Source organism: Tuber melanosporum (assembly GCF_000151645.1).
Source record: "Tuber melanosporum whole genome shotgun sequence assembly, scaffold_124, strain Mel28".
Classification (NCBI taxonomy): domain Eukaryota; kingdom Fungi; phylum Ascomycota; class Pezizomycetes; order Pezizales; family Tuberaceae; genus Tuber; species Tuber melanosporum.
The window spans coordinates 261,274-331,676 of NW_003298782.1; the positions used below are offsets into that span (position 1 = coordinate 261,274).

At 48.4% G+C, this 70,403-nt stretch overlaps 7 protein-coding genes; 4 read left to right on the forward strand and 3 right to left on the reverse strand.

Moving 5' to 3' along the window:
- Positions 1–30,790: 30,790 nt before the first annotated feature.
- Positions 30,791–31,411, forward strand: GSTUM_00002255001 (uncharacterized protein). XM_002836020.2 has 2 exons: positions 30,791–31,017; positions 31,079–31,411. The coding sequence occupies exons 1-2, from the start codon at positions 30,918–30,920 to the stop codon at positions 31,189–31,191; spliced, it is 213 nt and encodes a 70-aa protein (XP_002836066.1). The 5' UTR covers positions 30,791–30,917; the 3' UTR covers positions 31,192–31,411.
- A 55-nt stretch (positions 31,412–31,466) lies between these two features.
- GSTUM_00002256001 (uncharacterized protein) lies at positions 31,467–32,475 on the reverse strand. XM_002836021.2 has 4 exons: positions 32,075–32,475; positions 31,941–31,989; positions 31,792–31,884; positions 31,467–31,728 (listed from the first exon to the last, which is right to left on the reverse strand). Exons 1-4 carry the CDS (start codon positions 32,420–32,422, stop codon positions 31,577–31,579), a joined length of 642 nt encoding a protein of 213 aa, XP_002836067.1. The 5' UTR covers positions 32,423–32,475; the 3' UTR covers positions 31,467–31,576.
- A 300-nt stretch (positions 32,476–32,775) lies between these two features.
- GSTUM_00002257001 (uncharacterized protein) lies at positions 32,776–35,545 on the forward strand. XM_002836022.2 has 2 exons: positions 32,776–33,055; positions 33,195–35,545. Exons 1-2 carry the CDS (start codon positions 32,889–32,891, stop codon positions 35,095–35,097), a joined length of 2,070 nt encoding a protein of 689 aa, XP_002836068.1. The 5' UTR covers positions 32,776–32,888; the 3' UTR covers positions 35,098–35,545.
- Positions 35,546–41,080: 5,535 nt separating this feature from the next.
- GSTUM_00002258001 (uncharacterized protein) lies at positions 41,081–42,347 on the reverse strand (the record flags this gene model as incomplete). XM_002836023.2 has 4 exons in its annotated part: positions 42,109–42,347; positions 41,502–42,034; positions 41,288–41,433; positions 41,081–41,183 (listed from the first exon to the last, which is right to left on the reverse strand). Exons 1-4 carry the CDS (start codon positions 42,296–42,298, stop codon positions 41,081–41,083), a joined length of 972 nt encoding a protein of 323 aa, XP_002836069.1. The 5' UTR covers positions 42,299–42,347.
- Positions 42,348–49,860: 7,513 nt separating this feature from the next.
- Positions 49,861–50,854, forward strand: GSTUM_00002259001 (uncharacterized protein; the record flags this gene model as incomplete). XM_002836024.2 has 1 exon in its annotated part: positions 49,861–50,854. The coding sequence occupies one exon, from the start codon at positions 49,861–49,863 to the stop codon at positions 50,350–50,352; it is 492 nt and encodes a 163-aa protein (XP_002836070.1). The 3' UTR covers positions 50,353–50,854.
- Positions 50,855–51,094: 240 nt separating this feature from the next.
- On the reverse strand, positions 51,095–52,401 carry GSTUM_00002260001 (uncharacterized protein; the record flags this gene model as incomplete). XM_002836025.2 has 2 exons in its annotated part: positions 51,095–51,729; positions 51,791–52,401. The coding sequence occupies 2 exons, from the start codon at positions 52,399–52,401 to the stop codon at positions 51,228–51,230; spliced, it is 1,113 nt and encodes a 370-aa protein (XP_002836071.1). The 3' UTR covers positions 51,095–51,227.
- Positions 52,402–54,263: 1,862 nt separating this feature from the next.
- GSTUM_00002261001 (uncharacterized protein) lies at positions 54,264–58,074 on the forward strand. XM_002836026.2 has 4 exons: positions 54,264–54,573; positions 54,672–55,463; positions 55,653–56,747; positions 56,829–58,074. Exons 1-4 carry the CDS (start codon positions 54,309–54,311, stop codon positions 57,545–57,547), a joined length of 2,871 nt encoding a protein of 956 aa, XP_002836072.1. The 5' UTR covers positions 54,264–54,308; the 3' UTR covers positions 57,548–58,074.
- Positions 58,075–70,403: the final 12,329 nt, after the last annotated feature.

Genomic DNA, 70,403 nt, shown 5'->3' on the forward strand with positions numbered 1-70,403 from the left:
TATCGATGTCGGACATAGGGCGACCTATGCAGGCAAAGGTCGATTCTGGAAATATCTTGAAAGGTTGGCACTGTCGGTGGTACCATATTCATACCCCGAGCCGGGGCCGTGAACCACTGTTTCAGCCACCGTCCTCCTGTATTGTTATGGTTCACGTTGGGGTCCCAGTCTTCATGTTTGGCATTGAAATCTCCAAACACGATGTCAGGTTCCCCAAGCTCATCCAAACATCAGAGAAACTGGTCTTTGATATAGCCAGGTCGGAAGTAGACTCCAGCGAGCGCCTTCTTTATTCCTTTCTCCCAATATCCAATCTGAGCACTGCCTTCCCCATGCCCTACCACCTCAAACAACCCACAAACGTGGGACTGAACAAACACCTCAACACCTGACCCTTTAATAAAGGAAAACAAATTCCATCCATCAACATCTACTAGTACATGTTGTCCCTCTTGATCAACAGGAGGTTCAATAATAAAAAACAAATCAACAAAGGAAAACAAATCAAATGCCAGCGCCCAATTCCGACTACTCCTTCCCACGTTTAATGCCATTATTGTAATAAGCATTAAAAGGGGGCTTCGACTGATCCACTCGTGCCACAAGGGCTAGAGGCATAGGCGGAGCCGGTATCCGGATCCCGGGCAACCCAACTTGTTTCCTCATCGCGGGGCCTGGTGATGGTACCAGCCTTAGTCTTTAGGATCCCACGTGCTGGGGAGGGGGAAGACCTTTCCGGTTCCTTACCTCTAACCTTTTCCGACTTACGGCGGGGAGTCTCTTCCTCCTCACCGCTGCCGATTTCGACCAGCCGGGGTGTCGGGGACCTCCCACGGCTGCGGCTCCTCTTTCTTCTATTCTTTTCTGCCCTCTTACCCTTCCGTTCCGGTTTTTGGATAGGTTCCTCGGTGGGCGTTGTTGACGTGGCTGTTCCTTGTCCAGCCGGTGAGGAAGGTGGAGTTGGGAATGACGATTTAATACGTGGGCATCGTTCGTATCCTGTGAAGTGGTCCATCCGGTCGCACAACCAACACTGTCTCCTGGTATGCCCACAGGCCTGACCCACTCCTCCTGGACAGGCCAGCTTACTGCATATGTGCTCCCGAGAGAAATGTTCTCCGAAGCAGAATCGGCACCGAGGGGGGCAGCCACATGTCGCTTCGAAGTGGCCAGTTTCCAGGCATTTACGACATACCTTAAGGGGGCAATGCTCTTCAAATACTCTGACGTTGCAGGCTCCTCCTCGCAACCAAATCTTTCCCTCCGCCAGTCTTTCCTTGATGGCCTCATTATTCTCCACTACGAAGCGGATACTGCAACTTGCAGCATTGGCCTGCCTCATGGCGTGTATGGACTCCATAATATCAGGCCGAGAAACAGTAACTACACCAGTATTGGATTGCTCCAGATCAGTGCGAAGGCCATCAAAGGCCACGCTTCCAGTCCATCCTTCCACCCTCCAAATCGATCTTCGTCCTGTGTCAGCAAGCGGAACACCAGAAACAACGATCTTCACCTTTTCCAGATTCCTCTGGAATTCGAACTCTGGGAGTGACAATTCCCTAAGCAGGTCGAGCCTGGCCTTGTCCAACCTGTTGCCTAGTTCCATCATGGAGTGCGCCGCCAAAGTCAGGAAGATGCATCCAATTTCCGGCCGGACATGCCCTGCGCCAATGTAAGGAGCATTTCCGCGAATCTTTCCCTGATTGGAAAATGTCACATTAATCCAATTTCGGATTGCCTCAATATCTACACCTTCTGGCAGGGCAACCTTCTTTCGAGTAGCGAAGACCATGGTGATGTGCCTCCCTCTAGCATTTGGGGTTGGCGACGAGCACGGTGGTGGTGGTACCGAGTTTAGTGGGTCTGGGGGTCCCATCGGTACCCATCGGTATTCTTGTCGTGTCTGAGCCATACCTACTTTGACGCTGGCCCAGATTGAGCCGCCGTGGTAACGGGTATCACATCCTTCAGAGCCGATCCCTGTTTATCAGCCTTCCCCTGAGTCTTGGCCGGGGTCGCCGCTTCCCTTTCGTCACCAGATTTTCTGGCAGCCTTTCTTCTCCTTCTGGCACTACCACTCAGGCGTTTGCCACGCTTCCTTCGCTCTTTCTTGTTTTCCTCTTCTTCCTCCTCCTCCTTTTCCCAGTGAACAGACTTGCCTTCACCTCCACGGGCTACTCACAAGACTACCCCCCCTTCACTGGAGGAGCTGCCGCTGCTGCTGGACTGGTGCGATGAGGCCGCCGACGTGGGCCTGGCAGGACGTACGCGCTCCTGTGGGCCAGCATAGGGCTTGAGCGTATATGCCATTCGTTTTACTACCTCCGTAAAGGAAGCCTTAGCAGTGGGAGCCTCCTTAGAGGCCTCCTTTCTCTCAGGGGCAGGGGATGGTAGGGTAGGCTCCGAAGAAACAACGGAGGTGCTGCGAGGTACAGCTGGGGTTGGGCGGTGGCGGGGGGACAACTTTACCTGAAGGGCTTCAATTTCCTCCCCTTGCCTGCCAACAATGTCGGTCAGTGCTTTTACTGCCCGTTCTAAGACATGAACCCGACTCCAGTAGTTTATCCCGTTCCTTGGACCTTTATCGTCAAAGGTGGGGCCACTGTTCATCCAAGTCCATACGTCCTGTACCGTGTCATCTTCAATTGACCCGCATTCCGACGAAAGCAGGGGCTGAGTATTGCCAGACCGAATGTCTTCCAATCCTTCCAACATGGACCCAATTACACTACCTGAGCGGGGTCCAGGAGAGGGGGTCCTTCTGGCATCTAGCATCTCACAGACACCTGCCATAATCAAGTCCGCCTGGGCCACTACCCTGTCGGCGTCCTCAGGTTGGGTCTCTGGGAGCTGGACTTCCAGTGGGGTTGAATCGCCACTGGGGGATTCTGAGGGACCTTCCAATTGGCCTCCAGGGGGGTGACAACCATCATCCAATAATGGGCGGAGGTGATGACCCCATAGTTGGTAAATGGGCGTATATGCTGTCGCCCAAGCCAGTCACTTCCGAGTTGCGCCCATCATCCAGTTCCATAGGGGTGTCCCTGGCCAGCACCTCAGAGGTGGGTAGGACATCCTCCGTCATTAGTAGGGATGGAGAAGGGGGTGTGTCCTCGATTGTCGATAGGAGTATCACAGGCGGAGGGATAGTCAGGCGCCCCTGGAGAACGCCTAGGGGTAGGCCGGGAAGAGTGAGAACAATCTGTTTCTTCCGTTCCTCATCGACGTTGATAGCCTTGAAAAATTGGGGTCCAAGGAGAGGAGCAGCAGATCACTTAGCGGGAGATGCCGACCGTGTCCGGCGGCGTGTTCCCGAGGTAGGAGGGTTGTAATCCTTGTCATCAGGGTCGTCCAGCTTGAACTTCGGGGTTTTGTAAAGAGCCCTTTCTCCTGAAGACATTCCTGCCAAAAAGGAGGGAGTCGAGGAACCGGTCCTGGCATTGTGGGCCTGGCGGAGGAAGCTGGGCATCTTGCTTTGGACAGCCCTAGCCGGGGGAGGAGTAATGGACCAAGAGCTGGCCTCAACCATAGTGGCAGTCGAGTTGTCCTTGGCAGGAGGGATGGAGGATTCAGGGACTACAGCCTGAGAATCTTTAGGAGGAGAAGGCGCGGGGGCTGGAGAATATTCCGAGCCATGGTCCGAGTTGAACCGAACAAAGAGCCCTGTGGTAGTGTCCTTGTTCAAGCCACAGGAGGCTGAACAGCCTCTCCTGATCAGGAAACCTCTTACCAAAACCTCCACTTCTTTTATCGTGGCAACGGTCGCGTCAGCAACCGTTTGCCGGACCAAATCATCAAACTGCGGGTTCATGGCATTTTGACACCCGTGACAGTGGTGAAACTGTAAGAAACTAAAGTTTCCTTTGGGTGCAACATATGACCGTGTAGTTGTGGGGATGAGGCCACGGCCAACCTCGCTAACAGGTGCAAGAGACAAGGCCGCAGGGGCTGTCTCAAGCGAGGAGGAAAGGTTGGAGTCGAACCGAATGGGGGACGACATCCTCGAAGGGGGGGGAGAATCCGTGGAGGAGGAGGCTGTCGAAGATGCCATCCTCACCCAAACCATACTCAGTGATTACCGGGACCAGGCCACGGATATCTTACAGTGAAGTATCTTCTAAGCGAGAACAACTCCTAACCGACCGCTCGAAATGAAAAAACACAAACAAGTAACAGTAGATGAAGTATTTATCATGAGCGAAATAAGGTAAAGTATTGGGTGCGCTCACTTCCGACACGGAGTGCAAGAAGTAGGAAAAGTACTTAGAAGAAAGCATGAAGAACCTATCTTCCTTGGCCGCATCGGCCTCCTTATATAGTATTCTTCCCGCCCGTAGTCATGTGACCTAAAGTGGTCACATGTGAAAAACCAACTCATAACAAACTAGTCATGTGACCAAAGTGATCACATGTGAAAAACCCATGACCTCATAGTGAGGTCATGTACAAAACTCATAAACCAATCATAACGCAATAAACAAGTCATATGACTCGATTGAGTCATATGTGCGAAATCCATGACCTCATGATGAGGTCATGTGCTAAACATAAATCATATGCACAAGGCTTACCCGCAAGGCACACTTACAAGGCATACTCGTCAGGCGCACATCCCATGACTCATACTTGAGCCATGTGCGAAAGCATCACAAATCCCACACATAACAAATCATATAACCTGAATGAGTCATATGCACAAAACAATAACATACCTGTGACTCATAACCATGTGTCACGTGAAAACCTTTTTCATGCTAAGCCACGTTCGTGACAGTTTCCAGTAACCAGTAGTCTGGAAGACCCAAGATGTAGACCTGGAAAACCCATCGAGTTAGCAAACTATTACACAGCACTACACACACAAAGAAGAGAAGAAGACAGAGATTATATGATGATCAAGACGAAGATATACAACGAAGAAAATGAAGAAACAACAATATATGTAATGCTCGACTCTGGGACCACCGAAGACTTCATCGACCAAGAAATCTGCGACAAATACGGCCTTTACACCAAAGAAGCGAAGAAAGCGAGACAGGTCTACCTAGTGGATGGAAAGCCAAGCACAATGGGTCCTATAACCCATACGGCGACAGTACCTATGGACATTGACAGCCATAGGGAAACGGCAACCTTTCAGGTAGCAGATCTCAAGAACCATGAGATAGTCCTAGGGATGCCATAGTTGTGAAAACATAATCCAACAATGGATTAGAACGAGAACAAGATGACCTTTACAAGCAAACTATGTGCGACACGATATCTCAATTGTTCACCTGTGGTCTGCTCGACACCGATATGAGAAGCGGAAGAAGAAACTTTGCATGCAAAGTTCGCCGAGATGCGGCAAGATAAGAGAGTCCAGATACAAAGACAGGACCAAGAGGCAAAAGTGCCTACCAAGGGTTCCAAAGCGGCAGCAGGACACGACCTGTATGTCAAGGAAGGAATCAAGATACCTGCTAATGGGCAGGAAATGATAGCAACAGGAATAGCCATCAGACTACCAGAAGGCACCTATGGATGAATAGTACCCCACAGTGGTCTAGCAGTCAAGCATTGACTCATGACCATGGTAGGGGTGATTGACATCGACTACACAGGTGAAATCAAAGTGGTCCTGGCCAACTTAGCTCAGGAGGACTATGATGTCCAAAAAGAAGATCGAATCGCACAGTTGATCATCAAAAAAATCAACAAAGAGGATCTGCACAAAGTAGATCAACAGGAAGAAACCACAAGAGGAAACAAGGGATTTGGAAGCATGGACCAAAAAGAGCCCAATACAACAAAAAGAATCGAGATCAAAGAGATCACAGCACAGGCCTTTGGACGGTACTATTGAAGGGGAGATACAACAGGAATTCTTAAATGGACATACGAAGACAAAAAAGCGATCCTAGCGAAAATCAACATTGGCACAGAACTAGCAATCCAGGATAGGAAATACCAAAGCAAAAAGGGATGGAAAGAATTAGTTCCAAAGGAATATCATCATTTCACGAACCTATTCCAAGAAGAGGAAGCTATGGAGCTACCACCTCGAAGACCAGGAATCAATCGGGAAATTCAACTGGAAAAAGACAAGAAAATGGGAAAAACAAAAGAGATTCCCTACAAGAGGTTATACCCATTAGGGGAAGCAGAGCTCGAAGAACTGAGGAAGTACATCGAGCAAAGCCTAAAGTGAGGATGGATCAGAGACTCCTTCATATCAGGAGGATCCCCAATACTATTTGTCAAAAAAAGGAAAGATGGAAAAATGAGACTCTGCGTGGACTACAGAGCCCTCAACTTGGTTACCATGAAAGATCAATATCCATTACCCTTGATTGGAAAAGCACTGGATAGACTACAGTCAGCAAAATACTTCACCAAACTCAACATCAAGGATGCATACCACAATATAATCATCAAGGCAGGAGACGAATAGAAGACTACATTCGCCTCAAGATACGGAATGTTCGAATACTTGGTTATGCCCTGCGGGCTAACCAATGCACTAGCTTCATTCCAGAGATAGATCAACAAGGTACTTAATAAGTACCTGGACATAGGTATCATGAAAGTGGCTTGGCATAAAAAGAGGTTTTCACGTGACATATGGTTATGAGGTCCAGGTAGGTTATTGTTTCACACATATAACTCATTCAGGTCATATGATTTGTTATGTGTGGGATTTGTGATGCTTTCGCACATGGCTCAAATATGAGCCATGGGATGTGCGCCTGGCGAGTATGCCTTACAAGGGTGCCTTGCAGGTAAGCCTTGTACATATGATTTATGTTTTGCTCATGACCTCATTATGAGGTCATGGGTTTCGGGCACAGGACTTAGTCGAGTCATATGACTTGTTTATTGCGTTATGATTGGTTTATGAGTTTTTGTACATAACATCACTATGAGGTCATGGGTTTTGAGCATGTGATCACTTTGGTCACATGACTAGTTTGTTATGATTTGGTTTCGCACATGTAACCACTTTAGGTCACAAGACAACAGGCGGGAAGAATACTATATAAGGAGGCCAATGTAGCCAAGGAGGATAGGTTCTTCACGCTTCATTCTAAGTACTTTTCCTACTTCTTGCACTCCGTATCGGAAGTGAGCATAACCAATACTTTACCTTATTTCGCTTGCGATAAATACTTCATCTACTGTTACTTGTTTGTGTTTTTCATTTTGGGCAGTCGGTTAGAAGTAGTTGTTCTCACTTAGAAGATGATTCAGTGTGAGATATCCGTGGCCTGGTCCCGGTAATCACTGAGTATAGTTTGGGTGAGGATGGCGTCTGCCACAGCCTCCTCCTCCACGGATTCTCCCCCCCCTTCGATGATGTCGTTCCCTGTTCGGTTCGACTCTAACCCCTCCTCCTCGCTTGAGACAGCGCGTGCGGCCATGTCTCTTACGCCTGCTAGCGAGGCTGACCATGGCCTCATCCCCACAACTACACGGTCATATGTTGCACCCAAAGCTAACTTTAATTTCTTACAGTTTCACCACTTTCACAGGTGTCGGAATGTGGTGAACCCGCAGTTTGATGATTTGGTTCGGCAAACAGTCGCTGACACGACTGTTACCATGATGAAAGAAGTGGAGGTTTTGGTCAGAGGTTTCCTGATTGGGAGTGGCTGTTCAGCCACATGTGGCTTGGATAAAGACACTACCTCTGGGCTCTTCGTTCAGTTCAACTCAGACCGTGGCTCTGAATACTCTCCAGCTCCTGCACCTTCCCCTCCTAAAGATTCTCCGGCTGTAGTCCCTGAATCCTCCGTCCCTCCCGCCAAGGACAACTCGACTGCCACCATGGTTGAGGCCAGCTCTTGGTCCATTACTCCTCCCCTCGCTAGGGCTGTCCAAAGCAAGATGCCCAGCTTCTTCCGCCAGGCCCACAATGCCGGGACTGGCTCCTCGACTCCCTCCTTCCTGGCAGGAATGTCTTCAGGTGAAAGGGCCCTTTACGAAACCCCGCAGTTCAGGCTGGACGACCCTGATGATGAGGACTATAGCCCTCCTGCCTCTGGAACACGCCGCCGGACACGGTCGGCGTCTCCCACTAAGCGATCTGCTGCTCCTCTCCTAGGTCCCCAATTTTTAAGGGCTATCAACCTTGATGAGGGACGGAAAAAACAGATTGTCCCCGCTCTTCCTGGCCTACTCCTAGATGTTCATCAGGGGCACCTGGCCATCCCTCCACCTGTGGTACTCCCATCGACAATTGAGGCCACACCCCTTTTTCTGTCCCCACTGATGACTGAGGATGTTCTGCCCACCTCTGGGGTGATGGTTAGAGACAATCCTATGGGCCTAGGCGATGGGCGCAACTCGGAAGCAACTGGTTTGGGCGACAGCTTACACACCCCTTCACCAGCCATGGGCTCATCACCTCTGCCTATTATTGAATGATGGGTGTTACCTCCCGAAGGCCAACTGGAGGGTCCCTTAGAAACCCCCAGTAGCGATTCAACTCCATTGGAAGTTCAGCTCCCAGAGACCCAACCAGAGGATACCGACACTATAGTGGCCCAGGCAGACTCGATCATGGTAGGTGTCTGTGAGATGCTGGATACTGGTAGGACTCCCTCTCCTGGACCCCGCTCAAGTAGTGTAATCGTGTCCATGTTGGAAGGCCTGGAGGATATCTGGTCTGGCAATACTCAACCCTTCCTCTCCTCGGAGTCCGGGTTGATTGAAGACGACACAATACAGGACGTACGAACTTGGATGAACAGTGGTCCCACCTTTGACGATGAAGGTCCGAGGAACAGGATAAACTACTGGAGTCGAGTTCATGTCTTAGAATGGGCAGTTAAGGCACTGACTGACATTGTTGGCAGGCAATGGGAGGAAATTGAAGCCCTTCAGGTAAAGTTGTCCCCCCGCCGCTGCCCCCCTACTGCTGCACCTCACAGTACTCCCATTGTCTCTTCGGAGCCAGCCCTACCATCCACTACACCTATGAGAAAGGAGACCCCTACGAGGGCTCCTACTGCTAAAGCCTCTTTTATGGAGGTAGTAAAACGAATGGCATACGTGTCCAAGCCACCCGATGGCCTACAGGAACAGGTACATCCTGCCCGGCCCGCATCAGCGGCCTCATCTCCCCAGTCCAGCAGCAGCGGCAGCTCCTCCAGTGAAGGGGGGGTAGTCTTGCGAGTAGCCCGTGGAGGTGAAGGCAAGTCTATTCACTAGGAAGAGGAGGAGGAGGAGGAGGAAGAAAAAAGGAAAGAACAAAGGAAACGTGGCAAACGCCTGAGTGGTGCTGCTAGAAGGAGGAGAAAGGCTGCCAAAGGATCTGGTGAAGAAAGGGAGGTGGCAACCCCAACCAAGACTCAGGGGAAGGCTGATAAACAGGAATCGGCTCCACAGGTTGTGACACCTGTTACTACAGTGGCTCAGTCTGCGCCAGCAGCCCTGGCCAGCGTCAAAGTAGGCGCGGCTCAGATATGACAGGAATACCGACGGGTACCAATGGGACCCCCAGACCCACTAAACTTGGTACCACTACTACCGCGCTCATCGCCAACCCCGAAGGCTAGAGGGAGGCAAATCACCCTGCGCTTCACCACTCGAAAAAAGGTTGCCCTGCCAGAGGGTGTCGATATTGAGGCAATCCGAAATCGGATCAATACGACCTTTTCCAATCTGAGAAAGATTGGGGGAAATGCTCCTTATATTCGCGCAGGACATATCCGGCCGGAAATTAGATGCATCTTCCTGACCTTAGTGGCACACTCTGTGACAGAGATAGACAATAGGTTGGACAAGGCCAGGGTCGATCTGCTTAGGGAATTGCCACTCCCGGAGTTCAAATTCCAGAGGAACCTGGAAAAGGTGAAGATTTTTGTTTCTGGTGTTCCGCTTGCTGTCACAGGATGGGGATCGATTTGGAGTGTGGGAGGATGGACTGGAAGCGAGGGCTTTGATGGCCTTCGCACTGACTTGGAGCAATCCAATACTGGTGTAGTTACTGTATCCCGGCCCGATGTTATGGGCTCCATACCCGCCATGAGGCATGCCAATGCTACAAGTTGCGGCATCTGCTTAATGGTGGAGAATAATGAGGCTATCAAGGAAAGACTGGCAGAGGGAAAGATTTGGTTGCGAGGGGGTGCCCGTAATGTCAGAGTCTTTGAAGAGCATCGCCCCCTTAAGGTATGTGGTAGGTGCCTGGAAACTGGCCACTTCGAAGCGATATGTGGCCGCCCCCCTCGGTGCCGATTCTGCTTCGGAGAACATTTTTCTAGAGAACACATGTGCAGCAAGCTGGCTTGTCCGGGAGGAGTGGGTCAGGCCTGTGGACATACCAGGAGACAGTGTTGGTTGTGCGACTGGATGGACCACTTCACAGGATATGAGCGATGCCTAGGTATCAAATTGTCATCCCCAACTCCACCTTCCTCGCCTGCTGGACAAGGGACGGCCTCATGGATAAAACCTGCAAAGGAACCTGTCCAAAAACCGGAACAGCAGGGTAAGAGGGTAGAAATGAAATAGGAGGAGAAGAAGCCGCAGCCATGGAAGGTCCCTGACACCCAGGCTGGTTGAGATCAGCAGTGATGAGGAAGAGGAGACTCCCCGCCATAAGTCAGAAAAGGCCAAGAGTAAGGAACTGGAATGGCCTTCCCCCTCTCCGGCACGTGGAATTTTAAAAACCAAGGTTGGCGCCGCCATCAAGCCCCGAGATGAGGAAACGAGTTGGATTGCCCGGGATCCGGATACTAGCTCCGCCTATGCCTCTGGCCCTTGCGGCCCGAGTGGATCAGGTGAGGCCCCCTTTTAATGCTTATTACGACAATGGCATTAAACGTAGGGAGGAGTAGTCGGAATCGGGTGCTGGCATTTGATTTGTTTTCTTTTGTTGATTTGTTGTTTATTATTGAAGCTCCTGTTGATTGGGTGGGACAACATGTACCAGTAGATGTTGATAGGTGGGATTTGTTTTCCTTTGTTGAAGGGTCAGGTGTTGAGGTATTTGTTCGGTCCCACATTTATGGGCTGTTTGAGGTGATAGGGTATGAGGAAGGCAGTGCTCGGATTGGGTATTGGGAAAAAGGGGCAAGGAAGGTACTCACTGGAGTTTACTTTCGACCTGGCTATACCAAGGACCAGTTTATCCGATGGTTGGATGAGCTAGGAGAACCTGACATCTCATTTGGGGACTTCAACACCAGACATCAAGACTGGGACTCCAATGCGGACCATAACAATGCAGGAGGACGGTGGCGGAAACAGTGGTTCACAGCCCCGACCCGTGATATGAATATGGTACCGCCAATAGCGCAAACCTTTACGAGATATTTCCAGAATCGACCTTTGCCTGCACCAGGCATCGTATGTTCGACATCAATACATAGACTACTGCTGGCTGTGAGCATAGTGCTCAAGCCCTTAAGCTGAAGGTAGACCTTCCTGACAACATTATGTATTAGAGGCCGGCTTGGAAGAAAGCAGTCTGGGAAAAGGTTGGGAAGCAGCTGGATGCCCTTAAAGAGGTGGGAGATGAGAAGTTATGGGAAGGAGTGAGGCGTGTGGTGGACTCGCTCTCGCGGGCCTCCATTGGCAGAGGTCGGTGCGAGTGGTGGACACCAGAGTTGGAAATGATGAGGTTGGACGTGGCTCGGCTATGGCGATACTCCAAGCGCAAGGCTGAACGGATGGAGGACTACAAGCTGGTCAGGAGTGTATACCGGGCTTGCCTGTTGAGGGCCAAGTTCGAACACATCAGGACTAAGATAGCTGAGAGTCAGGACCCGGACATTTTTCAGCTAGCACGAAAATTGGAAGCCAAATGAACACTTCCCTCTATGGCCCGACCAGATGGGTCCTACGCCATGACACATTCTGACATCAGTGACCTGATTGCACAACAGCTATCCCTTGGCGATCCTGCTCCTTGGAAAGACTCCATGATTGATATGGACAGTGTTCAGGAAATGGAGGTCACTCTTGCTAGGTCCCCTACGAACACGGGTCCAGGTGAGGATGATATCGGATACCCTTTCATACGGTTCTGGAAGCGGAGAGATACAACGACTTTGCGACGTTTGGTTGACTACGGGCTGCGTCACGATATTCCAGATTGGCATTGGGCAGAGGTAGTACTCATACCGAAGATTGACAAACCCAGATACGATGTCGTCAAGTCATGGAGAATGATACACCTCCTCCCGACACCTGCAAAGGTTGCAGAATGCATGGTCCTGCTGAGACTGGCCAGGTGTCTTGACCTAGGGGAGACACAATTTGGTTCTCGCCGGAAGAGGGGGGTTCACAATGCCATGGCAGTGGTCTTTGAATTCCTACGGCATAATGAGGGCTATAAATGGCTGATTTTGCCTATGGACATTGAAGGAGGATTCGATAACATTGATGTTGACCTACTGTCAGACTTTCTGGTTGCCCGGGGGTGTCCGTCGAACCTGTGTCAGTGGGTGCGAAGATGGACTTCCTGTCAGTCGATTCGTTTCTGTTTTAATGGATGCGTCTCCAAGGCCTACTATATCAGCAAAGGGGTGCCTCAGGGCTTGCCTCTATCTCGTTTTCTCTTTGGGGCCTCTGTGGCGGATATATTCACACCGTGAATACGTTACTCCCCTGGGGTCCGACAATTGGTGATCTGATACGTTGATGATGGGGTCATCATGGTGGCCGCAGATTCTTATGATGCTGCCAGGTACCATGCAGGAGAAACTTTTGCTGACTGCGATCGTATAGCAAGGGCTAGGGGGATGGGGTTTAGTGCCCTCAAGACCCAGTAGATTGGGTTTGGGGACAGGGTGTGGGGAGGAATGAAGTTGTTGGGAGAAATGGTTTTGCCTTCTGAGGATTTACGGGTTCTTGGGTATAGGTTTAATGTATTTGTTAACTTTTCATCTCATGTAAAGTACTGGTTGGAAAGGGGGTTGGGTGTTAGGAGAAGGATTTCGGCGTTGAGGAGGAGGTTTGGCAGTATTGGTGGGCTAGGAGCATGGGAGACTTACCGCTTGGTGCAGGCAGCCTACCTTCCGACCGTGTATTATGGGCTTGAATTTGTAACCGACCATGGGTCGTATGTGAAACAGATTCAGGTCCATGTCAACGACTGCCTCCGATCGGTTTTCCAGAACCCTAGGAAGCTGGCAAACAATATACTACTGGCTGAGTTCGGAACACCACCTGTTGCCATCCAAGGAAGGTATCTGCAGAGGAGGTGCTACAGCCAATTTATTAACTACCGGTACTGTGATCAACATCTCTGGTTCGGTGAGATACGGCTCGGTTGGAAGGAGGAAGGGATGGTGGCACAGCGGCACAGCTCGGACAAGGAACTCACCTGCCGTCCCACAATTGCGATTGGGAAAGGCAGGGCGTGATAGCTGTACGCCATTATTCGCTGTACACAGATCTTTACAAGACCTCGGATGTGGTCATATACACGGACGGGTCCAAGTCCTCTGAAGGGGCTGGTGTGGCATGGGCGGTATTTGAGAAAGGGGCCCTGACCTGTGTCGACGGGTGCTCAGTTCCCCCGTCTTGGAACCTTGTTGAATGCGAGCTGTTTGCGATTGTCTGTGCACTCAGACATGCCCAAGGGATGGCCAAGAGGCATACAATTCATGTGTTTCTGGACTGCATTCCAGCCCTCACCCTGGTAGACAATATGTTTTTGGAAGGGGATTCGGCTGAACTTTGGAAGGTTATGGCACCACTGCTTAACATGTTTAGCCATGTCAGCATTAGCTGATTTCCGGGACACATGGGCATCGACAGCAATGAGATGGTAGACCAAAGAGCTAAGGCTTATATGGGTTGTCCATTGCACCCTCTACGTTGTGAAGGGGTTAGTTTTGGGATCGGGCAAGCAGCTTTGGCCCGCGAGTTGCGTAAAGCAGAGTGGGGTTCCTGGCACGACAGGGAGGGACATGGGTATTATGCTCGTGAACCTAGGGCACCTCAGCATCTTCATGGTCTTACCCGCATGGATTCCTACATTTTACTGAGAATTCGCAGCAGGACGGGCTTGGTCGGGCATGACAGCTGTGAAGGGAAGAATGACAGACACCCCTGGACTGAGTGCCCCCGCTATGCTATAGAACGCCCTACCAATGAGGACTTGTATAAGGATTCAGCGATATTGCGGTGGAGGTCCTGGTGGGTAAGTCACAGGTGGTTAGGCCTAGGGATTCTCCAGCATGTTGAAACAGTAGATGGGGAGTTGGTAGTGGCAGGTAACTCCTTTGACAGTACACTGATGGTGGAAAGAGGTGGTCGGTTGGCGACGGTAGGGGATCCCACAACCTGCACCCGGTGTGAGAAGAAACACGATGGCAGTGGGTACATTCTGCCGGGATTGGTGACCATGCCGAAGAAGTGGTTCTTTTTACCCGACCAGCGACGTTGCAACTGTCCCTGTTGTAGGCCTGCAATTTCAGCGACGGCCACCCAGAAGCGAGTCACCCTCGCAGAATACTTTGAAAGAAAGCCCCGCTATTTACGGACGTGTCACCATTGGTTTTGGCATTCTCGGCACTAGCAATGGGATGAGCTGGACCTCGTGACTTGGACGTCGGTGGTTTTGTGGTGGGCTAAAACAAAGGGTTTGTTAAAAGAAGAGTGCTGTTCATTTTGTGGGATGGTTCTCGCCGAGGGGTACTTGGACCTGGGGCTACATTATAAAAGGATAGAGGAGTGTTGGGATAGACTGTATGTTTCTTTTATTGAGTACGTGGGACAGATTGCGTTGGAGGAGGATAGGGGTGAGGGTATGAGACGGTGGCTGGGTAGTGAGGTGGGAAGACATGTTAATCTGGGGCAGCACTAGTTGCTGCGAGCACCCGTGAGCCCGCTTAGGTAGTGATTTTTGGATTTATGTTTGGGAGGAGTAGTTGCAGGGCAGAACGGTCCGCAGTAGTGTATTTTAGATAGTTTGATTTTCATGGGGCGAGGGGGAGACTGGTCTTATGCCGGTGTCGGCGGTACTAGTATAAATAAAATTAGATTGAATTCTAAGTACTTTTCCTACCTATTACTTTAACGAATATAAAATACCTTTACGAACTTTATCTTTATTACAACATTATCGTTACACCAAGGAAAGCTCTTTACGAAGAAGAGTTAGAGAAAGCTTATGATAGGCGTTCCCGATAGAAGACAAGGGTCTTGAACTATCGGTAACGTAGGCCGAGGCCTAGAGCTATCGTAAGACCAAGGAAGAGGAAGACAGAAACGAGAAGTATCGTTCCCCGTCACCAAGAACTAACTATCTAAGGAAGGATTGTTACAATAGGTTGCATTGTATACTTGGACGATGTACTCATCTACTCAGAAAACATGCAACAACACCAGAATGATATCAGTAATATTATGGCTGCAATACAAGGATCAGGAATGAAGATCAAACCAACAAAATGCAAATTCCATAAAGAAGAAACGGAATACCTCGGATTTATCATCAATCGAAGCGGAGTCAAGGTTGACCCAGTCAAAACAGCAGCAATATGGGATTGGGCCAAACCGAATAACAAAACAGATGTTTAATGCTTTATGGGATTCTGCAACTTTTATCGAAGGTTTATAGAGGGATTTAGCAGGCTTGCAAAACCACTCTATAACCTAACAAAGAAAGACTAGAAATGGGAATGGGGAGAAACAAAACAGAAAGCATATGAGGCAATACGAATGCATCTAACATCGGCACCCATACTGGTTCATTTCGACCCAAACCAAAAGACAATAATCGAAATGGATGCCTCAAAATATGTATGCTCAGGCATACTATCGCAACAATGTGATGATGGAAAATGGCGGCCAGTGTCTTATCGATCCAAGACAATGACATCCGCGGAGTGCAACTACGACGTTGCGAACCAAGAACTATTAGCAATAGTTCAAGCATTAAAGGAATGGAGGAGATACGTTTTGAACAATGCCCATCTAGTCCAAGTTCTAACCGACCATAAGAATCTGGTCCTGTTCATGACTACGAAAGAACTGAACGACCACCAGATAAGGTAGATGGAACATCTTAGCAAATACAACTTCAAAATCGAATATCGACCAGGCAAAGAGAGTGGAAGACCAGATGCTCTTACCAGGATTAAAAGCGACAAACCACAGACGAAAGAAGATGAAAGAATCAAACAGAAAACCAGAACGCTTTTACCAAAAACCTACATCAAGGTGATGAAGGTTATCCAATTCACATCAACTGAGGAAAGGGAGATTGAGAATGTAAACGAAGGAGACAAAACAATTCAGGCAGTAAGAGAAGCATTGAAGGAAGGAAAAAAGTAGATAAAGGGAATTGCTCTATGTTTATACCAATGGAAGGATGGGAACATGTGATATGATGAAAAACAATGGATTCCAGAAAAAGAAGAGATAAGGACAGACATCATATGACAATACCACAATATCTAAACAGCAGGACATGGAGGAACGGCGAAAACCACTGAATTCATCACAAGGTCATTCAGTTGGCCAGGACTACGCGAATATGTTAAACGATATGTCAAAAACTGTGACAAATGCTAAAGAACAAAAACGGCTAAACAAGCACTATATGGATTACTGAAATCGAACGCAGTTCCCAAATGACCATGGGAAACAATTACTATGGATTTCATCACGGACCTACTGGCATCGGAAAATTGTGATAGCATCCTGGTCGTAGTGGATCATCTGACCAAAATGAGTCATTTCATTCCAGTCAGAAAAGATATTAACATGAGGGATTTTATACAGACATTCTTCCAAGAAGTCTTCCGACTTCACCGCCTCTCAAAGAATATCATTACTGATCGAGGAACACTATTCACTTCGGGACTATGGAAGAAAGTAACCAGAGAAATGGGTATACAAAACCGAATTAGCACAGCGTTCCACCTGCAAACGGATGGACAAACGGAACAGGTAAATATGATGCTCGAACAATATTTACAGGCCAATGTCAATTATCAACAAGATGATTGGTACAAACTGTTATCAATGGCTGAATTCGCATACAACAATGGAAACCAAGAATCAATCGGCACTATACCCTTCTTCGCAAATTATGGACAACATCCACAAAGTCATACCACATATTATACAATTAATGGTATAATACTGGATAAAACAAATATGGGAAAACTACACTAGACATTACAATATGAAATGATTCAAGCACAACAACAACAAAAAGTACAATACGACAAGCACCGAAGACCAGATCCAAACATACAAGCACGAGATATGGTATGGCTAATACCACGCAATATCCATACAACGCGACCATCAAAGAAATTGGACTACAAGAAAATCTGACCATTCAGGATATTGGAAAGAGGGGGCAGCCGAGCTTAGAAACTCCACCTTCCACTCTCGATGCGAATACACAACACATTCCACATCTCACTCCTCGAATTACACAACGACGACAAGTTTCCCTCACAAACAATTATTCCTCCTCCTCCAATCGAACTTAATGGAGAACAAGAATACAGGCTTGATGACATAGTCGATTCTCGCTTCTTCCACGGTCACCTCCAATCCTGAGCCAAGTGGACGGGATACTCACCCGAACACAACAAAACTTGGTACTTTGCACACAACTTTGCACACGCTCAAGATGCCATCTCAACCTTCCACCAGCGATACACAGGCAAGCCCAGCCCAGGTAACTATCACGTTCAACTAAGACAAAGACGAGGGAAAGGCTCCCGCGCCATTGCAACAACATGAGTACTGAGGCAATAGTCCCCACCAAACTACACCGACTAGCCCTGAATACTCATTCATGGGGCCAACTGACGAAGAACTTAAGGAGAGGGAACAACAAGCACAGTATAACGCCATATTATGGACGGTATGCTATGATGATAAATGCCAAACACACTTTGGCAACAAAGAAGGCTTGGGATGGTTCCCAAGGAAATGTCGAAAGCGTGGTCTACATCCGGACCACGTCCTGAAACATTGGCAACAATGCTTCAGAAATGGGTGCAGGATGCACTGGGTACAGAAAGTTTCTGCGGGATACTACCCGCAAAAGGATGGAAGCAGGAAAGAGTTGGAAGGAGAAGATGCCAGGAAGGCATGGGCCGCGAGGATGTGGTTCAGGGAAGGAGGGGCCCAAAACTCCTCAGCAGACACGGAACTGGATATCAGGAGCCTTCACAGGCAAATCCAGGGACTCCGAGAACAACTTGGCCAGGCCGAGGCCACCATTTCGGCAAATGACAAAACGATCACAGAGCTAAGACAGCTGAACAATAATCAGCGACACAGGATCGAAATGGCGAATCTGACCCTAGAATTGGCAAGGGTCAGATGGAGGACACCAGATGAAAATTTCCACAAGCTGAGAAGAACCATGCGCTTAGCAGGAAGGGAACTATTGAAACGGGGAGAAAAAGCCTGATGGGACTCAGGCTTAAGAGGAGGGGAGCTAATATCACGAACGTAGCTTAGCGAGGAAAAGGTTTTCATGTGACACATGGTTATGAGACACAGGTATGTTATTGTTTCATACATATGACTTATTCGAGTCATATGATTTGGTATGTGTGGAATTTGTGATGCTTTCGCACATGGCTCAAATATGAGTCATGGGACATGCGCCTGGTGAGTATGCCTTGCGAGTGTGCCTTGCAGGTAAGCCTTGCACATATGATTTATGTTTCACACCTGACTCAGTCAAGTCATATGACTTGTTTATTGTGTTATGATTGGTGTATGAGTTTTTACACATGACCTCGCTACGAGGTCATGGGTTTTGAGCATGTGACTACTTTGGTCACATGACTAGTTTGTTATGATTTGGTTTCGCACATGTGACCACTTTAGGTCACATGACTATGGGCAGGAAGAATACTATATAAGGAGGCCAATGCGGCCAAGAAGGATAGGTTCTTCACGCTTTATTCTAAGTACATTTTCTCATCCTTGCCGTCGCTTCATCCCAAGCGATTCTTTCGCATCCATGGTGGGCCTTGATGCCTCCGATTCTGCTGGAGATATCTGAGTTAGCTCAGTAGTTCCTGGGGTCTTTGGTGTTAAAGTCTGTTAGGTGTTGCATGGTGGACTACTTGTTTGCTTCTTGTTTCGTCACCTGATGGCTTCTCACGATGCTATCACTTTAAGCACTTCATCACAGTTGCTTACAAGCCCCTTTCGGTAAAAGGTCTACGGCTTCCTGTCTATCGTCTACTCGCAGGTTTTGCGTTCGATTGGAGGGATTGAACATTGTATTCAGGGAGATCACCCATGTCGTTCTTTGGGCCAGCTTATGTCTTTTGTTGTGTTTTAATGGAGTTCTTAGTTCTCGCGATACAAAACGCCCTAGGGTTAGATTGATGACCTTCCCAAGCATCAACGCGTCGTACCGGCCACATCAATCTACTGGGGAGGGGGCCTCACCAGCCCACCCTCCTCCTCGTTACTACATGTTTCTACGGTCGGAAATCTTGCGATGTTCTTTATCGCCGTTCCCTTAGAGTTTTGTCCTTGTGGCATTTACGGTGGTTCAGTCAGGGGTCTCCTCTCTGCCTTGGTGGGGATGACTTTGACCCTGAAAGACTCTGCTCCCTGGTGTGGTTGTCTATGACTATCCGGGGTAGTGTGGAATGATTGGCTGCCAGACACTCGTGTTGTCTGTGCGTTAAATTGGTTCGGTTGTAGTTTGTGGTTGATGGCTTCACCCATTGCAAGTGGGGCCTACCTTCTGTTTGACTACCTCTGTTTCCCTCGCCCCTCCCTCCCTGTCGCGCCAGCTGGGGGCGCCTCCCGCCCGTTGTTCGGTCTGTGCATTTGCCAGACATGTGGGGCTGGCCTTAGCTGGCTCTGCTTACTCTTTCCTGACTCAGTTAGACTTCGGTTCGGCTGGGTTGGACAGTGTGGCTGGTGCTGATACCTTCGGGTGATGGTGCTGCCTCCTTTGTAGCTCCCAGCTGTGGCTGGTGGGCCCCCCTCGGCTATGCGGTGTTGAGGGTTGGGGCTCTGTTCGCGTAGCCAAGACCAGTGGCTACCTGATGGGGCTGGATATACGCTGTCCTATGGCTATCGGATGGTTGATCTGTCTGAGGGGCTGGGGGGCTGGATGGGCTCTGTGGTGTCTGGTGTGTGGGGCTTGGAGGGAGGCTGATTGGGGGGGGAGAGGGACCTACGAGCACCAGTTGGGCCTGCGTCAGGCTGGGCAAGGTCTAATTAAGTGTTTCCAGTCCAGCTTGAGCTATTGGGCAAAGCTACTAAGTGCTGTAAAGCTTCCTGACAGACCGGTTGGCTGATGGCCACCTGTGTGGATAGTGGGTTGCGACTACCAGGTTGGACTTGTTTGGGTCTTGCGTGCTGGGTTTTGTGGGGTTTGTTTGGTTTCTTTGGTTTGGTTTTGGGCATGGCAGGCAGGGGCAAGGCACCACGGGTGGGAGATAGGCCCTACTGACCATTTCGGTCTGTCACCACCTCTATGTATTCTTTTTGTTTATGGATTTTGTTTTTTGAGGGACGGGCAGCAGGTACAGGTCCTCCTTACCATTATGCTCTTCGGAGGCACTTAGCAAAGTGGGTTCATAGGGTCAATGGCTAGGCATGCGGATGCGAGAGGTAGACATGTTAGTCACCTCCTCTCTGCCATTGTGTCACCTGTAGTTTATGTTTGTTTTAGTTTGTTGATTTTCTCCTGTGGTGGAGGTTTTGCGGGACGGTATTCAGACCGGGCGGTAGTGATTTTATATTTTTGGACGAGGAACTTGGTTGAGTTGGTCTTTTGCTTGGCTTCGGCTACACTTAGTACTGGTTGGCTTCATACCAGAAGGGCTACGGACTTGGACCGGGGTGGGCGCTGGGTTGGTTGATGGTCTTGTAATTAGTTCTCGTGTGGGTATGACTCGGGGATGGCAGGTACGGGGCTGTAGACATAGTTAGCTTGGAACTAGTGGTATACCGGTTAGCGGTATCCCTGTGCCAGCCGGGGCTCGTCGTATGCCAGTGTTGGCGGTACAAGTTTAAATAAAATTAGATTGAATTCTAAGTACTTTTCCTATTTATTACTTTAACAAATATAACATACCTTTACGATCTTTATCTTTATTGCAACATTATCATTATGCCAAGGAAAGCTCTTCACAAAGAAGAATTAGAAAAAGCTTGCGATAGGTGTTCCCGATAGAAGACAGAGGTCTTGTACTATCGGAAACGTAGGCAGAGGCCTAGTGCTATTGTAAGACAAAGAAAGGAGAAGCAAGAGAAGAGTAGTATCGTTCCCTGTCGCGAAGAGCTAACCATCCAAGGAGGGATCGTTACATAGACAGGAAGCCAAAAACATTTTACGAAAAAGGGCTCGTAAGCGAACGTGATGAAATGCTCAACGTGACAGCATTATGAGAAACTATCTGGCAGCGAAACTAGAAGCAAACAAGTAATCTGCCATGCAACGCCAACAGACCTCAACACCAAGAACCCCAGGAACTACTGAGAAAACTCAGATATCTCCCCCAGAATCTGAGGCATCAAGGCCCATCATGAGTGTGAAAGAATCGCTTGGGGTGAAGCGACAGCAAGGATGAGGAAAAGTACTTAGAGCAAAGCGTGAAGAACCTATCCTCCTCGGCCTCATCGGCCTCCTTATATAGTATTCTTCCCGCCCGTAGTCATGTGTTAGGAATACCAGAACCCGATACCTAGGAACCAGCCTAAGTAGGGTAACCCCACTTGGAAATCGGAATCTCTGGTCTCCAACACTCCCCTCTGGCTCCCTTTCGGGGCCCACACGTCATCATATATATTAATCTCAGTTGCATCCTATGACTATATTACTACAGGATTGAAGGTGTTAGAATAACACCATATACATTGTCGCCATCCGTCCGACCGGATCCTGTTCACAGGATATATGAGAGGGGACCCTCGGCTAGGCCTGGGAAGTGGAATGGAGCAATTCTGTCAACTACTCAGAAAGTTACTTGGCTTCAAAGACATGACACCTTTGGCATAGGCCATAAGTAATGGGACGATTTCGCACAAAGAGATGGTATCAAATGGTAAAGGATCTCTACTAGAGACCAATACATTTACATCCACCAGAAGAGTCTAGAACTCTAAAAGACACTACCAAAGAAGCCAACGAACTTCACAGAGTGTTGCAACTGGGTTTCAGAATACGTCATAGCCATGGAATGATTCTCAATACTACGATAGTTACTAAAACCCACTACCCAGAGAGCAACCAAGGGTTGCCCACTGAGGGATTAATTACCAATCTGGTGGAATAGCTTCCTGCGAGTTAATAGGAAGTTATCCAAAGAAAATCTATGGGTTAGGTATGGAGCTATAAAGAATCGGAGTCAGACGACCTACGATGGTTGTAATGACGACCACCTTTGTAGATATAGCTATGGATAAAACTCTTCATTTTATCAATGGCGAAGACAATTGGAGCCAACTCAGTTCGACTTAAGAACTAGGCCATAAGTCTAAAGACTCTGCTAATCAGGATATTACTATTGGGGACAGCACATTTCCTAAGAAGAAATATCGTAATTACCGAAATGGGTGTGATGGTTTTCTAGGTCCACAGGTGTTCGCACCTTGGAAGAACACTCGACGTCGTGAATTACGATTGAAGAAGTACATAGTTGTATGATAAATAGATGTAGTCCGTGAACACTTAGATGTGAAATATAAATATCAAAATGCCTCCCAAGCTTTAGACATCATCAAGCAATGGAGAAGAGACCTTAACAATATAATATTGTTTTTACAATTCTACCCTACTTTACCTACTTTACTTCGCTCCTAGTAGTCATAAACGTAATGAGCCAAGTCCGAGCCTTCCTAGGCAATCTCCATCTATAAAAAACGAATCTCAATTGGCCTAGACAATCTTGAAGTCTATCAAGTTGTCTCCGCCTAACAATGACCTCATAGCAAGGTCATGTACAAAAACTCATAAACCAATCATAACATAATAAATAAGTCATATGACTCGACTGAGTCATATGCGTAAAACCCATGACCTCATAATGAGGTCATGTGCAAAACATAAATCATATGTGCAAGGCATACCTGCAAGGCACACTCGCAAGGCATACTCATCAAGTGTACGTCTCCTGACTCATAATCGAGTCATGTACAAAATATAACAAATCATAACATAATAAGTCATATGACGCAAATGAGTCATATGCGTGAAACAATAACATACCTATGACTCATAATCATGAGTCATATAAAAATCTTTTCCATGCCAAGCCACGTTCGTGACATTTATTACCTTCTGCAGTAGTGTTTTTCAAAGTTTTAGACTCATCTAGTTATTTTAGGATGGATGTAAATGTATTGGTTTCTCGTGGAAATCCTTTAACATTTAATACCATATCTCTGATGTGAGATTGTCACGTTACTTATGGCTTGTACCAAAGAGGTAACATCTTTGAAGCTTAGTAACTCTCTGGGTAGTTAATGGATTTACTCTGTTCCACTTCTCAGACCTAGCCGAAGCTCTCCTCTTATATATCCTGTAAACAGGATCTGGTCAGACAGACAGCTGTGATGTATACAGTGTTATACTAATATCTTGAATTCTGTAGTACTAAAGTCACAGGACGCAACTGAGATAAGTATGAATGACGACATGCAGGCCTCGCCAGGGAGCCTGAGAAGGGTGTTGGAGTCTAGAGATTCTAATTCTGAGTAGGGTTACCCTACTTGGGTGGTTCCTAGGTATCGGATCCCAGTACTCCTAACATCGATAGTTCTGAGACTCTTTGTCTGTTATAGATGTGACAGGACTTCGCATGTGGCTCAATTATTAGTTACAGGTTTCATGCATATGACTTGTTTGAGTCATATAGTTGGTTTTATATTATGATTTATTATGTTTCACACATGACTCAATTATGAGTTATGGGTTTTATGCATATGACTTGTTTATATTACAATTTGTTATGTTTCGCACATGACTCAATTATGAGTCATGGGTTTTACATATATGACGTTCAAGTTATCTGACTTTTTATAACGCTTTTCACAAGGCTCATAGTTGAGTCATTAGGGTTAGGGTTGGCAAGAAGCACACTATATAAGAAGGCCAGTACAGCCAATGAGGATAGGCTCTTCATGCTTTATTCTAAGTAATTTCCTTACTTATTACGTATACAAATAAAACATCTTTACGCTCTTTATCTTCTACATTTCTTACAAGCCTAAGAACATTATCTCTACATGTCATGATGATAGGTATTACCTAAGTGAGTGTTGGTAACATAGGCCAAAGGGCTTAAGAAATATTGACGAAGAAGAAGATATATATATATATATCAAGAAAGATATCGTTGCGCATCATTAAATATTAACAGGAACTTGGAAATGTTACATCCAAGTACTCAAAAGGAAGTGGAGTCTGATTCATATTTGCAATATTGCAAAGTCTATTACAGTTTATGGATGCGGGTTGATCACCTAAACCCATTTCATCATCTGGTGGCAGTTGTGAGTTTCTCCTATTGGAGTATATCCAATTCTGAATCTTTCACTAAAGTTACTGGGAAGTTTTGTTGCTGTATTGATGACAAAGCATGATGAGATCTGGTGCCAGCTGAGGAAGCTGCAAAACCAACTATTTGAGAAATAAAAAGAGGTATGTCGTGCTTCAGGATAGTGTTCAATATAAAGCTATTTACTAATATGTGGAAACCATCACTGTCTTACTACAGCTCCAGACACGCAATGATGTTGGAAATGCTCATAAAGATCGCATTTCAACTTTTCATACTTTTGTTGCCAACCTCCACTACGTGCTCTGCACTGGTTCCATGTTTGATCTTGGAACTTTTCCAACTTTTCACACTTTTGTTGCCGACCTCCACTACGTGCTCTGCACTGGTTCCATGTTTGATCTTGGAACTTTTCCTCACTCTCCTCTCATTTCTATCACGATAGGTTTGGTCAGGGAATCTTGAATCGTGTTGCTACCCCCGCATGTGTCGGAGTTCTGAGTTGTGTGGGACTGATAAGTATACTTGGTATTCTCCAATAAGATAAAATTCGAAGTTTATAGCTAACTGAATAAGCCCGATAAGGATTATCCACACACCGGTATGCTTTGCGTTGTTTGTCTGTAAGATGCTTTCATTTTGGGCCTGGCTTTTTTGCAATTCCGGCATAAACTCGATCTGTGGAAAGTGGTGCTAGCACTGGGAGGATCTTCTTTCGACTGCTTGCTTTTGGTAGCATTTTGTGCAATTGAACTGGACTGGACTGGGCTGGATTGCATTGAATTGAATTGAATTGTTCTGATTTTATCTCTCAACGATTTCTTCATGGTAATATTGAACTTCGTGGGCCAAAGCGTTGCAAATTTTGACAAGTTTTCCCTGGTACTATGATCTCCGAGCGCCTCACCTTAAATTAACCTCTTAGCGCGAGGTTCAATTATTCAAGTTCTTACGGTACCGCAAAGTCATCTCATGCCCTGCCGCGCTACTATGTCGACACGGCGCCCAGAGGATCGCTAGCAATACCAACAACATGCAGTACCGTGCGAGTACTCCCAGTCATCCGACTGTGCTTGTCCTTGGACTGGGCTGGACAGGAAAGAGGAGGACGGCACGCGTGCTCAATTTTCTTTTTACGGATACCATAATATCACTTTATCTTATTTTAGCTTGTTGGCACTGGTGTCTGTCTAGCTAGGTGTATTGGCTAATTCAGTGCTGGTAGTCGTCCAGAGTCGACGGCCGTCTAGCCCATCTAAAGACAAGACATGTCTCACCTTTTGTCATCCTCACCCTGCCTTGGACGGACCGGAAGACTCGGAGCTACCTTTCGCAGCCGGAAGCCCTCTCACTGGTTGGGGAAGGGCCACTTCAGGAAATATCCGGGCCACTGCGACCAAGGGCCGCAAAGGAGTAGGTTCGGTCACCAGACCAATAGATAATAAACCAGGCTGCTTCCTCCTGCTCGCTCTCCGAATATTTTGAAACAACCAAGCACTTCAATTTACACAAAATTACCAGGCTGTGATGCGGTGCGTGCTGAGTTGTTAATATGAACTAGCTCGATCCCCCGCATCCTATTCCAAAATTATTGGATATTTCCTCTATGATGGTATCAGCAAATAGGGGGCACCTGCGGGTGATTGTTTGGATGCTACGCGAAGTGTGGGGCTTCCGCAGTACCTGTGCCAAGGGCAAATAGTGGGGAAGCAGTTGAGCCATAACAAAATCTTTAGGTTTTTCCGTGGTGATAAACCGCAAGATATAATACCGAGTCATGATGATAATAATATTGTCACATTAGACCATAAGGCCATTTTTTGGTGCTATCACTATCGGTATGGCACTCGAGCGCCGCAATTACAGTACCAGGCTGTGTCGCATAGTGTTTGCCCCCAGGACGTACCTTACTTTCCAGTTCAATAAGGTACTGTACTGTACTCCTACTGTACCGGTATCGCGGTGCTCGGTGTCATGCCGGTAATACGGTACGATACCAGTACTTGTACTCTATAGTACAGTATGCCATTGAGCCTCTAACCCACCACTCTCCACCCAACACATGAGAGATTCTGTTTAACCCCAGCCCAACCACCCAGCTTATCCCAACTCCCATATCGAAGCATGGAGAACCCACAAATTTGGGACTTGCTCAGAATGATGCTGCATTCACTTAATCATGGTTGGAGAAGTTTAAATTGGAGGTGCAGTAATGCGGCCACCTCCTCGCTCGTGTCAAGAATCAAGTGAATCGGACAATTCCTAAGCATCGATACAAGTCACAATTATGCTCTCGCCCTCATTAGTAAAAAGATGGAAGGAAACGTCATTTCACTGTGTACGAATTCCTGAGCAAGTTGAAGATGAACATGTGTCTAGAGTATCCGGACTCAGTCATGTATTCTGTCTTCGTCCGGGGCCAAGCCTATAGAACACATCAAATCGTCTTCATATACTGGCCAACCTGCCAATCGAAGCTCCCTTTCAGCCACCGATAACACACGCCATGTTTATTTGTGCCCTGTCCCTTTCCACTGCGCGCGTCTTAGCATGCGCAGTCCTCTTGGGCCATGGGGCACGGTGTCATCTAATGTTGGTATAGCCTGGGGGTTGGGATGCTATCAAGGACACCATGATAACTTAAAAGCCGTTATTTCTCCCAAAGAACAGGAGTTAACACACCCTCCTTCAAAAGCGCCCCTATTACCGACCCGAGACTCTCCAAATGCCCCGAGAAGACCAATCAGAATATTGCTCCGAGGAAAGGTGTCGCGAGAGGCTGAAAACCTTCCTGCTAGCGCAGAAAAAAGGTGTTGCGCACTTCTACAAAGATGATCAGAGCCCGGACGGTCTCAACCTGCGCGATGCGAGCGCTAGAGCTTCCCGTCTGGTTACAAGTGTGGTGGAAGGCAAATTGCTCGGTGTTGATCAAAAAGAAGTCAACGAGCTCACGAAAGATTTGGCAATACTGGCTCTCTACGATATGGCTATATTGATAGGTGGTCATTTCCTCTCTCTTCTCCCCTTCCAAGGTAATTATACACAGTGTTTCTCATCACGTTGCATAGTTCAGACGATAGTGAATCCATGTCATCCGAAGAGAATGGCCAACGGGTAGAAATCCTAAAAGATGTCTTAAAGACTATCAACAACATATACCAGCATGCTTCTGAACCCGGGGTTGGGATTAGAGCAATTCGCTTCATGAACAATTACGACGAGCAAGACAACTTTCTTGGAAATCCATATGAGCTTGTCCGGGGTCACTATTTCGGGGGTGCCACCAGGATAGGCACGGAACTCCACAAGAGGATTCTAAAGCCGCTAGTATTAGGGGAAACACCCATGAAAAAACCGCTGCTAGTTATGGTCATCACCGACGGAGCAGTAAGTTATCTCAACCCAGTACCCCTGCCTGAAGCTTTTGAGCTTATATCAGGATTTCGACAGGTTGAAGGCGAAAGGAAAGGCCTTCTGGAGAAAGTGATCATAAACTGCGTAAACAAACTAAATGATGCCAGGCCTCAAGGAGCAGATTGTGAGTCTAGTATATCATTTGGAAGTGGTATACTTAGCTAATTTGTGTCTTTTAAGCTGTCGCCTTCCAATTTTCTTGCATTGGGAACGATGAAGGGGCTCGAAGGGTGCTGCAGGGCCTAGATGTTCACGAGAAAGTTGGTACTTATGTAGATTGCCAGAAAGGTGCGCCCCATATACTATTATAACTCTCCTACATAAGGGTGTCCTAACATTCGACGCAAAAACTTTAGCAACTCAAAGCCTTGATCTCTCTGATGACAGGCCATTCACGGTATTATTTGCCAGAGTCTACAGGCCTCTTGGAATTCTCTATTATAAAAGCTTATACTAATTCTTTATTTTTGTTAGGTGACAAAACTACTCCTTGGAGCAATTATTGATAGAGTAGGTTATCCACAGATGTTATTCATCAAGTTGGGTTTTATTTACTTGTGGTGCAGTACGATGAACAAGGGGAGGATGAAGAATTTGAAACCATGTTCGCGGACGACAGTAGCACACGTGGACCTGATTTCCCTGAAACTCCGCCTAACAGCGCCGGAATAAATAATTCAGGACACAGCAGTAATCAACAGAATTATAGCCAACGGAATTCTAGTATCTCTAGAGGCAGCAACCGACAGAGCGTGCCCAGCGTTCCTATAGCTATACAAGGGGTTGGTAACGGCAATAGTGACCATAGTGACCATAACATACACACTCCCCAAGGGCAGGGCCAGGGTCAGAATCAGAGCGGTCAACACCCCCAGGGGCAGGGCCGTGAACATGGAGTCACTCCGGAAGACCAACCCGACTATCATCCCCTAGCGTATCCTCTCTCCCAACCTACTCCCCCGGTCCAAAACCAGGGGGCCCCGTATCCACAAGGCAATCGCGATGGCTTCCCGCATGGGCCAGAAGCGGATCCAAACCTTGGACCCTTCAGTCCGGGCCCTTCACGGCAGCTCTTTCAGGACAACACTTCGGGGGGGTACATTCCCGGAAACTTCAGCCCGAGTCAAGGTTCCTACCTTCCCCACCAAGGTCAGCCCCCCCCACGGCAGCACTTTCAGAACAACACTTCCGGGGGGTATATTCCTGGAAATTCCAACCCGAGTCAAGGTTCCTACCTTCCCCACCAAGGCCAGGGCCCCTCACAGCAGCGCTCCCAGAACAACACTTGGGGGGGGTATATTCCTGGAAACTCCAACCCGACTCAAGGCTCCCACCTTCCCCACCAAGGCCAAGGTTACCCTGGATTGGATGAGGCTCAAAGAGCACAAATGGCTAGACAGAGTATGGCTCAAGAGGGTCAAAGGGCAGCTGAAGAGGCTCGCAGGGCGGCAGAAGAAGCGCGCAGATCATTTTCAGGAATGGGCGGGGGACGATCAAGCATGTCCCAGAGTGCAATCGATGAGCTTGCGGAAGAATCGGATGATAACTCAGTCCAGGGAGAGCATGTATAGCACAATGGCATAACACTGATATCGACTGATACCAGAACCAGTTGTGAGATCAGAAGTGGCACTGTTGGGACCTTCCTATTATTTCTTACGGGTTTTTTCGATATGTTATTCTTGGAGATGCTACCGGGAAGCGGTATCGATCTCGGGGGAACTAGCGTCTTTGTTTGAACGTGCTCTTTTTTTTTTTAAATGGAAAATACTCTATATGTTCATATATACATGCATCCGCGGAAACCCTCGCACATCTGCTCAGCTCTATCCACGAATTGGCGCAAGAAAGTGATTTCCCGGTGATACCATGCTCGAGCACAATGCGGACCGCCAGTCCTTCACAAAGCGTTACGAAATCGTAGGGGAATCCAAAGGTAGACAAATCTACAGTAAAAAAGAAAAGAAACAATAGAAACAACACTCAAATAGCCCATGATATACCGGTATCGCATGTATGGTTCGTGCTGTCTACTTAGCACCGAGGTGGACGCAGTGGGGACCCCACCATGTAGGTGCCTATTGTTCCTTATACCTTGCGGTTCCGAAAACTGCAAGAACCCAGCCCCTAGAAAGCGCAAATACCGCCAATAGGTGGATATGACCGGATCGTGATACGGTCACTCGCCTTTTGGCCCTGGTTCCCTACGCAAATTCCCCCTCCCGCGCAGTTTTTGACAGAAAATAATGATAACTCAACTGCCACCGGGATCTGAACATGGACCTGTATTTTTTGTTTTTCCCCCTAGAATCTAATGCCAAAGCACCCCGCGTTGCATTCGCCTCAGTGCCACTTTTAGCCTGGAACGAACCATACCATATGATGCGAAGAGCTCCAAACCACGATCAAGTCCGTTGCTTCTATTCTGTGAGGGCAAGGGGTTGTAAATGAGGGAAATATATTTGCGAGCAGGGTCCCATATCCAATTTCTGTCATTGTTCTAGTTTTTTCTTCTTCCCCAGTTATGGTATGATATATCAAAAATTCTATCATATGATATTATGATATGAATTTGGGGTCAAAAGTGTTTGTCCGTTTAAAATAAAGATCTTTGCAAAAAAAAAATTCAACCAGAGATATCACAATTATCACATAATATATCATACAGTTTTAAATATTTATAACCCTTCGCCCTTCCAGAGTAGTAGCATTTCAGGATGCGACAAGTTTGGTCCTGGTTTGCAGCACTTTGCATCATATCATACTATCCTTGCCCCTCACTCGCACAAACCACCCCAGACCCCCCAATCCCAAAACCGAGTGATCTCCATGACCCATCTAATCAGATAATCAACAATGACCCACCAAACCAAAAAAATTCGGGGAAGGGAAACGGAAAGACAAACCAACCCCCCAACCCCCCTCCCCCAATTACCGTACCGCTGACCACCAACAAACCAACCCGCAAATATGATAACACGATACCTATCAACCGTGAGCATTGCCTTCAACCCCTTTTCCAGAGCCGGCCGCACGGCGCGCATATTCATGGCCCTGCTGGGCCCCGACGCGTACATCACTATGAAGATCAAGACTACCGTGCTCAGCAGGGATAGTGAGGTTGGGGGGAGGATTGAGGTTGGGTTTAGTATGCTTCCTTTCCTCCTATTTTTCCACATGGGGGCTAATTGGGGGGAGTGATTGAATAGAAGATGGGAAGGAGGTTAAGATGGATACCTCGAAAATGACGATCGCGGACATTGTGGAGGAAGTGGATCGGCATTCGAGGGTCTTGAAGCGGGTAGATGATTTGGCGGGATAGGGGTTTGGTGTGAGGTGGGTTGTAAGATATATCATATTATGGACTTGGGTTGGAGTTTACTGGTGTCGAGGTTCTTTGCTATTGGGACAGAGCCCGAAGACAGAGCGCCGGACGAGAGTTATGTCGGGACAATTGGACATGGGAGAAAATTTCTACAAAAAAGCTCGGGGCAGGATATTCCAAAGCAGCATTAATGATACACGAATCCCCTTCCCTTCGACTCCACCCCCACCCCCACCTAATCCGCTCATTTGTTTTGCTCGTCCAGGCAGAATCCTCCAGTCTAGTCCGCCAATCCAGATCCCAGATGTCTAAACATTTAACCGTGTACAATTAAAGGAGGGAGAAAAAAAAGATGTGAGAAAAGACAATGAGGCAGGCTCATCTAATTTTTCTTTCCTTTCCCGCCAGATGCAGCGACGCCGGTAGCTGGCGAGGAGGTTCCGGCAAGGAAGGATGCGACGTCGAAGTTTACTGCAGGGTTTACGCCGCCTTTGCGCTGCTGTGCTTCTAGCTCCGCCTTGAATTCTGGGTCCACTGGTGATTGTTAGTTTGGTCTTGACGGGAGAGAGAATCTAGGGAAGGGGAGGGAGAACAAACTTTGGTCCATGAGTTTGGGCAACATGACGATCATGACTAGAGTGAAGAGGGCGATGAGAACCATTGGTGATCCGAGGAGCTTGGTAGGATTGACTAAGGCGAGAGTATTAGTCTAAAGTCTAAAGTCTTAGTAGAAGTCGATAACTCACAGCTTTCACGAACGACGTAGTAGTCAATAGGACGAACTGGTTGGATTTCCTTTTCGGAAAAACAAAGAAACTCAGTTTAGCCATGATTCAAACTGCAGATGAGGCATGAACAGGATGATTAGAGGTCGACGAACTATGGGATAACTCTTCCTTTCTCCCTTATTCCTCCATTCATTGCCGCGGAAAGTCTGGTGCACGACCACTTCCCCTTGCCCGTTGACGTCTACCCGTAAAGGCGCAAACTGATGAGTCTGGCATTGCACATCGAGCAGATATGACCCCTCGGGCACATCACGAAAGCTGAAGGTATTATCACGCCGTATTAGGGTTCGCTTTGTAGTTCCGGTGGTGGTGAGTGTGAGCGAGGTTGAGGGCGGAAGGGTGGACGGATTGGGTAGGAGAGGAGATGGTGCAAAGGTGCCCTGAACATCTAAGGCCGAGACGATGGCTGACAGAAACGGTAGGAGCGCGAGGAATTTCATGATGGACTCTTTCGGTGGAGGTTTGTTGTTTGTTGCTGGTTGTTGGAGCTGGGAGATGTTTGTCCCAATTCTGGCCAGGTTTCCTACTCATAACAGGTTGTAGAACGATGAATAAGGAGTTGAGGCTGACCATAAGACATCACTCGTTTTCTTCCTGAAACTTCAGTTGCTTACTCATACAGCTAGGCAGAGCCTTCTTATCATATCATAGTAAAACGGTAATTTATCTGATCATGCATTCACAACAAGGGTGGGCCCTGCCCAGCCTGAGCTGATCAAGGCGACCCCCGAGAAAAAAAGGCAGGAGAAACATCGCTCCGAAACTGCTTATGCGGCGCACCTGAAAGCTCCCTGGAACACCTCCATTACTTATCGCCAACTTTCCTTTCCATCATTATCATACATTGTTTATTCCATACTCTCGACCCAGCAGTATCAGATAGCTTCAACTTTCGATTAATACAACATGGACCGTGATCGTGAGAGAGATCGTGACCGAGAGCGGGATCGTGAAAGAGATAGAGAGCGTGAAAGGGATAGAGAACGTGAGAGGGATAGAGAACGTGAGAGGGATAGAGAGCGTGAAAGGGATAGAGAGCGTGAAAGAGACCGCGATCGAGATCGGGACAGGAGGTACTGAATGCCCGCAATTCCTTTCTTATTCCTCGGCCCCGTTCCTGCCCCGCTGAACCAAGAGTTAAGAGATGCCATGTCGAGATTTCCTGCTCGCTTTCCATCCTTCGCTGACGGTAGCAACCCCAAATACTTCCAGATTCCGCGACTTTCGTGATCCTTCTCCTCCACGAGGTTTAGATTCATATGTTCCTTCTTCGGGTAGACGGCGACTCTCATCTCGTTCTCCTGTCAGAGGAGATAGTTGGGTGCCAACGCGTCATGTCCGTAGAATGAGCTCAAGATCACCGCCGTTTCCAGATAGAGGCCGCTCCCGTACTCCTCCCCGCCGGTCATTACAGTCCCCATCGAGATCTCCGCCCCCACGCGACAGGGAACGGGATAGAGGAAGATCTCGAACCCCGCCTCGACGAAGAGACAGAAGTCGTTCGCTTACACCCATACGTAGAGGCAATGGCAGAGGGAGAAGCCCACCTTCGAGATCTCCACGTCATGTACGTAGGCGACGCACACCAACACCAAACCTTACACGCCGCGATAGATCCAGAGACCGTACTCCACCACCACGGAGGGATAGGACACCTCCGCCCCGTAGGGACTGCTCGAGGGACAAGAGTCCTCGATCCACAACCAAACGAATTTCTTCTCGACATTCACCTATTTCGTCTCGTCCCAGATCTCGTTCTCCAATACACCCATCATCCCGGCGTCGCTCTGTCTCTCCTAGATCACCACCCATCCGTCGACGAGAGCGCTCCCGCTCGCAAAGGAGGTACCCAAGATCAAGATCTCCAATGCCCCGCGATAGAAATAATTTTCGCAGAGCCGATCGGAGAGATAGGTCACTCATCCGTGCTCGCTCTCCGCCTCATCGCTACTCCCGTTCGCCAATGAGGTCTCCTGCCATTCGAAGGCGCTCAGGATCTCCTAGGCGTTATCGCTCCCCACCTCGTCGTAGGGATTCTATTTCGCCTCGCCCAAAATCTCCCCGAAGTCCAGCTTCCCCTTCAAGAAAGAGGGGAAGAGTTAATTCCCCTCCTAGCCGAGGCTCCGGTAGACCTTTCTCTCCCTCAACCGCGCCGAGTAGACAACGCTCTCGTACACCAGTCCGCGAATCCGTCCAAGCATCTCCGAGAAGTCAGAACGGTCGCCCCGCTAGCAGACGTTTTGGTTCTTCCCCCGCACTATCTGGGGAAGCTCAGAGCAGAGGGAAAGTTTCACCAGCTCCTCCATCTCGTCCTCGCTCTCCTCCTTCAAGGGCTATGTCTCCACCTCATGGGCCTCGTGCTGGTGTTTCTCCCCGCCGCCCCTCGGAACCGCCGACCGGGCCTGCAAACCAGACCGAGAGACAATATGTTCCCAATGGTGGTGGACATGGAGGCCCCCCTCCTCGCGGACCCTCCGGGGGTTCTCGCTCAATTCCTCCTCGTGGGCCAAGCTCCTTCCGCCCTAATCGTCCGATGAATAACGAACCACCACAGCTGAATTCGGGTCCTCGCCATCGATCTAGCCAGTCCCCGTCTTACAATTCACCACGCCCACCTCCAACTAATCCCCCGACTCAGCCTCGTGGCCCCGTTGGCGGCCCTCCTCCCAGCGGACCTCGCAGAATGTCGACTGCACCATCCCGTAGTGGATCCACCCCTCCCGCCGCAATTGCCCCACTGAGTAATCAACCAGTTGCACCTCCTGCGGGCGGTATCCCAACAGGCCCTCGAGCTGGAAATTTTCCCTACAGGAGTAGCATTCCCCCAACTCATCATGTCGTCCATCACCACCCTCCGGCCCCACGAGCACCCTCCGGCCCCGGCACTCTTATTCCTGGTGGTCGCCTTCTCCCTCCTGTCGATAAAGCCGCGGAAGATCGTCTCGGTCGTCTACAACTCGACCAAGCAAAACTCGATGAAGAGGATAGGATAATCCAAGAACGCAAACGCAAGTCTCTTTACGGCTGGGAAAAAGCGCATCGCGAGTCAGAGAGAGAAGCATACAAGGTTGAGCTAGCCGAGAAGCAATTGATCAATGGAGCACTGATGGATTGAAACGAGTGAGATGGGATGATTCATCGTGTTTGTCCATTCTATTTATTTACCATTTCTTGGTGCTCTCTCTTACTTTCGTGTCTTTGAATCGCTCTTTTCCTTCTTTTCCCTCTTTTGAAATAAAATTTACCCATTTACTCGCTTTGTCCGTGTTACCTGTCTTCTCATAATTCCAGGCGATATCCTGTACCCATTTTCCCAATTTTTTTCTAACACTCTTTTCCTTTTTGCATTTTACCCCCCCTCTTTTTTTTTTTTTAGCAAAATGGAACAGATTGTGCAAGTTTCCCCCCCACTCTCTTCATTTACTTTAGCCTCGTTTCTGTTTTTCATATAATCTTACTCTTTTCTTCCTCACTAGGCTCTCGCATGCGTGCATGCATGGGAAATGATTGATTGGGAGGGAACTGGATAGCTTACTGCATAATAATAGAGTGGCTTGGCTGGAATCGTGTCGTGCAGTTCAGTATCTGATATATATACCGACCCATAATATATTGACACCCCACAGTGTAGTGCAGTGAAATATCGGGTTGTTTTTTTTTTGTTGAAATTGATTTGAGACTTATCTATATTGCACTTCCCCCCCTAACAATGATGGTTTGCCTTTTGATCTCCGATGGGTTGAACGATAATGGGAAACACTGGAGAGGATGGGTGTTGATGAAAGCAGATTTCAAAGTGAACCGGTCTCGCCTTTCTCAGTGATTGAGAACGGACAAGAGCAACACAACTAAAAAACCTCGAATGAGAAATCTATTCACAATCATTGCCTCTTGTTCTCTTCTCCAGCCTTTCTCAGTGATGGTTCAACAACCCCTTTAAATACGTACATCCCTTTCACGAAGAATGCCCACGGATTAGTGGCGCAGAAAAAAAAAAACATGACTTAATGACGAACCTCCTCACTGTTCACCGCGGGTCCATTTACATGGTTGACAAGTACTGTACAGTACTCAGGTACACTATCACTTAATCGCTCTGGTTAACGTGCCAGCAGAGCGTGGCTAGCCACAAACCCAGTATATTACTGTATGTATGTATCCCCCCTTGCGCCCAAATCAGGTTCCCATCAAAATCTCTGAAATGGGAAACAAAAAAAAAAAAAAGTGGTCCATCTTTGATATGATTGACGGCTTCATTGAGATTACAGTTAACCCGCTCATCGCGATTGACCAGCACTGATTGGTACAAAGTGGCCTAGAGGAAAGCCCCCGCGGAGGGGGTGAATTCTACCCTCATCCATTGATACTACCACACCCCCTAGCTTGATATAACAACCGAGGGGGATAAGGCACCGCTAGGGCGGTTAATACTCGACTGCCCCCACGCACAATACGAAAGATTTGAATTTTTAATAATACAGTAAAGACGCTCCCGGACACTTCGCGAATATTCACCTCCAACTTGTGAGGTAGCGTATTTCATCTAGCACAGCCATGGGGGATGTCGGGCTATGGTGCTGGCATAGTACGTCCTGGTTTTTGCTGGTTTTTTTTTTTTGTCCGGGTGAGGGTTTGAGGTTGTCTACTGTTGTTTAGTGATAGGATGTGTGCCTCCAAGTTCATGACTTGTGGGACGCTGGTTATTTAAGCGCTTTGTGTGGAGGGATGGGGATATGGTGCTCGGAGGTTGTTGGGCGATTGAAAGAGTTTTGGACACTGGCTGGTGCGAGTGATAATGTGTGTTTGTAAGAACGCGTGAGAAATGGAGGTGGTATGACGTGATAATTGAGGTTATATTCCAAAGAGATTCAACAAAAAGACTACCTAAAGCAAAAACCAGAAACAAACTAATATGAAAAAGGCAAAAAACAGAAAACATAACTCAAAGCAGATCATTCATCTGTCATTTTTCTCGTGTCGCGTTAATCTTGGTTATGAACCGTATTAACCAGTCCATGTTTAACGGTGTAATCATAATCAAACACATTATCAACCCATCACTCGCACGCTCAAGCTCGGACAGTCGTAGTCCTGACAAACACCAGCCCAGAGAGATCAACTGTGCACTGCCCGCCCCAGGCCTTAGCCAATCCACTAGCCAACTTAGCAGTCCTCAGCCCAGCAAGCACCCTCTCATCCAAGCCTGACACGCCACTCTCGCAGAACAAAGAATCACCCCCTTTCTTCTCGTCTTCGCTGGAATAGTAATACTTGCCCTCAACCTTCAACTCCTTTAACCCGTGCAATTTGACCGGTAGCATGGAAAGCCACTCCCGGTCCATCCTAGTCCGGACTCTAAGCTCGCTGAGGTGCAAAACCTCCAACTTTCCCATTGCCCCTCCCCCCTCTGTCAAGAAGAGCATCTGTGCCACCCCTGAGGAGAGGCCGCTACGCACGTACACCCCCCTGCCCGGCACCTCGTACTCGTACCCGCGCGGGTCGAAGACATAGAAATTGGGCTTCGCGCGGACATTATGCGGGAGCGAACTCAAGTTCAGTTCTAATCTGCGGAGATTGTGGTCCTGACAGAGCGTCTGGAGTGTACTCGCCAGATGGATAATTTCCAGATGCACGGGGTGGAAGTGGGAGAAGACGGCGGCACCGTAATTCCAGTTCTTGAAGATTGACAAGTTCGTGGCGCGAGAGAGAAAGTCGATGAGCCAGCTTGTCCACGCCCTGTGGATTTCTGCTATGGCTCTGGAGATGTCGCCTTCGTTTGGCGCCTGTTCTGGCGACAACTTCTTGTCGAAGAGGCGGAGTTCTAGAGATGTGAGGACTTCTGCTAGCTCGTTGAATATGTCTGTGCTACTGGTTGCCGCAAGAGTGGGGGGTTCTTCACATTGGTACAGGAGGTGCTTGTGCTTGTATGTCGAGAGCTGGTCTGCCAGGAGGGACTTTACGCGGGTTATGTCTTGAAGACGTTGTTGCGGGTCTGCTGGGCCGGAGAAGCCAATTGCCCAGTTTACATCTATGGTTGTTGGGCGGCCATTGGCGAAGGAGTCTAGGATGAGGATGTAGTGTGCTAAGCCTTCTGGTACCGCTTCATAATTTTGGAGACTCTCGGCGTGGAGGATGGGTCCCCTGGTCCCGGAATTGTGGAATTTCCAGTGAGAGGTGGACAATAATTGGGCCACTCCCCGGAGGTCTTGCCAGTCGTCTGGGGAGTCTAGTGGCCAGGATACCGATTGTAGTTGAGGGAAGTGCTCTCTGGAGCCCAGCAGTTGCAAATCGGAAAAACCATGACCAAAGGGTGGAAGCTCCAGTGTTAAGAATTTGAGCTTGCTGCCCAGTGTCTTTGAGATTATTTCGAAAAGATTCCCAGGGACGGCATAGCGCATCAAGTAGTGGTAGCAGATTTTGACATGCTCGACCGAGTCCAGATGTCCAAGAAGGTGTTTAAGCACGTTCCTAGGGGCTGGGTTAATTCTTACCACCTTTAGACGACCGAAAGACTCCCGACAGGATTTTGTCAGGTACTCAAGCACCTCACTGGGGTTCCTATCTTCAAATGGAGACATGTCTTGCCCTAGACTATTAGTCAAAGTCGAAATACCCCCATTGAAACTTGAAGCCCAACGGGATGATAAAAAACTCACCACCGGAACCCGGCCTAGCAATCTCGTGGTTCTTCAAAAATTCACTAATGTCCAGATATTCTACCCGGGAGCACTTCTGTAACATCTCCTTGGCGTCCATGACGCCTAGGTTGTAGTTGAGTGCTAGCGTCGTCACCATCGAGAGCGTCTCCTCCGACATTCTCCGGATATGCTCGATCCCTAGACGTCGGACGGCGTTGAAGTCACCTTCAGTGCTCCTATATAGGGCTTGACGAGCAGAGACATAAAAGCCTTGAGAGGTGCAACACAGTTGTGCCAAGTCTTTTGGGGAGAGGTATTGGATAATCTCGAGTTGGAGCTCGACCACGAGGTTTGAGAAAGTAGACTTTATGGTAATAGGTTAGCATCGATTCTTGAAAACTTTATTTCTATAGGCAATGCTGGCAGTTGCTTTGGAGGACTCAAGGCGAGATGAGTCGCGTTTCTGGTATCTGTAGAGTATTTCCGGACATAGCATATGGCGGATTGGCCAATTGTGATTGACATGCAGTAACATATCTTCACGTAGAGATGCCCGACAAGCTACAAGCGGCCTGCGCAAATTCCCCCGTGCTGAGAGTAAAGGGAAGCTCACCATTGATTCTGTGCCGAAACTAAAACCCCAGAATGGAAGTTCAAAGGACGTATAAGTAGCTTCACAGAGCCAACTCGATAGAAAGTGTAGCAAGAGCAATGGTGGTAATGATAGTGGGTATAATCAGAAGCGCAAATCTATGATATGATACTGAATGTCTGGGTCTGTTCTGGCCTTCCAGTTTCAATATCCTCAAACGGGCCGGCCCATAGGACTCATTAAGTATTCAGTCTATCGGTCCCTCCATCGAGTGAGATGAGGTGAGGGTCAAACCAAGCCATCATCTAAACTCACGAGAGAAACAAACCTGGGCCTATTGAAACAACAAGTGCCCTCTAGCAACATTACCACCATCGTCGCCTCAACACCTGATATCGTTTGGAAATAGAAGCCGCATGCCAAATCACAAATGGTCTGGACGTCTGATAATGCTGAGGCTAGCTCGACGCCCCCCCCCCCACACCTCCCTCCTGCTAAACCACATAGCTCCTAAGACAAGCCTGTGTATCACACAGTATGCTCGTTGGGTCGGTAGGGCTGTCAGCTTAAGTCCCAAACCAAAAAACACAAACCCATGGTACAGGTAGAAGGATAACCAAAAAAATAAAAAAGAAGTCATCGTCCCCTAAAAAATACACCTAATTGGCTAATGAGTTATCCCTTCTAGAGGAATGCCGAACGGCTTTCATCTTCATGCACCGGTATTAGCTTTCTTTTCTTTTTCTTCTTCTCTCGTTCGGGCGATAAGGTTTATTTAGCTTTTGGAAACTCGACACTGGGGACTCACTCGTTTCAAAGCCACACGGGAGGGAGGAAGTACCCGCTAATCAATAGCCGAATTCGGTTCTTGTGGTCCACAATAAAAATATCCAAAAGTGTTTTATTGGCCAAGAGACAATCCAGAGCACCATATAGTAATGCACACGGTCAAGCAGCAAACCCGGCTCTTATTGTGGAACACCTAAGTTATCAGCGCTGGACGAGAATACACCAAGCTCAGCCATCAGTGGCCGAGTGACTTCGCCTCAGTCCGCAGTCACTTTCGTTTTGCCAAGAAAACCAGTTCACATGGTCGAGCTGAGTAATTAGTAACGCTGTCAAAGATCAAACACTACAAAGGATGGCCAGGCCAGGCCAGCCATAAGGCTTAGGATGAAAAATATTCCCGCTTATGGTGTTTTTTCACCTGAAATAAAACCTATGGAGAAATAACCGCAAAGGTGAATTTTGGATTTACCTTGCTTACCGAGAGGATCTACTGGCTAGCACACTCTGTCTCAGGCACTTTTCTCACCCGAAAAATGGAGCTGGAAGGTACAACTTGACTTACTGTGCGGTACGGTATGCTCACGCTTGCCTTGTTACCAATACCAAGGTTCCTACTAAAAGGATATTAGCTTCTCGATTCGCGACCATTTGAGACCGGTCATTACGAGCACAGTTGAGCGCTAACCGAACGATCAGGCAATAGTGGCTCCCCCAGGCCTAGGGCGAGTCTGTTATTGGTGCTGCATTCGTTACTTGTAGCTAAGGTCAGCCAAAATATAGCTTGGCCAGGTAGCTTCATCGTTGTTATCTACCATCACATAGGAGTTCTATTCCTTATCATTGGTACTCGCCGAGTTCAAGTTCGGAGGCCCGGAAAAATGATTAACGTAAGATCCTAATCCGAGCATCATCCGGCAGAGTTTGTGACTCGAAATATTGCCAAGCTACTATCCATTGGTCAGGGTGGACACGGTAGGGTTTTATAGATTTCTAATATCATAAATGAAGCGGCGGAACTACATCTCGACCGCGTCGAATAGACCACCACATGTCCTCCCGCTGACCCGCTGACCCCCCGTCTACTTATTTTCTGCATATTTTTGGAGGAGACTTTTCATGATAGACACCGCCCCGCCCCTATAACCTCCACCGAACAAGGCATGATGGTTCAGCTGATGGTACCTGAGTAAAGATCCAGGTCACATGTCAGTGAAATTACAGCATTACCGAGCCTGAGAGATGAGTACTAAAGCGCAAAGGCGCGAAAATTCATCTGCTATACTCACAATTGATACAACTTCAGACGATCCTCGTATTCTTCTACTGGTTCGGATTTTGGAATAACCCTATGATACTCGTTGAAGAAGGCATTTCCGAACCCACCAAACAACCTCATGATGCCCATTTCGTACTCATTGTGAGTATAACACGCCTTGCCAACGCCATAAATAAATATCGTTTCAGGTGATTGCGCTCCAAAGGTATGCGTGAATAACTCACCGAAGGATCGTAAACGACTTCCTCAATCGTGCCATCATCCCGTGTTTCTCCAATAATCCCTCTAGAGGCGTTCCCGCTCCACAAGTCCCCATGTACAAGTGAAGGCTTGACGTCTTTCAAGTTGCCCAATAACCTTGGGACAACTATTTCCACCGCCTTCTGGACATACCGCCTCAATTCTGAATCAGATCCGTTCTTACGTTCGCTCTCTTCCAGTATCATCATAAGGCGCCGCTTCCCAAAGAAATCAGCCCAGGTGTCCTCCCAGGTGTTATCCTGAACCGTAGAGCCACAGCAAGTAGGAACAGGGAAACCAAACTTCCCCGAATACTTTTCTGGGACAGGCGCACTATGGAGTCTTGCAATCTTAGAAGCTAGTGATTCGCCCTTGGAAGACCTTGAGGGTAGGAGGTCCAAGAAATCGGTAGCTAGATAAAATCGTTCCGAACCTTCACCAAGTGGCCCATGTGAGAATGCCTTGGGACATAAAGTTGGCACAGCCTCCTGTATCGCATTCAGTGATTCATACTCCCCTATAGTAATGCATAACTGATTAGCACAATTCACAAAACATCAATGTGATAACGGGACTTCTATAACAGCAGACCTCGGAACATGATCTCCGCATCCTTGCCAGTGCCCGTTTTCACAAAGACCGTCTCCTTCCTCCCATCCTCAGTCTCCGTTTCAATCTTAAACGTAGATGCAAACCCGCCACCTCCGTGATATTTCACGGTCGAGGTACCGGGGTTAAGTGATAAGGCAGCGAGGAGAGCGGGGGTGATTGCCCTTAGCATCGTAGGTTGATTACTGGTATCTTCGCTGTTGCTCGAAGGTCTAGTCTAGTAGTTGGTGCTGAGGGGCTTTAGATGCCGCGAATGCAGTGATGTCATAATGTTAAGAACCACTCTAACCGGTACTGTACCACAACTTCAGTAAACGACCGCCAAGCTGTGATGTCACGTGATATAAGTAATTGTTTGTTATTTCAAATTACGGTAATAGAACAACGGCATACCGGTACTCGGACATGGTGATAAAGGGCGGTAAACTTGTGGTGACAAAGCAGGGAGTAATATGATTGATCCATAAACATCATCAAAAAAAAAAAAAGAAGAAGAAGAAAAATAGCATTGTAGAAGTCAGAAACCCAGACCAGTTTTGCATTGCTGCTCACTTTCCTACTCCAGAGATGAGAATTGGAGATTCTGAAGGGCCACTTGGGGCCACAGGCAATCCCTATGGGACTGGTCTGTGCTGAATCCAATTTCACGATTCTTACCTTACACTACCGAAGCATATAATAATTCACCAGGTATCCACTCCAGGTTGCTCATGTCAGCTAGACCTTATTTTCTTTCCACCAGTATTGACTAGCTACTCACTACCCCATAGGATCTTGCTATGAAATCCTTTGCTCTGCTCCTTATGACCATTCCTGAGTATGCGAGAAACACAACAGGTTTATGATACAAAATCTAATCTAGGTGGGAGTTACCAATACTATCGCCAGAAGTTGTCACTCGCATCAAGAGCCCATCAGCCATGAAACCCCCGACAAATATCGCGCTTCATAAATTCTGCCCTTTCAACAGTTCTTGCCGTGGCCAATCCCCAAATATCTTTTAATCACTCTAGTTAAATTATATCATACTCAAGGAGCACAGGTATGAAATCATACCCTAACGAAGGCACTAAATTATGGTGGGAGTTGGCGTTTAGGCCCTCAATTCCAGGTCCAGGTGGCCGAGCCTTGTGGTTAAATTGTGTTAACACCATCTAGGTCTGTCTACGAAAACCCTCAAATCCACCATACTCGTGTCCGGCATCCATGGAGTGTCTGAAAATGAGACACCATTGTTCCTGCTGGTAGGGTGGTTGTGTAACACTAGCGGTATTTCCAGACACTAATTGCTGGATACAAGTACTCGCACAGTGTATGACAGGACAATGAGAGGGCCATACCGCGTCTCGATGAGTACCCGAGTATAAGAACTACCGGTAAGTGAACTACCGGTACCGGAAGTGAGCGGGCAGACAGGGCTCACTCTTGGTGGCCGCAATCAAGATTTGCCATGCCCGACATTGTCCTGCCACACCCACACTCGCGCCGCCGAGCTTAAGCTAGATACCCTGTACGATAATTATTGGAGTTGCCAGTCCAGCTTCAATCCGGCCGCGCGCGGGCACTCGACTTTTTTTAAAGTCTCCGGGACATGAGTTACGTGTCCGTGGCCCAAGCTGCGGTAGTTCCAGCGGAATTTGAGGCTGCGGAGCCATCAATAATACCACATTAAGGATCACTCATTCATCCCCCACCCCGGAGGCTTTAAAAAACGTCAAGTACCGGTACTCGAGCACAGTGCCGGAAAAACTCTTATGACCCATTATCCCCGCGGGGTCTATAATCTCCGGATCCTGAGACAGGATCCCTGGAGGGGGATTAGCGTTTTCTCGACATGATAGGATCAGCCCACCAGATATGTTGGATCTCATCAACCGGAATTCGCAATTATCTTAACCTACCGGCATTAAACTAAAGCCTACGGTATCATGGGCTAACCGGCTGATAGTGGATTATAAGGGCTTTTATGGTGATTTCGCGCACCCGGCCTCCGATAAAGTATGCACAATTTATCCCTTCACGCAGTCCAGATCGAGGTATCATAATGGTGAGTAGCTGCCTCACAGCCAGAGTTGCGATCCCATTTTAGCGGGTACGGCAGGCAAAGAACTGTAACAAAGTACTCGAGTACAAAGTTGGTAATGGTACCGGCACTGGTATTGCCATACCAGTAGATAGGAGAATCTAAGCTTATCAGAAGCAAGTCCTTGCCAGAGGCGGGCAGAATTTGAGCAGTTGATGCGGTACCGCGCATCAAAATATCATAAATGGTGGGGAATTCTTTAACCGGAGCATTTCGGCCCTGAAATGGTGCCCAACTTAAAACTGCTGAGGCTCCCGAATAAATAGTATTTTCTCTATTCTCCATTAGACAACGAGCAGGAGGTTTAGCAAATATAAAGCCATTGTAGACCGTGGGAACCCTCAGCGAGGCGCGGCATGGCTTGGCTTGCTACTGTGGTTAAAATCAAGGAGCTTTTGTATCGTAGCCAAGTCTCGGCGCGCCTCGCTGGGGGTTCCCACGGTCTATAAACGTAGAAATATTAACTTTTGAGAGAGCCACAGGGATTTAAAGTTAGGTGTATGAGTACGAGTACTGTACAGCACGATGTAGAATTCACTATATCTCCGGAGCGGGGGCTAATCTCTGGTTGATCCACGATGGTTTGCAAGGTTACTAGAATCGCGAATAACATACCGGTACCAGTTAATAAGATCTAGTACTTGTACGAGTACACTCGGCACTCTCACGCTTTACCGTGTGAGCTAACGCTTCTAGGGGCCTTTTTGCCTCTGAGTTCGGATATTAAACCCCTGCTTCGCAGACAGAGGATTACTGTATCTCGACAGCTTATGGGGTACAGTATCCTACGGTACTGGGTTCAAATGTTGCACCCGGTGGTTAACTTTAACTATTACTCGTAAAATAGCCAAGGAGGAGAAGCGAATTCCGCCAAGAGAGAAAACCACATACGGGTAGGAGCGCACACTAACACGTATTATTAAGCAAATAATTGTCTCTGGTGCTCCTGTTTAAGGCTTCCCCCACCATAACGGACTGGGGATCCTTTGAGCCCAAATCCCCCACCCAGCATAGCCACAGTCGGATCTAGACTACCGGTATTTTACCAAAAATCTGAGACAAGGGTCGGGGGTGAAGAGTGCATGACAGGGATTATTCTGCGGGTCTGCCTAACCCAACCCCCCAACCACGGCACAGCAAACTTTCCCGCACTTGTGATGGGGCACGGAAGTGGAGATGATCGGACAGCGAGGGATTACTGTACTCGAGCACTCGAGTAGAGGTACTAAAACTCCCCGCTTGTTTGAGCAATTTTTCCATGCCGGGCTCATTCTTTTGTTTCCTGCGGGGGCAACAAGCTCAGGACTTCGGAATCTCTATTACCGGAACTGTGTGATCGCCCACGTCCGTAGCCGAGCGCGGAGCGGGGTGTCGGCGTTGACTTCGGCCATGGTTGGCGGTACTGTACTCCATACGCCGCAGCCAGCAAGTTACTCGAGTAATGATCGCCCCGCCAATAGGAATTGGCGTGATGGTATGGATGAAGTACTGGATCCAGTATGCTCTGGAGCCGGAGCATTGCGTGCATACGAGGCTTCCCCAATATTCCTCGGCTGCCGAATTCATGAGCCGCCTATTCCAGAATGTGTTAGTGGCATGTTACAGGACAGTCAGGGGTAAGAGTAGTTGTGGTCAAACAGGAGTTCGTTGAATGGCGGATTGCTCTTTCGATCGCGGATCTCACCTAACTGAAAAGGCTGGTGAACCCAGTACTATAGTCCTGCATAAAGTAAACAAGGAATGCCGAAGAAAGTCATGAGTGGGCGAATGAAATGTGCGCAAAGCGATATTCTCTACGGATTCCACTTTTCCTTTTAACAACCTTCCACTGTTTCAGGAGTACACTCATTCATGACTAAAAGAGCTGATCAGGTGCAGAGGTATCATAGTGTGAGTGATAGTTGGTGTCAGTGGGTTTCATCATATCATACCTTTTTCTTCTTAGCCACCTCCTACCATTGCGGGAGCCCTAACCCGTTACAGGAGGACTGACCGGATCCAGTGGTATGATATGATAGTGTGTGATGCTTGATGTCGGTGGATTTCACTTTTTTTTCTGGCCACTTTCTACTACCGTATTATGGTAACCCCAACCTGCTCGAGTACGGTACAAAACCCAACTAACAAAGGCGGTTCCAAAGGGGAGGCAAGCTGTGATTAGGCGAAGCCCAACCACCCTAACTCCTCCTCCCCCATTAGCCTAACTATCACTACTATCATAGTTTTAGGTGTGCGGCTCCAACTCGGCCGCGCGAGTACCGGTGCTCGAGCAGACTAAAATTTTATAAGCGGGGTGATACCAATGAAGCAGAGGATCTCGACTTTTTCTTGCCTCGGTCAACTTTAGAGAATTAGTCATGCACCATACTTGTACGATACAAGTGCGGTACCACTATTTTACCCCTGACCCTTGTACCTTTGCCTCAAGGTAATTTCGCCAATGATATCATACGGGATGGAATCCGTATCACTGAATGACAGCATTTGTAACCCCCTGGGTGACATTTTAGGCTAACTTGTCTAACCGTGCGAGCCCGCACAATACCACACCGGAGAAATGTCTTTGGCGGGGTATCATAGCTGTCACTTTGGTCCAATTGTGTCTGGGGTTGAGGGGGAAAGCGGGGCGAAGGGGATGTGATTGGTTCGCACACCGCTTAGGCCGATAAGGGGTGAAACCGTTACAGCGGGGGTACTGTAGCGGGTTCGCCTGACCCTTCCCAACCTTTCAAGGGAAAAAAAAAAGGCCCTCACCCGGTCACTACTCGTACTCGCCGTATTTTGGGCAGTATCACTAGTAAAGATCGGGGTGCTCTTCTGGAAGGAGAAGTGGTGGTTAACATGCTGGTCGAGGGCTTAGGGACTTGGGGGGGGCCGCGCCCGAAATTCTCCTATCATATCATACTCGTAATTTTCCGACGTTTGTGAACAAAAATGAGCGGACGGTGAACAAGATATCTTATGCGCAACTTGGGTATGAGACGAACTCGTCAAAGTAGCGTGCCGACAGCGGAACGTTTACTGCTCGGAATCCCAGCCCGTCACTGGCGGTGAAGACTATGAGGGCTAAAATCGCCTCACTTATGCTCATCCTATCTCAGAGACCAGAAAGGTGCTGCTGAGGGTTTCGCGCCATCCCTGTCGGCTTTCCGGAACACATGTGACGAACAGGGGGCATCTGGCGGGCAAAGAAGGTGGGTTCGTCGGGGTAGCGGGGGACAAAATGCCTGTTACCGATCCCTGTTCTTCTCGTCACCCGCCAGGCTTCTCCGTTGAAGATCTCAGTGATTACAAGCGTGGGTGTGGCCATGTACCGTATCTCATATTAGTTCTGGTCTGGAGTCTGCTCGAGTACTCGAGTACTGTACAGTACATATCCTTTGGGCGGTACAAGTACTTTTACTTCTCTGCCGTATCTAATAAAACAAAATTCCAGTATCAACTCTCGCGATCCGCTATCCCCGTTTGCCCACTAATCCCGCGACGCAGGGTCAAAAATTCTTGGGAAGGATCAGTGCTTTCCTAACATGGTATGGCCCGAGTCCTTTGGTTGGGTTGGATCTCAATAACCGGTTTCGCAATTCCCTTAACTTGCCAAACTAACCCTATCGTAGGCTGATGTGTGCGATCTACAGGGATATTGGAGATCTACGGAGATAGCAAATAGAAAGGGTTTTTTTCCGGCACTTGACCGGTCGTTAATGAAAAGTTGTTTGTTACCGGTATTGTGCCGACAGGGACGGCGCGAAATTTTCCGTGTCTCGCCCGTCTATGAGACAATAGACTAAGTGCTCCAGGCTCGCGGCAATCTTCAAAGTCCTCGAATTACCGGTACTGTACAGCTTACCTAGAGAAGTACCGGTAGAACATCACAAACTAGAAGTGACGGTTTCCCCGGCCGGGGCTGTCATACCAGAACACCGTTAAGTTTACTTACCCCATGCGTAAACCCAGGAGATCGACCTATCAACCTGGTGTCCTCCTTGTATGGTACCGTACAAGTACAAGTACTAGTACGTGCTTCTCCGCAGGCAGGGAAAGTTGCAAGACCACATCCGCAACCGTATCTCGCCAAAGCATCGATTCCGATTTGGTAAGCACACTCCAAATGAGAGCGCACTCACATCCACAAAGCTCTCATAACGTCGGACTGGTACTAGTTAGGGTAAAATTATATTGATTAACATAACGTCTGATAGATCGCAAAGTCTTGGCAGTCTTGGACCGGGAGAGATTGCAGGAGCTATTTACTTGGGGAGCAAGATGAATATCCTCTGTGGAATTCGCCGTTGCCAGATTGAAAATGATTTCTCGGAAGAGAGTAGTCCTTGTCTTGCTATCTAGGGCGGCTGGAGTTGATGGAGTATGGTGCCTGATATGCTACAAGTATGAGAACTTTGTGGATGCGAGTGTGCATGACAGACGGGCGTGTGGCCTCTGCCACGAAAAAGGAAAAAAAAAAAAAAACTACCGCAGACCCTCGGTATGTACTCGTACTAGTACGAGTGCTGTAGACGCCGTTGCCAAGGGGGTTGCCCTCGGGAATATGCCGCTCGCTGGCCAATTAGCAAGAGCAATCAGGTTTGATATCCAGTTTGCTTTAATGTTTTTCTCCAATTTCCTCCTTATATACTCGAGTACAAGTCCCCGGAACGTAGAACCCGGACATAGGGGGGCAGCGCCCATACTAGATTCAGACTCAAATGTTCTGGTTCTTCATGCCGGGGCCTGTAACGTTGCCAATTTGGGACTCCACCCCCTTGGCAACGGTATCCATACTGAGTGGTTACGGTACCGGTGAGTCGGTCATCTCGTTATCACCCCGAGCTCCCAAACCAAACCAAACCTGACGAACGAACGAAACCATCACCCCTATGAGCCTTTCTCACAACGGGAGAATCTACCGCAACACGATACGATTCCGTATCCATATCGTGCCCGAGAGCCCTTCCCAACCCGTTGTGGTTCCCTCGAAGACCCCTTTATTAGCTCCAGCTCCAATGGTACGTACAGCACGCATAGTCCCAATTGCCGCAAGGCAAGGACTTTTATGCGAATCGATGGATGGGGTGCCCCCTTACCGCTATGGTACTCGAGTACTCGAGTAATGTGTTCGTCGGCATTACCACCGTGTCTGCCCGCCCGTCAAGTACGGGGACTCGGAAGAGGGGATGGGTTGTTGTGATACAAGGGCAGAAACCCATTAACCGGAATGGACAGGGATATGTTTGGCTGTTTACCCTGAAATAACTGTTCCATAACTTCTTGGAGGATCCTGTATCATACGTTACGGGATCACAGGCAAACACTACATATACGAAGCGGAGGCATAATTTGCTCAACCAGCTTAACCAGCTCGAGCCAAAGGTACCGGGGAAAAGGTTAGGTTATTCATGTCCAGAGAGCTTGGAGGAGTGAAAAGGAGGGTATCCCCCCTAACCTTAATTCCTGCAGCGCAGCAAAGCCAAGCCCTAACCTTACTATCATATCATATCATAGGAAAAAAGTTAGAAAGTTTGGGGAAGGGGAAAAGGAGAGCATGTTTTTACCCAACTCCTGCAGAGCAGAGAAACAAGCCATCTATCATATCATATCGTGTCATAACGTTATCAATTTCCATCGGCAGGGCGGAAGTATATCATACTGTGCGAATGCAGCCCGGTGCGGTGCCTGCCAAGACTGCAGTCTTATATCATAACTTATTGGGGAACAATACATCACCCATACCGGTACCCCACATACCACTCCAAACAGCCACAACCCCGTCTCCGCACTCTCCAGCCAAAAAAAGAAGTTGGGGAAACCCCATACGCAATCCTCCCGCATCTAATGCAGACATACGATACCACTCCTATGTTTCCATTCATCCTTCCATCCCCACAATCAATCAATCTCGCACCAATCAGCGATCCCCTTCCCTACTCCACGGAGAAAACCTCAATTTCTGTGCGCGCGCGCCTCGACTATGTATGGCTCATAACAGCGTACCGGTACTCGCCCCCTTCTATCGCGACGCCACGTTCCCAAACGATTGGCCGCTAAGCACCGAGTGCAAACTCATGAACGACCCTGGCGAAGCAGGCTATCCAGGATACCCTAGAGTCGGCGTTCACACCACACACACGAGTACGTATGTATTATAATATTATGACACCGTACTAACTTACTAATCATATAGTATAAGGAATAGACAACGGAGAGTATACCGGTACGCACGCGAAGCACCGCAGAAAAACTAGCTGCTGTGGTATGATACAAGTATGGAGATGGATTTAGGCATATCGTATTGTATCACATCGCGCGCACCTACTATGGGTGGGCAGGTACTCTTAGTGGGTTGGCTTTTGTGAGCGCGGTCGCTATTGCCGCCAAATTTTGGCTTTTGTGCTTGGACCTGGGTGCAATAGCAGTTGTGTTCGCAAACGCTACCCCTTTACGAGCGGGTTGGTAAATTCGCGGATGGTCTCGTCCCGTTGCTGTCGTATGCGATGTGATGCGGTGGTTCTGTTTTCTTGGCATTCATATAAGATGGGATGAGGATGGCTTGAACCCTTACGGATCTCTTTTTTTTTTTGCTTGCTGCGGGGTACCGGTGTTGGTGGAGGACCGTTTTTGCATACCGCTAACGAGTGACCATTCGTGATTAGTGTCTTGTCTTGTCTTGCCTAAGTGCGGTGGGGGGTTGCAGAGCAACCGTTGTAAAAAATAAAGGAGGAAAATCACATATATCCCGTGTGAGCGTTGCATCGTGCGTTTAGCGGTGCCTTACTCTGGTAAGTTAGGGGACGAATTAATGAAATCCATTACCATCACCAACATCTCCAATCGCGCTACTCTAATCCGGAGACGATTCCAGATCCCCAAACATCTGATGCCCCTTTCCCAAACATGAACTCCTGAGTCTGAACAAAAAGAAATGGACTGAGCCACACAATATAGTAATGATAAGAATAGCCCAAGGGACGTAAAAACAGTGCCTTGTTTTTGGCCAAGGAAACCCTGCTTTATGCATACGTTGTCACCTGCCCGCCTCACCCCCCTCGCCTACTGAAGATGAGGCGTCCTGCCTAGGCTCAGAGGCTGTTGAGCTGGAGCTTGGTCCAGGAGGAGTGTCACTTTCTTCATGGCCGCCAACCGTGGTTACCGAGATTGCGTATCTCGATTGGCACCTGCCAACTAGGCTTCGATAGTACTCATCCAGAACCTCTCCCTTCGGGACAATCCTCCACCCCACCCTGACCAGAAATTCCAACTCTAACAAATTAAGTTCCATTAGGCTGACACCCCCAACCTTGGCGTAGAATCCATTGGTCAAAAATGAGTCGCAGAGCCCCTTGGTCGCTACTGTCGCAGCTGTGATGAGAAACCGATGGACCGTTAGTGAGGAGACAACAAACGGGGGATAATGTGTTGAGAGTATATCAATGTAGTAAACCATTGACAGAAGGATTGATGGCTGGAGTGAGGCGTGGAGGGCTAAACGAGAGAGGTAATCGGGAATTGAGATAGTCGGGGGCGCTCTATCACGTACGCGAATCAGCGAGAGGTTTTCGTAGAAAGTTCAAGAAAGTCAAACTGTACCGGGAGTGAAATCTAGTCAAACCGGCACCGGAGAGTGGAATTTTGTCATTTAAGCCGACCAATTCAAGGAGCATGTCGCTTATCAGGTAAACGAGATCCTGGGTGGGACAGTGTTGGTATAGTGAGGGTAAATAGTTGACCAAAGGATCTGAATGCCGAGCACGTTTAGGGGGGGATGAGGATTTAGAATGGCGCTCGGTGGAGGTTGAAGGGGTAGTGGGCGCTTTGGATGCTGGAGATAGGGCAGATGAGGAAGATGGGGTGGAGTGGGCAGCCACTGGAGTGGCAGGGGGGTTCATAGCGGAGCGGTGGCTAGAAATCCTTGAAGCCGAAGGAGACGAAGAGGAGGATGGTGGTCTCGGCGTCTGTGGTCTCGACGAACGGCGTTTCGAATTTGTCGACGGTGAGTTTCCTGTTGTCTTTGGAATTGGTTGCCCGCCTTTCGGCGACCAGGCACCAAGAGAGGGAGATTCGACATATTGCGGGTAGGAGGGCGATTTGAAATCGGCGGGAGAAAGCGATTTGCTTGAGGAGGAGCGGGTGATAGTCGCCGAAGAAGTTGTAGTGGACGAGGAAGAGGGGCCTGGAAGGGCAGTCGGGGCGGGGTTCATGGCGTAGAAGCCGGGGGTAACGGGGTAGAGGGAGCGGCTGCGGAAGTGCGGGGGAGTATAAGCAGAGAGACCTAACGCAGAGAGGAGAGAAGATTAGGGGGAAAAACAGAGGGGTAGAACGAACAGTAATACTGAAGACATCCGGGGGGCGAAACGGGAGATAGAAGAGATAGAAGCGGTCCCAATGAGTTTTTGGAGTGTAATTCGGCGGTCGAAACTTTTGCGAGCCGCACGTTGCTGTATTGCTAGCGTGATTGGTTGGCCAGAGAAAAATGTATGAGGTCAGGCGAAAATGATCAAGGGGGAAAAACAAAAATAAGCAGATGGCACAGCACTCGGGACAGAAGAAGAGGCTCAACTAATAATAAGGATTGGAACTGGTAGGAACGGATAGGTATGCAGACTTGGATAAGATGGGATGGATTTGTACATTCAGTTTCCTTCGTTCCAATGCAATTATATATACACTTTCACCAGTTCACCATCGTTGCTACTCATTAGTGAGGAAAGATTTTGAGGGAATTACCTAGGGGAAATGAAGAAGGAGTGCCGGAGACCTTGACCTTGCAGAAACCGCACGACGCAGTAGCAGACTATTCAGTGCGCTCGAGCGAGTGCGGTATCGTGCAGTGTGGTGCCGGTACACATACCGGACTTTTCTATGATATCCATATCAATAATAGCCTCTCGGATTTCTCCGCGAATTGGAGGAAACCCACCAGGCTAGTATCATACCGGTGCTGTCACTGCCATGTACTAGTACTAGTACTCAAGTACTGTGCTCGAGCACTAGCGCCAGTACCGATACTCGATTACAGGCACAGTAACACTTTCGGTTGGTCAGGGGGAATACAAGTACAGTACAGTACAGAAAGGCGGGGGGGGATAAAAGGCTTTCGGACACGATCGACCGCGGGGTGGGAGAGTGCAGCAAACAGCTATCATGTCTTTGTACGTGTAACACTGTAAATCCCGTCGGGATGGTTAGTGGAACGAGCGGATCACAACGGTGGCAGGTATGGGGGAGAGATGTGGGAAATATCCCGATCCGAGGCGATTGGCCGCTCTTGAACCAGTATTCAACGTACTGTGTCCGTGCTGTTCCCGAACAGCTAGTACTGGAGTACCGGTGGTTTTGGGAACGGGTGCTTTAGACGTGACCAGCACACATGGCACTTTGAGGTATTCTCGATTTCGGAAATTTTGTACCTGCCAGCTATCATGTCTCAACTCATAGTTAATTTACGGTGCACAAATACGAGTCCGTCTGTGTGAGTACTGTACAAGTAGACTATGGGTGTCGGGTTCGTTGGGCGAGAGATGGGTCGACGGTGCGGACCGCTAACTGTTTTCGGGTTGAGAAGTGAAAATGGCTTGGGGATGAAGGGTGCGCTGTTACTGCGAGATTGGAAGCACGGCAGAAGGCGCAGGGTTGTTATGCCTCCAGATCATCCATCCACACCGAAGCCTGGATCATTCTTCCCAAACCCTGTCCCCCGAGCCCCATACCCCGACCTCCGTAGAAAGCTTTCCTGTGCGTGCGTGTGCGGCGTGCCCCCCAAGAGCTTATCATACATCTCCGCCTAGTCCTCGTCAACCATCATCATCATCACTTTATCATCAACATCACTGACCAACGAAATTCCCCTGGTCCCGCCATAGTTCTTTCTCATAGCAACCACCCCCGCCTCAGTAGTCACCCCCCCCTTCATCCATTCATCCATCGACCCCCGTCTGGCCTGAGCCCCTCCAACTGTTGGTGGCCACGCATACTTCGTCAATCTTTCCTCTAAACTTTAACCGCCGCGCTCCTTGACCGCATACGGCCCCTTTGCCAAGGCTGTGGCTGCGACTGCCCTTCGACCACCCTTTGAGATCTCAGCGAAACGGATTCACTTAACGCCATCATGACCCATTCCGAGGAGGAGTCTACCGCTTTGGCACTTTTATCACAGTTGTCGGGGTCGCCGTTTAGTCAACCACAGAATACACTTTCTGCACTCAAACGACTCAAACATGAGCTGATCGGCCATGAGCAGAAGAAAGAATTGTTTGTACGCCTAGGAATTGTGCCCCCCCTTGTTAGGATTCTGGAGGGTACTGGCGCTGCGGATGATGTTTGGAGCAGTGCCAGATTGGAAGCTGGAATTGCGGTTGGGAGCCTGGCTTATGGTATCACCCCTTTAAGATACACATTCAGATGGTCCGGATATCCGTGGCTGTTTTACCTTTTCGGGGAATATCACTAATCCCTGAGTGGTGTCATGTAGGCGGTGAAAACTATATTTCGCATTTGTTCGATTCGCAGGCTTTGCCTCCGCTAATAGCTTCTCTGGATCCTTCCTCATCTCCACCGAAACTTGTTCTGTCGTCCCTTCGCACGTTGAATACCATTCTAGACACCTCAGCATTTTCCGCGACGTGTCCCTCGTATGCAATTGCTACGGCTCTTTATACCCCCGAGGTTCTGAAAAATATCTACAAAATCCTTTCGCAACAATCTCTTGCTGCTCTAGTCCAACAGCAGATTTCGCTCACAGCATCCCTTATTGCTAAATCGTGTGGCCGGTATGCTCCCGGCAGTTCAGATAATAGCGGATGGCATTCAACCCATCAAAAGTTACTTGTGGATGCTGGGGTTCTTGGAGCCCTGAGCGCCAGATTGGGAGGCCATATCGTGGCCGAGAAATCTATTCCCAAAAACCCTAAAAATGCTCATAGCAATGATGTGCCTCCCCCCGCTCCTCTGGGCGCAAAATTGGCTCCGATTCTTGACGCCATTTCTGTTATTATCAAGGATTCTAGGCTTCGCTCTTTGGAGTTCCTCTTCTCCCCGCCAATCATAGCAATCTTTCCTCTTCCTACCAATGAACCCTCTTCACCCGATGCCCCGTCTTCGTCTAACAAACCAGGCGAGGGAACAGTAGGCTCAACTTCCTCAATAAACTTACCTCAACCTAAGTTAGCGAGCAACTCGATAATACAGCCCCCGAATCTGCTTATAACACCGGCTGCTTTTCCCCCGCTCTCAGCAGCATCTACGATCTCGCCAACCACTTCAAGTCACGTAATGGAGGGCTCCATGCATGGTAGCAGTAACCTTCCGGCATCGAGTCCTTTCTATAACCCCCTGACAGGAGCCACGGAGTCCCATGCCGCGCTTCTTGGCGGCGGTCATGCTGGAGATGATTCTGAATCTTCCACTGGTGGTGATGCTCCTCTGCGTCGGGGGGCAGAGATTGCTGATCTAGAGGATCGCATACTTCGTTCGGCCGCGCTGACTGCAACTGAGGACGGGCCTAACCGTTCCGAAGTCGATCTCGATCTCGAGGTTGAGGAGTCCCCCATTTTACCGTGGCTAATATCACAAGTCCGTTCTGGGGACTCCATTACGAGGTTGATGGCAATAAGTGTTTTGACCAATTTGTTCAAAGTGGAGCTTGTGAGCAAGAAGCTTGTACAATTGCTGATATTGCTGGTTTTGCCGGTTCTTGTCAGACTTTTGACTGAGGAGGGTAGAGAGAATCGGGTGAATGCAGGAGTTGGTAGCGTTGATGCAGAGACATGGACCAGCTGGACCATTAGGGAAAAGGCACCCGCGATCCTGGCAAGGTTGGTAATGGACCGCGCTGAAATGCAAAAGGCTGCTGTGGATGCTGGAGCAATCAAGAAACTGGCTGCGATGTTGAAAAGGGCTAACGAGTTACCATCACCTACAATGAACGGTCACCAAAACGGAAATTCCCATGACTCCAACCACACAGCGGAGCTAGGAAGTAGTCTTGAGATTGCCCATAAGATGAAGGTTAAAGAAGGAGGGTTGAGATGTCTCACAAGCCTTGCATTATTCAAAGATGATTATCGGAAGGCAATCATTGAAACAGGGGTGGTCCCGGTCCTAGTGTCTTCAATGAAACCACTCGAACCCATCTCAACACCCGCGCCCCAGAAAAACACAGTCGGGCAAGGAAACCCTCCAGCTGTGCTCACCGCCGCATGCGGCGCTATTAGGGCATTATCCCGCTCTGTCTCCATTTTAAGAACCTCCCTGATTGACGCTGGAATCGCTCTACCTTTGTTTGCTCTCCTTCGCCACGACGATATCGAGGTACGTATAGCTTCGACCGCAGCTGTTTGCAACCTTGTTTTGCACTTCTCTCCAATGCGAAGACCGATACTAGAGGCCGGAGTTCTTGATGTCCTCTGCTCACATGCGAAGAGCGAAAATGCTGCGCTAAGGTTAAATGCACTCTGGGCTTTGAAGCATTTGGTTCTGGAGGCCGAGACCGACGTAAAGAGGAAATGCTTTGAGGGGCTAGGAGTAGACTGGCTCCTCGGGGTTATCCGTCGAGATGTGTACGGGGATGAAGATGGCGAGGATGACGAGATGGCGGAGAGTGAAGATGGCGATGGGGACGATACGGAAGGCGGTATGGAGGATAGTATCGGCGATCTCAGGAGAATGAGCGCTGGACGAACTGGTGACGAGGAATATTTTGATGCGCCAGAAGAGAGGATCAGGTCATGGGCAAGAAGGTTCCCCCCAAAGGCAACTGCTGTAATGGCGCAGCTAGAGAGGAGAGAGAGAGATGACTCTTTGAGAAGGAGGAAGGAGGACATCGCTTTGCAGGAACAGGGCCTAGACTTCTTACGGAACTGGATTGGAGGCAAGGATCGGAATCTCATGATCGATCACCTTTTCGAGAGCGTGGGGAAAGATCGGGTGTTTGAGATTTTGGAGGACAAACTTAAGCAGAAGCGATATGTGAAAAGAGGGGAGCTGATCTCTGAATCTCCGCCTGGGGAAATTGTGACTTCCGTTGTCTATATCCTTGTTCACCTTGCCACAGGTTCGCTTCCTCACAAGAGGGCCCTGATCCAGCGCGTGGATCTACTAAGGACTCTATGTGCCCTTTGGAATCACCGACTTCCTCATGTTAGAACCGGTCTTGCATGGGTTGTCATCAATCTCACCTGGCGCGAAGAACATGAAGATATCGAAGAGGTTCACGCTCGAGCTAGGGAGCTAATTAGGCTAGGGTTTGATAAGAGCTTAGAAAGCATGTCTCAGGATTCCGAGCTGGACGTCAGAGAGAGAGTTAAGACTGCCAGACATCAGTTGAGCACTGTTGGGCCTGCGGATTAACTGTTGCCACTACCTACCTACAATTCGAACCGCAAGGATCTGTGTATTACTACTGGGCTCTGGGTCTCTTTGTCTTTCTACTCTTTATACCAATCACCTGTTTTTCTTCCCCCCTCCTGTTATCTAACAGAGGGATAGGGGTGAAGTACACAGGTGAGGTTGCTTTTCTCTTTTTTCTAATACTTTTTTTTTTTCTTCTGCGAATTTTCATGCCTTTGATTTTCGAAGGGTTCATTTATCGCAGTGCCATGCGGGGGGGGACGTGGAAAAAAATCTTTACTGCGGGCTATTTGGTTGGCTATGGGCTCTTTTCCTATGTTAGCTACCGGTAAGGGGTCATTGGTTGGTTTAAGGGGGTTTCGCAATTTTCATTCGGAATTGAAAAAAGTGGGTACTTTTTTTTTGGTGTAGTCAGTGTCTTTAAGTCAAGGGATGGTGACTGGATTGGTTAAGTTTAAGGGCGTCTTGTAAGGGTTCATTTTCTATCAGTCATGAAGGAGAAAAAGAAAAGTTTTTTCATGGTAAAATATCATCAATGCTGAGCTGCTGTGTATGGCTCAATATTAAGTGTAAAACTCGTTGGAGTGAAGCGAAATTTAATTTGGGTATGATAAATTGTATGTTGGGGGTACAGTATTGGGTACTGGGGGTGGAAGGGATTCATTTGCTTCCTTTGGGGGATGGTGTGTCGACTGGGCTGCGCTTGTGCAAGTTAACGTGCCCTGTGATACTTGTAACATACGAGTACGATATCATAAGTGGCAGAAAGTTGACTGGGACAGAAGACTGTACGAGTAACGCAATCATGAGGACAGAAAAATAAGAGTTGAAGCCAAACCAAATTAAGATAGAGGAGAAACGTTGGCTGATGCGTTTTCAAGCACCGCGCCATGCCAGCTCTTCAACCAAATCAGGGGGGTTTATTTTTATTATATCTGGGCGAAAGAATACGGAGGGATAGCACCTAAGTATTGTATACAGTATTGCACTAGCAAGGGGGGATAAGCTAGTAGGGATATAATGAGTGAATTGGGTATAGTGGCTTGGTAAGGATAAAAGATTTTTATGAACTCTAGTTTCCATAGTATATCTCAATCAACCAAGATACCTACTCCTCCAATGAGTCCAGACCTAGCACGAGATCAAAGACGAGATTGCCAGCTTCTCCGTTCCATCAGATGGAAATATGGAGAAATTCAAGAGAGAACTGGCTTCTGTATTTGGCAGATTCAGTATGCATGTACTTCACCTGCTACACCAACCAAAAGACCTGGCCATCCACCCATCCTTACGCATTCTCAAATTGAAGAACTTATTGCATATGTGTATATGTCTGCCCGTAACTGACATCTTTCATTTCAGTAACTGGTTGAAGAAAATGTAAGGCAGAGACGATCTTCATGGACACAGTGTTACCAGGACAGATGTTGCCACTACAAATAGGCGAAAATTGACGCCAGGGGATAATCCCAGCGAGATGGAACAAGGAAACCGGTTATGGAATGGCATGAGGCATAGAGGAAGGGGAAGGAAATGAGAATAGCAAAACTAGCTGTGAGAACGCAGCTAGAGGAGGAAGAGGGTAAAAATTCTGAAGCCTCCATGGAACTAGATGTCAATATGTTGTATTGACAGATTGCAGACCTCTGCAAACAGTTATATGCCTCTGAAAAAAACAATCACCAAACACTTCAACATGATTAGAATACATCAAAAAATGATCGAGGTAGCTAACGCCACACTAGAAATAGTGAGGCAAGAATTCAACAAGGATTGTGAAAAGTTCACAAGGATGAGGAAGGTGGTTCGAGGAATGGGATAGGAGGTTCTCAACCTTGGACTAAGGAGATAGAAATCTGAAGGGACTCGGGTTTGAGTAGGAGGGGAGCTACTGTCACAAACCAGATTGTAACAAGGCAGAAGGGATAAGATTTTCACATGATTCCTACTTGTAAGTCATAGGTGTTTATTGTATGCGATGACTCACAGTTGTGAGTTATATGACTCTTGTTATGAGGTTCGTGATAGGTTTAAGTATGTAGTACAGTTGACTGGTGTGAGTCAGCTGAGGATCTCACATGACTCACACTTGTGAGTTATAGGTTATAATGACTTAAAAGTATAAGTCATACAGGGTTAGGATTGGGTGAGGTGTCTGCATAAATAGGTGGGTATAGGGACCTCCTGTATAACCATGCTCCGCGCCCTCTTCTTTCCCTCCCTCTACGTTTTACTTCTGCTCTCAACACCATCTGCATCTGGTGAACAAACCCCTCGAACCTAAGAATCCTCCAAGCCTACGCCCCGGGACTATCTCTCCTTGCTAGGCAATGGACCCCTCCACTCACTCATGTTCCGGCACGCCTGTTTCCAACCAGGGCGCTGCCTCCCACCCTCCCTCACGGCCGTTATCGGCTGCCCCAATACTCCCAATTTGCGAGAACTTAGCTAGGCTGATCCTCTCTGCGAGAGCCCTGCTAGACTGGCCCCCCGAAAGCCTACCCCCCATCTCACGCCAGGAGGTGCTGGAGCTCTCTACTGGTGAATGCTACCTGCTTCCCCTCGTCTCCTCTCTCGTGCACGGTATGTCCGCCCTCTCCCAAACCGTCGATAAGCTCAATACGAGAATTCACGACCTGTCATCCCAAGTTGCCAATACACTGCCTTCAAATGACACCCCGGTCAACACCACCAACATTTCGGCGAACTCCATGGCCTCCCTCCAAGCATCAATCAGGGATCTGTCTACTAGGTTGGTGGCAAACCCCACTACTCCACCCCAACCACCTGTGTTGGCCCCCACTGCCCCGCTCCATTGGCCTTCCTGAAAGGGTAAAGAGCCAGCCACCAACACCACAGCCCCCACCCTTCCTGAGGTGCTACCCTTGGGATATCCGGCGTTCTATGACCCCGATCTCTCTAGTTATGACACAGCGATAGGCAAGTACAGGGACAACCCTGCTGCCTACGCGGCCAAATATCCCTGGACATGGGAGGCGCAGCAATGGACGGACGGCAAATACCCCGACCCGGCTAAATTCCTCCCTGGCATCCCCAACCCAGATGACCCCCCACCTGGCAAGACCAGAGTATCCTATTCTGAGGCCGCGTCCTCAGGGCCCTCAAGGGCCAAGAAGAAATGAGATGGCTCAGCCCCCTCGGCAGCACAAGTCGCAAAAACAGTCACCAGGCTGGCCAGTCCTCCCGCTCCTAGGCCACTGCCGGCTTCTGAGAGAAGGTTCTTTGCCCCTTGATCCCTCGCTGCTCATCACGCCCTGAGTAGAGAAATAGCGGCTTCCTTCTCCGACACCGTGGCAACGGTCCTTAAAGAGGCCAACTGCCCTCTTCTGAAAGCATTTACAGCAAAAGTCAATGACCATGGCACAGTAACCCTCTTCGCCCTCGATCCTCACACTTCAGCCACTGCATACGCACCATACTACGAAGCCCTCTCCTCCCATCTTAATAAAGCCTATCCAGTGGGCGAAAACCCCTACCTCTGCTTCCGTCCTGCCCCCAATGAGGTGCAGCTAGCAGTCCACTCCCTCTCCATCTCATTCCTTCCTGACGATCAAGAGGCCCTGTTGGGCACCCTAAGGGAGACCATTCTAAATGTCAAGGAAGTACGGATCCTCTCAGCACGGTTCCTCGTTCAGGACGAGGAGATTCGCCTCTCAAAGGCAAACATATCATGTATTGTCACGGTCGCGCCCTCGGATGTGGACAAGATGGTGGGCAGGACCGTCCTCTAGGCCTCACGCTGCCGGATTGAACGAGCCTTCTCTGCGAACAAATTCACTCAATGCAAGAACTGCTGGGACTATGGCCACCAAGTACCAAGATGCAGGACCGACCACCCGGTCTGCCCAATATGCGCCCTCAGCCATACAAAGGCAACCCACCGCTGCCAGAACCCGACATGTCCCAAAGGTGGCAACCTCAAACCAGTGGCCTACTGTTGCCCCACCTCTGTCCCCTTCTGTACCAATTGCTCCTCCACCTACCCTGCCTTTGATCAGTCGTGCACACAACGTCCAAAACCCCCTTCCCAGCCCGCCTCTGAGTCCCCTCCCCTAGGGGAAGAAGAGATAGATATGCAGGACGATGGAGGAGAGGGTCCTTCCTCAAGACTGCCTCGGCCCCAGAACATTGCTCCTTCCGTAGACCTGGGAGATGTCCTCACCACCAGAGCCCCCCCCAACCTCCCTTTCTCGACCCTGTTCCGAAGACCTGGAAGTGGCTTCCCAGTCCCCAGTACCCCATCACGCCCCCAAGGAACTGACCCCTCCTGTACCCAGGAGCACATCACTCACACCCCAGTCCCCAAACTACCAGCGGGTTCGTTCCATTAATGCGCGACAACCGCTCTATTCCTCCTCCTTTCCCGGTTTCTACTACTCCTCCGCAGAGCACTAGCTCTTTTTCCCTCGTTCAATACAATTGCATGGGTAGCTGGAATGTGTTTCTCTCACTCTTTAATTCCTTGGTCGCTTTGCCCTCCCCTCCTGTACTTGTTGTTCTTCAAGACCCTCCCTTTTTTCGTGGAAAACTGCCACAGTTCGCTGGCTTCAAGTCCTTTTCTCCCCCAATGGCTCTGGGGGAGAAGCCACGGGTGGCAGTCTTTGCACTACGTTCCTTTTTTGATGTTGTTTCTTTGGTTCCTGTATTTTTCGACAACCCTGCCCTGATGGCAGTGGATGTCTACATCCCGTCTGGCTTGTTTGACTCCTCCCATGAGAGGTTTCGTCTGGTTAATCTTTATTCTCTTTGGACGTCATCATCACTCTACCGCTCTGTTTCCTCAGAGGAAGCTTACCCTGTTCTCGACTTCCCCACTCTAGTGGTGGGCGATTTCAACATCCACCACCCTCAGTGGGATCCCGACAGGCCGCTACGGAAAAGGGAAATCCGAACCTCCACCCCATATGCAGACCTATCACAAGAACAGTGCTTCTCTCTCCTAAATATTCCAGGAGTTTTTACTAGATTCTCACTAGGCCAAAACCATGCCCCATCTGTGCTTGATTTGGCGTTCACCAATCAGCACCTAGCGCCTTTCGTGGAAACATGGGATGCGTCTCTACAGTCTACCGGGTCGGACCATGTCCCGATATCAATAACGTTGACGTCTCCTCTTCTCTCCCCCCCTCAGCTTACACCTCATTGGAAAGCTACAGACTGAAACAAGGTCCTGGAAGACCTCAGCTCCCTCACGATTCCGCCGCCCCCGCCCCTCCTGACTCAGCAAGCTCTTAGTACGTGGCTCGACATCAACCTTGGCAGGATTCGGTTGGTCCTAGCTAGGCACATACCAAGGAAAAAGCCCTTCACAAGATCAAAGCCCTGGTGGTCTGACACCCTGTCTGGCTTGAGGAAAGTCCACTATTCTCGTGCCTGAGAGGCCTGTACATCACCTTCAAATGACACTCGGGCCTCTGCTCGCTTGGCCAAGAACGCCTATTTCAAGACTATCAAGAAGACTAAGAAGGAGCACTGGTCTCGTTTCCTTGAGAGTGCTACCCCCTAAAATGTGTGGGTGGCCAAGAGGTTTGCATTCGGAAAACCCCCAGAACGTTTCCCGTCCCTTCCACAGGCAACCTCACCAATAGAGCTGAACGATGCCCTTCTTTCTCACTTCTTCCCTCCTAGGCCCCCTGCCTTTTGCCTACCTATTCTCAGGGCCTTCAAGGATGCACCTCCCCTTTCAGAGGCAGACATAGCAGCGGCTCTCAGCAAGTCCTCTTCCTCCTCGGCCCCTGGTCCTGACCTTTTTCCATACTCTGTCTGGAAGAAGATTAATATATCCCATCCCTCTCTACTGGTTGAGCTTCTCTCTCCACTGGTCTTGTTCGGTTTCTACCCAGCATCGCTCAAGATAGCGAATGGTGTAGTACTAGACAAACCAGGTAAGCACTCTTACGACACCCCTGCTTCCTTACGGATAATTGTTCTCCTTGAAACGGTTTCCAAGATACTTGAGAGGATAATAGCAAACCGCCTCTCGTCCCTGGCTAGATCGCTTGGCCTGCTCCACCCCCATCAATGCGGCTCCCTTCCAGGGCTTAGCACCTTTGATGCCTGTGCAACTCTGGCTCATGAAGTCCAAACACTACAACGTCCCCAATTGGTTGCATCTACCTTGTTCCTTGATATCAAGGGAGGATTTGACAATGTCTCCCCGAACGACCTCTTCCATATGCTGCGATCCAAGGACATACCTCCATGCCTCTGCTCCTGGGTCAGGTCCTTCCTGACAGGTAGGCAGTACTGCCTTATCTTCCAGGGATCGTCCAGGGTTTTCAAACTAGTTCAAGTTGGCACCCCACAAGGCTCACCAATATCACCTCTCCTGTTTGTCATCTATGTCTTGTCCCTCCACTTTCCGGTACCGCGTGGGTTGATCCTGTCCTATGTGGACGACTTTGCAGTGACTGTTGCATCCAGCTCCTACAGGAGGAATGTCCAACGCCTCCAGCATATAGTTAAAATGTTGACCCAAAGGGGCAGGCGTCTTGGGGTCTTCTTCTCTGTACCCAAAACTGAACTCATGTACTAGAGGACGCCCAGACAAAGGGACCTCACATCCAATATTCCCATCATTATTGATGGACTACTTTTCCGCTCCTCAGGGGTGGTCTGTTGGCTCGGCCATTGGTTTGAGCCGGCCTCTTACTCCCTCTGGTGGGCTACCAATACCCACTTCTCAAAACGTATTGCACTTGCCCAAGGTGCCTTCTCCATGCTCAAGAGGCTATTGGGTTCCGGTAAGGGGCTCGCCCCCTTACTATGCTACAGGCTAGTGTCCTCCCTCCTCACACCCATACTCCTCTTTGGTGCAGACCTGTTCTCACCCTCATCTACCATGTCAGATCGTCTTGCTGTCTTTTGGAGACAGGTCCAGTGATGGGTCACCAACTGTTTCTCAGAGACACCCACCGGAATCCTCCCCTGCGAGTCGGCCCTTCTACCGATACAATACCTTATTGAACACCGTCAGCGCCTTGCGGCACTGAGGATGGTTTGCCTCCCCCCGGAAAGAAATCCGGCCGCAGCATGACTGCACTGCTCATTTCTGCAACCTCTAGTTACCGCACCCTGGAGGACCACCGTGCCCTGACAGTGGGACTTACGCTGGGCTACAGACCCCTAAATTGGAAAACTCCTGGGCCATCACCTCCGGTACGGAGGCATCTCCCACTTGATATAATAGCCCACTGTATGAGCAAGCTTGTTGGTCATCTCTCTCGTGTACCTCCAGCATCACCGGCCCTCCTCCCTCAGCCCCTGCCCCTTGCAGACCCTGGCGTCTTCCCGTTCCCAGCCCTCAAGAGAGGCTGCTGTCAGTTCCTCCTGAATATGTGGACCAAACAGTACCCACCACCACCCTGATACGCTTACATGCTCTCGCTGTCCCCCCACTCCTTCATGGGATTGGGTAAATTCATAGCGGGCAGAATCTACCAGATGAGGTCAGGAGAAAGCTATCTGGCCGCCCACCGCTCCTGGAGAGACCCGGATGCCCCCGACACGTGCCCCTACTGTGAGGAGGAGCCTGAGTCTTTCCATCACGCTATTCTCAACTGCCCCTCCCACAGCAGAGCCAGAGACACCCACCTCCCAGGGGTCGAGTGCCTGGACGAAGGGGAACCCATTTGGTCATCACCAATACTGCTTCACAGCCTTTCCGCCTACATAACAGCAATCTCGGTTGGCTTCCCACCGGACATGCCTGTACTTAGACACCCCACCCCTGGGGCCCGACGACTTGAGAACCCCACCTCCTCACTTGGCTCCTCGTACTCGGGTTAACCCATTAGTGAGAGCACGCTCTTTTGGTTTCCTTACTTGTAGGATTTTTTTTATATTTAGTTTGAATGCTTCCCTTTATAGTTAGCTGTTTATGCGCTTTGTGATATGGGTTGTTCGCGCTTGTTGGAGGTACTGGTTTGGTTTCTTTTGTTTTGGTTTACTTTGGGATTAAGGTTTTGTTTATGCCATAGCTACCGCTGCATGTGAGTTCTTGTACCTAAACAATGAATACATGATGATAAAAAAAAAAAAAAAAAAAGGACCTCCTGTGTATCACGCTCCGTCACTCCTATTTTCCTCCCACATAGTTTGACAATACTACGTCTACTATCGTAGGCCTCCCCCACTCCCCTCTGCCCCCTCGATGGTTTCTGCCTAGGAGCACGGTTAACTCTTCCATCCTCTCCCACTTTAGCCTCGTGTGTTTCTTGTCTGCTTGATGGGGGAGTTATCTGGGCTCGTCCAGTAGTCCTGTCTTGCTAATAGGGGCTCGCTTAGCTTTGGCACGGTCGGCTTCCTCTCTTCACTTCTGGATGGCGCTGGCAGTGGTAAACATCCTTCTCCCCACTTGCACGATCCCTGTTGGGGAATCCCTTGGCTAGTAACTTTGGGATCTGTCTCGCGGTGAGATTTGACCATATCCTCCTAGTCGCTCGGTTCAAGTTTCGGTTGCCTTCCTCACCTTGCCTTTCCGCCTCCCTACCGCCGGTGGGATCCTTTCCACTAAGTGACGCTATCTCTTGGAGAACAAGGGACTACATGAGAGACGCGGTAATACGGCTGTTCGGTTTACGGTTGGGTTTGTACTGGGGCCTTTGGCCCTGCCTCCGCTTTCTACTTTGGTAGCATCGGCTCACACCCTACTGCCTTCCCTCCTTGGCTGGTACCCTACTACCTCTTCCCTCTGCTGTGTGGTGTTCCGGAGTTTTGGCCTGCTACCTGCCTGTGGTTGATCTTTGACTGGCACCCTACTGCTGGGCGGCATCCCCTCTGCCTTTATCCACTCCTTGAGCCTGGCACCATGGCCTCTATTCTTGATTGGCGGGCTATAGTATTGCACTACTTCTGTGGCTTAGCTGGTTAGGGGTGCTTAGCCTTAGGGCTCTTCGCCGGCCGCCCACTTCAGGGGCAGTTCTTTAAAAACGGCAGATTTGGCAGTACGGTAGGCAGTTGTTATTTTCCTTTGTGGCCCTTACAGGTCTAGTAGTTTACAGGATAGAGTTTTTCCTTATACTTTCCTGCTTAGCTTGTTGGGTTTCCTTCCTGTTGGCTACGTGTAGTTAGTGGGTGGGGTTTTCTTTCGGGCGAGGAATCTTCTTGGACTTTTGGCTGGCTTCTAGGTGAGACCCTTTCGCGTTCAAGTTGTGAGGCCTGCGGGCTGGGCAGCTGAGTTGATCACTCTTGGAGTATGTGTGGTTGGGTCCATACCAGAGGGTCTTGGGGGTACGAGTTTTCTCTTGGTCCGGGGTGGTGTCACGAACGTGGCTTAGCGAGGAAAGAGTTTTTCACGTGACACAGGGTTATGAGTCACAGGTATGTTATTGTTTCACGCATATGACCTATTCGGGTTATATGATTAGTTATGTGTGGGATTTGTGATGCTTTCGCACATGGCTCAAGTATGAGTCATGGGACATGCGCCTGATGAGTATGCCTTACGAGTGTACCTTATGGGCAAGCCTTGCGCATATGGTTTATGAGTTTCACACATGACCTCGCTATGAGGTCATGGGTTTTGAGCATGTGATCACTTTGGTCATATGATTAGTTTGTTATGATTTAGTTTCGCACATGTGACCACTTTAGGTCATATGACTAAAGGCGGGAAGAACACTATATAAGGAGGCTGATGCGGCCGAGGAAGATAGGTTCTTCACGCTTTGTTCTAAGTACTTTTCCTACTTATTACTTTAACGAATATAAAACACCTTTACGATCTTTATCTTTATTGCAACAATATCATTACGACAAGAAGTGCTCTTCACGAAGATGAGTTAGAGAAAGCTTACGATAGGCATTTCCGATAGAAGACAAAGGTCTTGTACTATCGGTAACATAGGCAGAGGCCTAGAGCTATCGTAAGACAAAGAGAAGAAGAAAGACAAGAAGAGAAGTATCGTTCCCCGTCGCCAAGCACTAACTATCCAAAGAGGGATTGTTACAGGTGGAGGGGTTTTCTTAACGCCATAGCTAGTGCTGCATGCGATGTTCTTGTACCTTAAACAAGTAACTAAATGATTATAGAAAAATAAATAAAATAAAAAAAAAAAGGACCTCCTGTGTATCACGCTTGATCGCTCTGATTTTCTTTCCACATAGTTTGGCAATATCCTGTCAACTATCGTGGGCTCCCTCCACTCTCCTCTGCCCCCTTGATGGTTCCTGCCTAGGGGTACGGTTAACTCTCCCATCCTCTCCCACCTTTGCCTCGCTGGTCTCTTGTCCGCTTAATGGGGGAGTTATCTTGCCTCATCCAGCAGTCCTCTTTCGCTAATAGAGGCTCGCTTAGCATTGAAATGGTCAGCTTCTTTTCTTTGTTTCCAGTTAGTAGTGGCAGTAGTGGACGTCTTTCACTCCACTAACATGATTCTCATTAGGGAACACCTCAGCTAGTAACTTTGGGATCAGTCTCACGGTGAGATTTGACCATACCTGCCTAGTCACTTGTTTCAAGCTACAGTTGCCTTTCCACCCTTGCCCTTCTGCCTTCTTACCACTGGTGGGATCCCTTCCACTAAGTGACGCTATTCTTTAGAGAACAAGGGAGTACATGAAAGACATGGTAATACGGTTATGGTTTAGTAATGATTAGGTTTGTATTGTGGCTTAAGCCTTTTCTCCTTTTTCTCTTCAGTCGTGTTGACTAGTACCCTACTACTACTGGCTGGTATCCTACTACCACTTCCTCTTTTGCTACCTAGGGCAGCCTCTTTGGCCTTTCTGGATGGATGGCTTGGGGCTCTCATTTCGCTCATATTTTCTGCTTATGGCTGGTGCTCGTTCCTTACTGTTTCTCCTACTCATAATCGAGGACTCTATGTCCAAGACCGATGTTTATGTTACCTGCTTGATGTGCCTATTCATTATTTCAACTTTACGGGTATGGTCTGTCCCATAGGTCAGGTCAGGAATCTGGTTGGTGTAGGTGAGGGGTTGGTTTTGGCCTTCAGTTTAGTGTTTCCTCTGTTTGGATTTTCTTCTGTTTGGTAGGGGGTACACTGTTAGGATGGGGGAATTCCTTATTTTGATGAATGAGTTTCTGGGCTTTCTGTCTTTACTGCTTGTAGATGGCTGTACGGGAGGCTTACGGGGGAGTTTTTTAAACTAAAGACTAGTTGGATATTAGTGGCTCTAGGTGAGACCACTCTATATTCAAGTTGTATAATCTGAGCCTTGGGCACCTGACTGCGAGTATTAGCCTTTTTGGAGTCACAGTTTTTCTTCTAGCTACTTGAGAACAAGGCCGAGCAGAGGTGCAGGTCTATATGGTGTTAGCTGATATGACCCCTGACCTTACTGTATGTAAAACTGGAGAAATAAATAAGATAATAATAATAATAATAATAATAATAATAATAAAGGACCTCCTGTGCAGACTCCTCATGCAATCGCTTAAGTTTTTTCCTATACTATAAGTTGAATCTATACTCTTATCTACATATGAACATCACTTACAATACTACAGGAGAAAGAGATCTCACTTATTGAACTAAGTAGAGACTAAAGAGATATGTCAATAGGCATTATCAGAAGTAATAACAAATATAAAGAGTCTCAAAGCTATTGAGGTGTTCAGAGGTAAGGTAGTTACCTGTTGAAGAACTAATATATACGGAGTAGGATTGTTATATAAGTCTTTAAGCCTTCATACACAAATCTCCGTCCATAAAATGAATCTCAATTTTCTTAGAAGATTCTGAGTCTATAAGTATCTCTATAATGGTGGTGAGGTTGGTATTTCTCATGTGGCTTACGCTTAGTATACGTGGGTTTTTTTGTCTCAGAGGTTGGACCAATAGTTAGTTTCATCTTTGTCATGGATGTGTACTAGACATCCATCCTTGTGATATGCTGTCCATGTGAGGACATTATATTCTGCATTGCTCCTAGCTTCTTCTTCCTGAGCTGAAAGCTTGGCTTTGATTAGCTCCAAGTATTTGGAGTTGGTAGGATGATAGGCCTTAAGCTATCCCCCCACCCTTCATGTAGTGCAGGTAGTGTGATGTTTTGCCAGTCATTGTTCACTGGTTTGAGTTTGATGTGTATTCAGGTTTGGCTTCTCAGAGTAGCATTTATAGAACTTAGTGATGGCATTCATGGCATTGTTGAAGTTTTTTGCCAAATACCAAGTTTTATCGTATTCGGGGGAATATCTAGTCCCCTTAGCTTGGTAGTAGAGCTTTTTGTAGTATAGACAAGAGTTGAAGATCTCACCTAGTTTGTATTCGTCTTCATCCTCTATCTTAATAGGCAGTTAGAGTTTTTTGATTTGAAAGGGAAATTTGTTGTCTTCATAAGATTTAAGGAGTAATATGTGAAATGTTAGATTTATCTTCATCTTGGGTAGGAGGGCCTGCTTATAAGTACTCATACTGACCTTTGCCGAGATTTTAAATGGTCCTATTTTCTTGTAGTCAAGCTCCTTTGATGATCTCGTAGTTTGAATGTGGTGAGGTAATAACTATACTATATCTCCTAATTGTAGGTTTGGATTTGGTATTTGTTGGTGATTGTAGTATTCCTGTAACAATCCTATCCCATGCATATTAGTTCATCAACTGGTAACAATCTTACCTCTCTGATACCTTGATAGCTCTAAGACTATTTATTGTTATTACCACTATTGATAATAACTATCAAGATCTTTCATAGTCTGCTAAATAAGGTCTCTTTCTTCTTACATATTGTTGCAGGAGATGTTTGTGTGTGAATAAGAGTATAGATTCAATCTTATAGTATAGGAAAGACTTAAGTAGTTGTGTGAGGAGGCTGTACTGGAGGTTTTTATTTTATTATTTTTTTTATTTTTATCATCAAGTATTCTTTA

What these genes read in the sequence shown, in the direction of transcription:
- GSTUM_00002255001 (XM_002836020.2), top strand. Translation starts at nt 30,918, where the DNA reads ATGGCCCTGCTGGGCCCCGACGCGTACATCACTATGAAGATCAAGACT. An exon ending in GAGGATTGAGGTTGGGTTTA is followed by an intron (nt 31,018 to 31,078) that starts GTATGCTTCCTT and finishes GTGATTGAATAG; the next exon opens with AAGATGGGAAGGAGGTTAAG.
- GSTUM_00002256001 (XM_002836021.2), bottom strand. Translation starts at nt 32,422, where the DNA reads ATGAAATTCCTCGCGCTCCTACCGTTTCTGTCAGCCATCGTCTCGGCC. An exon ending in CTACGTCGTTCGTGAAAGCT is followed by an intron (nt 31,885 to 31,940) that starts GTGAGTTATCGA and finishes CTCTCGCCTTAG; the next exon opens with TCAATCCTACCAAGCTCCTC. An exon ending in GCCCAAACTCATGGACCAAA is followed by an intron (nt 31,729 to 31,791) that starts GTTTGTTCTCCC and finishes AACAATCACCAG; the next exon opens with TGGACCCAGAATTCAAGGCG.
- GSTUM_00002257001 (XM_002836022.2), top strand. Translation starts at nt 32,889, where the DNA reads ATGGACCGTGATCGTGAGAGAGATCGTGACCGAGAGCGGGATCGTGAA. An exon ending in GATCGAGATCGGGACAGGAG is followed by an intron (nt 33,056 to 33,194) that starts GTACTGAATGCC and finishes AAATACTTCCAG; the next exon opens with ATTCCGCGACTTTCGTGATC.
- GSTUM_00002261001 (XM_002836026.2), top strand. Translation starts at nt 54,309, where the DNA reads ATGACCCATTCCGAGGAGGAGTCTACCGCTTTGGCACTTTTATCACAG. An exon ending in GGTTGGGAGCCTGGCTTATG is followed by an intron (nt 54,574 to 54,671) that starts GTATCACCCCTT and finishes GGTGTCATGTAG; the next exon opens with GCGGTGAAAACTATATTTCG. An exon ending in GATCTCGCCAACCACTTCAA is followed by an intron (nt 55,464 to 55,652) that starts GTCACGTAATGG and finishes TTGCTGATCTAG; the next exon opens with AGGATCGCATACTTCGTTCG.